The sequence below is a fragment of the Netta rufina genome (assembly GCF_964035555.1).
Source record: "Netta rufina genome assembly, chromosome: 5".
In the NCBI taxonomy this organism is placed as follows: Eukaryota; Metazoa; Chordata; class Aves; order Anseriformes; family Anatidae; genus Netta; species Netta rufina.
The window spans coordinates 42314006-42375673 of record NC_140128.1 but is presented as its reverse complement, the minus strand read 5'-3'; the positions used below and the strand labels follow the sequence as shown (position 1 = coordinate 42375673).

Here is a 61668-nt window from a genome sequence, read left to right as displayed (position 1 = left end):
ATACAACAAAAAAGTCAGCCCCTCAAACTCTTTCTTGAGGAAACTTTGTGTGAATTGTGGTTTACGCAAGAAGCCTTCCAATGAGGGTGGCTCCCAAATCCACACTTTCTCTTTTTTCTTTGAGAGATGCTCTTACTTAGTGGAACACAGATGCTGTCTATGCAAAAGCACTGTAAAATGCAGACAGACACAGACAAGCAGGCTGTAAATATATTTCCTCAAGATACTCTATTTGCTGTAATGTTGTCCCCAAACCCACAGCAGTGTTAAGAAGCCTTTTATAACAGAAAAGGCTCAGGAAACTACCGTCTACCTCCTGTCTTCCAACCACCCCTCGCCTCTGCTGCTGCCAGTGCTATTTGCAGCAGTTTTCATAGCACTTTCAGCTTCATGATGAACAAGTCATGGTAACCTTTTCTAGGCTACAGACTCCATCCAAGTTCTAAACACCCAAAGGATTTGGATAAATAACAACCAAAACACAACAGTTCAAATTCTGAGGTTTGCCTATTATCAGCCTCCATATTACATGCAAGCAGGCTCAAAGAGAAACCAACTAATTTGTAGTGAGATAAAAGACAAAAGAAATACAATGCACCTTGACCCAGCATACTAGTATATATACTCTGCTCAAAATGCATTAATTGCTGAAGAATACTATATGTATTATATATATGTAACACAAATTAAGTGTTTTATATTCCCTCTCAACTGCAGATCTTCAGAGGTCAGCTGTGTGTGTGCATGTGCAATAAGGGCTCCAAATTACCAGAGACTCTGTGCTGGTCCTGAATGCAAGAAAAGAGCCTGATGCTCTATGCATGAAAGTTACTAATCACACTAAGGTGAGTGTCTCTGCATCACTGGGAGACTGGTAGCATAATCCTCTGAAGGAACAGAAGCCATACCCTAAAAGACAAGCATCATCTTCTGTGACACATTCATACTTCCACTGCAGTCCTCTAAAACCCTGTACTTGGAATATTCAAATAGATCTCATTGGCACAAGCCTCAAAAGGCCACTTGTCTGCTTCTAAGATGATGAGAAGAAGAATGAAAACAGAAATGCAATAAGATATGCCCTTTTCAGGGCTCCATTTATTGAGTGAATACAAAAATAAGATCATGTAAGTGAAGATGCACAGTAATCTGCTCCCTAGTGAAAAAGGTATCTTGGATTAGCAGTAAACAGTGTTTACAATGCCTTGTAAACAGACCTCTTTTTACAAGCTAGAAGCGTACCGAAATACAACACACATTAGATTAAAAGTTCCCCATTGTAGCAATACTTCACACTTCTCATCGAGTGATTTCAGAGTATTTTGTAAAAGGTGAGAGCATCCTCTGTTTTGTTTTCAAAAAGGAACACACATGAAAATAACAAAACATGATAAATTTGCAATGTAAACAGTTGAAAAATTGTCACATCATTTTCAGAGGATGATGGCTTACCCCTTGATAGGTAATTTACAATGAAAAATAATGATCAAAGCTATAGTACATTATGGAAAGGTCTTAAAAATGACTATTTTTTACAGCAACCTGTTGCAGTTGAATAAAAAATATATATTTTTCTTAATACAGTACATGGCATTTCTCCTAAATTGCACCAGAATTAAATTTGGAAGCACTTTCAGTTTCTGTTATAGGCAATTGGGAAAGAAAAACAAGCCAGGTAGGCATTTAATCTCCTTTCCATCTCTTCTGCCCATTGCTTTATCCCTACCCTTTCACATCTCTGAGTCCACATACATTCCATTGATCAGGTAATCCACTTGTGTATAATCCTTCTTTTTGTAACTTTCATAAGCCTGCATAAGGAAAAGGACTATGACAGTTATGAAAAAAACTGTACCAAATAAAAGCACTGCAAGAAGCGAACTTTTATCCACTAAGTACTGAGTCAGAGGCTCCGCAGCAATGAGAAGATAGTCATTATTTGTGTCCTGAGTCTTTGCAATGTTCGAAGTTGTTGTTCCAGGTGTGTTTGCTGAAGTGGTGGTTGTATGTTTAATTGAAGGAGTAAGAGATACTGACTTTACTTCATGCCCAGTTGTAGCTTCTGCTGTAGGGCCACTAGGTAAACCAATGGCACCTCTCGTAGGACCCTGAGAAGAGGTTGATTCACTCGAGGATGTTGGAGCTCTATTTGTTTCTGGCAACATGGAGAGCGCTGAATTCGCGGAATGTGTACTCACCGAGAGGCTGAACGTAGCAGCCTGAGTAGAAGCAGTGGAAGATGTCACTGCATCCTGTCCGGTGAGCGTGGTTGGTGTTGTGATCAGTGTTTTCAGGCTAGTTCCAACAGTATTGAGGCTACTGGGGTGGGGAGCACTGATCATGTTGGTGGCTGTGCTAAACTGCTTGGTGAGATTCATTTGAGTATCTGCTCCAGCAGTGGCAGTGATGGGAGCAGAAGAGGAGGCAAAGCTATCATTTCCTAATTTTTCAGCGGTGATCAGGAGCTTGGTGCTACTCCTGGAAGTGGAAGCAGTGTCCTTAACAGGAGTGGGAGAAGGGACAGTGGATGACATGGTGGTAAGAAGGAGCACTCCCAAAGTATTTGAGGCTTTGGTAGTTTTTTCATTAGCTTCACCAGGGACAGTTGTTGCACTTGTACCTGCCGTTGTTACAACTGTGGTAGCACTGACAGTTGTGGTGGTGGTAGTAACACTGCTTGCAGGTCTTCCTGTGTTTGATGCTTCAGGATAACCTGCAGTCGCAGCCAACTGCCTCAAGTAAACCTTGTGAGCCTGAGCGGTGGAGGAAAATTGGTTCTCTCTGTTGTATTGTTCAATCTGTGCCTTCACCATCCTCTTTGTTTTCTGTGGATAGCTTTGGGGGTGAAACTGGACTGTTTCCCTTTCCCCAAAGATGATTTCTTAAACGAAAAAAAGAAAAAAGTTGTAAGAATAAAACTCTCAAGCCCAAATCTGACCTCACACTCTCACGTGCTAACCGGAATGTATACTCTGAAGTACACGCAGTAACCGGACTGAATCAGTCCCAAAGTCAGCAACAACATGAAAACCCAGACCCCTGCCTTTATTGTATACAATCCCTTTGGGTTACTTTTTTTTTTTTTCCTGCCACAGACCTCTGGCATTTGCCCAATCAGGGAATTAATTCCATGAAAGGAGGGTAATGAAGTACAGAGCTACAACACAAACATTCACAAAAGGAGCAGCGTCATAAACACCAGCTCTGAAGCAGCAGCGTCATGTTTTCATGAAGTAACACATTCTCAATAAGCCCTTCATGCTTAGGTTCCTAATTTTCACCTCTCAAAACTGAGAATTTCCACATATACCTTCATCCTTCAGGAGAACCTCCTTCACAACTAGTGATCCAGATTTATTGCAACATAAATCCCATCTGCTTATCAGAGGTCTGGTTGCTATGTTGCAGAGAAACCTTTGCCAATGCAAAAGAACAATGAACAATTTTTTTAAGCCTGTGTACGGCATACTCTTGAAACATACTTTAGAAGATTGACTCCTCGATTATGAGCAAGCTCTGTTTTGTTACTTAGTCAATTAAAATTGAAGACCCTAGCACTCAAAATTGACCATGAGCAGCTGCTACTAAGACTGCTCTGATTATATAAGCAGCCTGCTGCCTCTGGCACAAAAATCCTGGCTATCTCAGAAAATACAATGCCAAGACATTTTTTCTCTTTAAAAAAAATATAAATATATCTGTTATGCCTTTATTTTCATAAGGACAAGAATGTGGAGTGCACATGGGCTGAATGAATCATGCCTTTCACATGGAGAGGCCAATAAAAGTTACCCAAAGACATATTATGCACATTTAAGTACCAGAGCTGTTAGTAAAACTGTTAGCTGTTTAAGTACCAGAGCTGTTAGAAAAACATTTTTCAGTTACAGAATCATCCTGCAGGTATTTCATAACCTATCGCCCTTTATCTGAAAGCCAGTCAAGGTTTAAATTTAAGGCAAAAAAGATCAGATCCTGGATTTAGCAAGACTTTGAAGCATAGCATTACCTCCAAGCAGATCTTTGATTTCTTGCTCTTCAGCATTTTGGCACACACTTAGCTGGTGACACTGCAAGAGGATGCAGTGATTCTGGTAGGGCACAGACCAATTGCAGCGATGGTTACCTAAAGACAGCAGAAGGCAGGTATCAGGACTATTAGTCACTTCCAACACAGAACCCCTAAAATCCAATAGGCCAGAACAGACTTTACCTTAGTCAGGCTCTTCAAAACCTTGCCTGACCAAAGAACACACTTTCAGATAAATAAGAAAATGGATCATTACACACAGCATAACTGAACATACTGCTTCATGGCTGAAAATGAAGAATTAAAACAAAAACCAACTAATATCTGGAAGGTACAGCGTAAAAAGATCCTGACTCAGCCTTCATGAAAATAATTGAAGCCACTGAAGTTAATACATAGCAGCTGCAGCCTACCAACCTGCTTGTCCCCTGGAGCCAACATCTAACAACAATTTGATCACCCAGACAATAACAAGGTGTGCCTTTGAGTTTGGACAGACCCCATTTATATGCTAGCATTCACCTAATGTCTTAATAAGGAAGAAAAAGTGAGTTGCAATTGAGATAGTAACTGTCAGCCATGGGCAGATGGATGACATCTCTCATATATCTCTGTGAGACATGGCTCTCATCTCAGTGCTTGAAGTTCCACAAATTTACTCATCTGCTGAAAAATAATACCACTGGCCAGGGGAGCCATCAAAGAAATGGCCTTTCAGTATGCCAAATCCCAACACAAAGTTAAACAAGCTCATATAGAAGTCATCACAGAAGGAACTCTCACTCCTGGCATCCTTTCTAACTTGTTACCTTGTGTGCAATGCATTTCTGTGACTGGGAAATATCATGTGCTGTAACAAGAAGCAACAGGAGAAGATAGCTCTTGGTTTGGGATGAAGCAGATGTGTACCCAACTGACCACCCATCAGTAGATCAGAGAACTTATGTGTATGGCAGTAGAAGAAGTTTATTTCTGTGTTTTATTAGAAGTGTAGGAAAGGGCAAAGAACAGACACATGTGGTACACATGGCTCTTATCTACAAAGAGAATTATCCTCACTGAGGATTAAGGCTGTGAGAAGCTTGAACTTTTACAATAAAACATTTACATTACCACAGTTATTAAAAGAGCTTGTGGAAAATTTATGAACTTGGAGAAATCCCTGTACCGACAACTGTAGTCTGTTTTGACAGCCCTAAAGAAACTAGCAAAGTGGCATTTTACTGACTTACCAAATAAAATGTTAAGAAAGTCAATGAAACCATTCAAACACTTTAAAATCGGTACTTAAAAAGCAATAAAATTAAGAGCTTCAACAGGCACACATAGGAGGCTATAATCAAGTCCCCTCCTCAGACAGGAAACCATGTTTGAACGTGCTCTGATTCCTAATCCCACCTCCTGTTCCCTGCTTAAGAACCATGCTAGCAGAGGATCACAGACTGTCTACTACTGTAAATAGTGTCAGTTCTCATTTCTCGTGGAAAAGAAAAAAAAGCCAGCAGCATACCTTGTATTAGCTACATATCTAATAAGTCAGGTCAGAAAAAGACTGATGGGGTCAGCATTTTCAGCAGCCTGATTTCTGCTGCCAGCAGAACTGCACCCCAAAAGAACTGAATGCTTCCATAGAACTGGACTGATGAGTGCTCCCTTTGATGAGAGCTGGAGCTGCAGACCAAGACCCTGGCTGCTGTTTCCACTGCAAGACACTTGCTGCCCTGCCACTCCTCTTTGCTTGTATCTAATTAAGAGACAGCATAAAAAGACAGAAACTGGAGAGGCAAAACAGAAGGTGATCATGCGCATTTTGAAAGGAAAGCATGTAGGCAACAGACATCAAGGTCTTGCCGTGCAGAAGTGGATTATTTCATTTCTGAACCTGCTGTTACTGGAAAGAAAACTCAGCTTCCCAAATGCAAGTAGAAGCCAAGTATGCACATGTATAGTGAAAACAGGAATATTTCTTCTTGCAGACATATCATGTTTTCCCTTTATTTTCCCCAGAGCATGCAAGACTGCCCAGAATTATGACCAGGTGGCTCTGCTCTGAACCAGCCTGTTCAGATGGAGGAGATATCTACACCTGTACCAGCCACCACAGAAGCATCTTGGGAGGGCTCTAGAATATGGCTGGGGATGCAAAGGGAAGAGCACAAGCTTATCTGACTCCTCAGCACATGCTTACCTTGCTCATCAGGAATCTGGGAATCCTCAACTGACATATTCTTGCTGAGATGGGCACATTCTCCATCTTGTAACACTTTCCCTAGCAGCATCTGGAGGCTTGAACCCATTATGTTAGAAAACATACAGAGGTTAAGAGTTACCACCCCTGCAATCAGCCCTGGAAAATTTTCCAGCCAGCCCCCTCCTTTCTGCAGGACACACCTGAGATGTTAACATACAAAAGTGGTTCTTTTTGTGACATTTACACTACTTCCCTAAGTTAGAGATGTTATAACAGGAGAAGAGCCCTTGCTGATATAAATTCAAACTACAGAAGAGAGACTGATCAGCTAGGAATGTGATCTTTCCACTTCTCTAAGCAATGTAGTTATGAAGACGTCTCCTCATGCAACCTTGTCCTGCAGCTTAAAACTAATACCTTAAAAATCACAACCAATGCTCCTTCACTGAGTTACATAGGTGTAATTATCGCAATATTCAAGATTCTCAGGACTCACATCTGTAATGAAATGGCAAAAAAGAAGCACAACATAAGAGGTATTCTAGAAAGGCAGGACTAGAAAAGCCGATCTTAAAACCTTAAGCTTAATCGTAAAAAAAAAAAAAAAAAAAAGGATGTTTCAGGTCTTTTTCTCCAGATGATCTCTCTGCACCTGACTATACATTTATGCCAAGAGTTTGTATCCTTTCTTTCTCCCCGCTAACACAGGATAAAGCAAGAGACTGGCCACCAAGTAAGAAAGAGGAATGAAATTGCTTTAGTGGGTTTAATAAAGAATGTAAAACCTGATAAGGGCAGTACATATTTTTGAACGGCTTCTCAAAGATGGACCAGGTCACCTAATTTTACACCCTCAGCCCCTCTGCCCAACACAGCTAACACACAACAGGACTTGTTCATTCTGAAACATCATACCAATAAGAAACAAAGGGATGAGTACAAAAAAGTGGCTGAAGTCAGCAACAGGGCAAAGGATGTGCTCAGTCTCCATTCCAAACCCTGATTACAGACTGAATTCCTGATGTCCCTCACCTCCCTTCTCTGGAATAGGCAGCTGTAGCACCTTCTCTACCCTTATAAAGATCTTGTGAAGTTAAGATGACACATCCACAGCATTTAGAGATTCTCAGGTGGAAGAAACAAACATGTAATGTTACAGACCCCAAGTATCAGCTCTCTATGGAGCTCTGAAGCTCTGGTGCCTGGGAAACAAACCCACTCATATTTTATCTCCCAGACAAAAAAATAGTTTGCAAAGGTGCTTTCTTTCCACTGTGAAAGGATAGAGCAGACTCCTGTATAAAATAATTAAGCTCTAAGCATCAAAAAAAAAAAAAAAGTCCTTATGATGTTCCTATTAACCTGCCAGACATTTGTCTGCCATCTCAACCACAGCATCACTGATTTTTTTAAACGCTACTAGATTTGACATGTGGCTAGATAAGTTAGGGTCCTTAATAAGGACGCCTTTCAAAGACTCATTTAGAAGTTTAATGCTTTTTGAAGACATCTCAGAGGTAGACACCAGAAGGCTCTCATCTCCCCTGGTCTTAATGCTGTGCTTGGTTGCAGGATAATTAACAACCAGTTTCTTCAAAGGTGGATAAAACACAAGACTACTCACTCCAGTGCAGCTGTCTGCTATAGCACTGTTCACTTGCAAACATCTGGCAGCATAGAATAATCATCCTTCAAGTCAAGTGACCTAACACCATTTGCACGCTACCAGCGCACACCAAGAGCACATGAATGCTGTTTCTTACGGAAGCTAGAAAGGCCCTGGGAAATGGTTGCTCTGGATTCAATTTAACCAAAGCTGTCAGAAATTATTTAGCACCGCAGGACTGCACACAGAAGCCATAACTGTAAATGCCTGTAAACAACTGGAGCTAAGATAGATAGTTGTCAGGGGAGCAGAAGAGACCTTTAATAAAGAGAAAAGCCAGCTGGAATTCCTGCTGAAGGATGAGAACCTCACCTGAAGCAGCTGAGCCTTTACAAGCCTGCCTGCATTGCCTTTCAGTTGTCAGCCTGTTTATCTGCACTATATGGACTCCTCTTCCTTTCAGAACAGGAAATCTGTTCTCACATATACAGAAGGAAATCAGCAGGAAGAATACAATGGCAGTCCACATCTTCAGGGTTGCCTTGCCAGGAGGCTTCTCTGTTGAGAAGCCTGTAGCACAGTAGAATGCTTTCTTGTACCACCTTCAGATCCACTGCAACATACCTACAAAGAAAAGAAAATGATTGATTTATATCAAAAGGCTACACTTGAAGTGTTTTACTAAATACACTCCTATCAGAAAGGATTACAATAAGATATGCATAAGGCAGGCAGGTATCACTACCAGGATTAACATACTGATAATGAAGCAGAGGCAGAAAGAAAAAAGCCTATTCCCAAATTCACAGTGTCTTTCTTTGGAAACAGTACTTTGCTCTCCTTTTCTCAGATACCACCAGAAAACAACTCAACACAAAAGCTGCAAGCGGTGGGTTATACTTACTTTATTCCTTTATTTTCCCTAACGTTGCAAGGCAAAGACGTTTTAAAGAAAAATGTGAGATTTATCATTCGCAGTCAAGAACAGCATCAAGAACAGGAAGAGCTCTGTTGCCTCTTGCTCTGACTTCAGCTGGAGAAGTTCATCTGACTGCTGTCAGACAGTCAGTGTGCACAAAGCTGAACTCAAAGCCCACAGCAACACAGGCACAATGCCTTTTGGCTCATCCTGGAACCCTTCATGTTGTTCCCAGGCTCAGCAGAAGCATTTTGACCAGCTTGAGAACACTGATACTATAGGCATCTATATAATAACAAAGATAATAATGATAATATAGGCAGTCCTGCACTATGCCCAGGACACCCTGCCTTTACACCAAGCCAGTCCAAACCAAGAATCAGGTTTGGTTCATTCCTGCTGATTATCAAAAACATTGATTCAAAACAAGCAAGAGCCAATAATTCACATCTTCCAAGGTGCTACACAGATATCAGCTGTTAGTGAGGAAGACCCACACCCACAGTAAGCTTTCATTTCCACACATAAAACAATAAATAGGCAAAGCATTTTCTTCGCTCCCAATGAACACAAGAGACTTCTGTCTCCATGGATGAGTTCTCACCCTGGCACTGGAGGAACTGGAGGAGCTCCTGTTGACATCAGAGCAGATCACCAGCTTCTATCTAGATTTACCCTATTGTTTCCAAGATTTTCTTTAAATTTTGTATGAAAAGGTACTTCCAAACAATCCAGCCTGAACCAGACCAAACATTGGCCTCTTCCCTAAGTAGTTTTTCAGCACTTCCCTCAGTGCTGAAGCACGCTTTAGCTCTCATCCTGCAGTTACGAAGAGAAACATCATGGCCTTCAAAGAGTGGTGAGATTTAACTATGCCTGACATCTCAGAGGTCTACAGGACTGCTGCATTTGAAGACACTCACAGTTCACAGCTCAGGGACTGAGCAGCACGTGTGACCAGTATAAATAGCATAGTGAAAAATATCCAGTGGTCATCAGGAGCAGGCTACAGTCCTGACTTAACCACTCCTGCAAGGTTTGCCTTGAGCTCTGAACCCTACTCCCAGCTACAGTTGTGAATTCAAGAATTTGAGTTAATCTTCATTGGGGAAAAAATGCCTCTAAGATAATATTTACTCTTACACCCAGATTGTGACATCTTGATACCCCAATGAAACTTTTTGCAATGGAACTTCTGTTACCAGGTTTTCTCCTTATTCTACTTTCTGAAGACCTGAACATGCTAGCAGACATTTAGACTCAGAACTCAAGGCACAGCAGCACGGCTGCTTTGTGTGGGTGGGTTTCTCACTCCAGACAGAAGTTCAGGCCTGGGTTGTCCCAGCTGGCAGATGGAAATATTTCTGAGAAGTCTGGTGGGGAAAGGCAGCTCACCAGCCCCATCTAGTCCTGCCTGCCAGGGAATGCACTGGCTTTACAGCCAGCCCCAGCTCGGCCGAGGGCTCTCTGGCTTTTCCAAGGGTGAGCTAGAAGGATTTGAAACAGAATCAACACAGGAGAGAAGCCCTGGGCAATGCACAACTGCAGCGCCCTGCAACACAGCATGCTGACGTCTGCAGTTTGGGAAAGCAGTTCCACGTTTTCAGAAGTCTGAGTCTGGGAATATGAAAGGGGAAACAATTCGTGTTACTCCATCAAAGTAACTTCAATACTTACCCTGCTGCTCTGAATTGCAAGGCACTTCCACATAGTTTAGCCATAGAAAGCTCCAGCTGACAGTAAGGAAAAGGGGAAGATGTAAAATACTCTGCCTGCAAGAGGCGTTTTCCTAGAGCAAACAGATCTCTACAGCTGACAGCCAGAAAAAGGCTGCTTTAAATTCTGAATCCTTCAACTTAAAAGCAGGCAATCTGGGGTTCCCTCGCAGACACTGTAGATACTTTATCAAGATACTCAGAGCACTATTTGTCAACGCTACACAGAAACAACTGCAGGGTTTTTTGTTTAAGTTCACAGGCAGGTATTTAGCAAGCAGTACCTGGCCCACAGGAAAAAAAAATATAGATCTTAACATGTAAGTTTTACATTTTAAAGAGAGCCCTGTTTAAGTCTGCAGTAAACTTCTCAAGGTAACAACACTTACAAGAAGTTATATTTTATAGCCTGAAGTGTCAACAGGAATGAACTGGCTGTGCAATAAATGTATGCATTTACCTTTTTTTACACAAAAAATTGGAACAGCAATGAATACAAATACAGAGAGCTCTCTATTATAGATATATCACTTAGCATTATTTTTGTAATCACAGTAAGCAATCCCAAAAGAATAAGTCTCCCATTACAGTTCCAAAATGCAGATATAGCAGTGTTTCACAGTTACCACTGCATGACTCCCAGCCTTGACCCAGGCACTCATACACTTACTTGTACAATCGTGCATTAATCACACGAGGCCTAGAAGCTGTTGTGTCAGCACAGATAACTGTCCCCCACACAGAAGTGCCTTGTGTCCCCAACCACATTGCCAGGCCAGAAGCCCCTGCCAGCCAGCCCCAGCTGACTTCAGTCCCATGTAACTACAACAGCTCCACCAAAATCCCAGTGAGTGCCTCTCACCCCTTATAAAGCACCTGGGAGCCTTTCTGGATTAGGCCAGCACCAGTAACAGAGGACAGACTGAGCTCAGCAGTGAGAAATGCCTGCCTTCAGTGCAGTTCCCCCTTCCCTCTCAGCAAGCACAGTCTCCTCAGGGCCAAGTGATGCTCATTACAGTAACATGAGCATTAAGCTGAACACTCCCTGCTCTTCAAGACCCAAAGCCAAGAAGCAACAGCCCAAAGCTCTCAGGAGCACTTTATGAGTGGTGCAGAGCGTTCAATTCACAAGGGTGACCTACCACAGAGGGTCCCAACTGCAGAAGAACTGAATTTGGACCATGTTTGGGGCTCTCAAAACATACAGAGAACAAGGAGACACCATCATGGAGGCTTTCAAAGACACACTGTGCCTGACCTCAGGCTACACAGCCATCCCCTTAAGTGCTGCACCCAGTGCTTGGCAAAAGCACACCCTGTGCTCGCTCAAGTAAGGGGTTCAACAGTCCAGATGACACTTGGGATGCTGTATCAAATATCAGAACCTCCAGCCAGTGCGTTGTTGGGGGTGTTTTTGCCTCTTTTACCTTCGCACAATCTCATACATCCATAGCAGGAATCACAATTACTTACAGATCATTTTTCCCAACATAACCACTGCCTTTTATAATTACAAACAATAGGCCTTACTTCCCCCTTCCTCTCACACTTCTAACCAGTCCCACATGGCTCCATTTATGCTCCAACAAACTCCACGAAGCATTCACCCCACACAGCTACATCCCAGAGAAGTACTAGCTAAAGCTTCCCCTCCAGGTCATGCTGCTCCTCAGATGAAACCTTTCTCTGGTATAGTCAGAGACAACATGAAGAGATGAACACTACCATTCCTATTGGAAGCAGTTTTGAGAAATCAGAGCAAAATTCACACTGAGCACTACCTTTTCCATATGTAAAGCATTTCCAAGGAAATTAAAAGTCAAACCAAACCACAAAAGCCAGTGAGTGAATAAAATCTGGGAAAAGACTACACTCTGAGAAGTGCAAAGTTTACTTTTACCATCTGTGGCTGTAACTCAGTGGGGAACAAGCACGCTGGAAAACCAGAATAACTTTGAGTCAACAACTGAATGACTGATGACTTTGCAATGTACACACACAACCAGAAGGCGCTGCCTGCTGGGTTTCCAAAGTGTTCCTCCCTTCTTGCTGATTTCCCTGTAGTTGAAGCCAAGGAATCCGGAAAAAAAAAAATCAAAGTATTGTTTCAAACAACATCTACTTGATTGGGGGTGATGTTGAAAGCGCAGAGCAAAGCCTTTGGAATATAAACCCTTCGTCTCCATGCCATCCCAGCCTCAGATGCTCCTGGTTAAGCAGCTGCAAGGTGCATGCAGTGACTGGACACAGGTGGAGCCCGGCATGACCAAAGCAAAGAGGCAGAGCTAGAGAAAAACATGGAACAAGGGAGAGGGGCTGTTAGAAATCAGAGGTGTGAAGTACGCAAAGAAAGCAAGTCATTTAGGGCAACATGTGCTCCCTCAAGCTGTCGAAGAGTCAGCAGACTGCTCCAAAACCCATAACAACATGAAATGAGGTCAGAGAGCTGCAAAGAAGTCATTTTCCATTCCCTCGGAGCATCTCCGCCTGTTTCTGAGAGAAGGTGGAAAGGAAACCTTGAGATTTAGCATCCTGCTGGGTAGGAAGGCACCTGAACTGCAGGTACTGTAGTCTCTTTTCACTGCCAGAAAGACTCCCATGAAGTTCACACTCCCTCCGACTGGGCCAGAGCCGAAAGCAACTGAACAAGACTCTTTGTCCTTCAGGGAAATAACATGAGGACACAGCACAGGATTGTGGGGTCCTCAGGGTCACAACAAAGCAGGGAAGACAAGGGCAGAATACACAACATAAATAATGGTGCTATGTCTCCCATTAAATTGAAAAGACATAAGGCCTGGTTTCAGCTTGCAATTGCTGCTAAATATTTCATGTGCCATCAGCTCTCAAAACGAGTGCTATATTTCACTCTTTGGAAAATAGAATTAAACCAGGCTTTGCTAAGGAAAGACAAGCACATCTCGTTTTGTGAATTGAGGCCAGAACACAGGAGGCAAAAGAATCTGTGCTGCAATCTTAGGAGCATTTGGCTTTCCAAGTTTCTCTCTGAAATGGCACACACGTACAGGTTTGGAGACAGAAGGGGCAGCACCAGAGTAAAAGAGGCTGATTTCTGAATCGCATTTGCATCAGTAAGGCAAGAAAAAGGAATGAGAATAATGGCAGGAAGCTACTTATCCCAGCAACAAAACTTCACTTTGGTCATGATTTGTATCTGTAATAGTGTCTGTCACACATGAATTATAACAGCCCCAAAGCAGGTTGAGAATGTGCAGGAACAACAACGCTTTGTTACTGTGCTAGAGAAAAAATAGCCGGCCCTTCAGATCATTTGAAAATGATTTAACTACATTATGCAAAGAACCTGCCCCAGAGCAAGTAAATATAGCTTGAACTGTGGGTTCAAAGCCTCTGTTAAGATGTTCTCCCCTGCATCTCCTGTTGAGTCACCACCCGTGGTCAGCAGAGCACGGCCAGATGAAGTCACATCATGCTCTCAACAGCAGCTTGAAAGTCATCAAGTTCCTTTGGTCTCCAAGGAAAGTTAACAACAGATTACAAAGGTGTTTCTACAAAATGTCACGTGCCATAAACACAGACAGAGCTGAGCAGAGGCTGTAAAGCAGTGTTATGAATTACAGGGCTGCAAACGCATCACTGATGACTGGGAAGGGGATCCCTGCTCCGGGCACAGTTCCTGTAACTGTACTTCACAAAGCTTGTGAAGCTCCCCACTTCCTTGGAAAAGGCTGCAGTGGTCAAAGGTCTGCTCGCTGCTCCAGGACAGACTCTCCATGCCCCCATCGTTTCTCCAGTATTAACAAAACGCTCCGCTGGGAGGGTGACTGAGGTGGGACAGGCAAGATTCTACACTCTGAGGGAGTTTTGAAGAAAATTGTGCACAAAAATCAGTCATGAATACATAGGCCAGGCTAGGCTTGGGACCAACAAGCTGAATCTGATCAACACCTAGCATTGACATGAGCCCAGAAGCACATTCAAGGCTCCTGCTGGTGGAGGAGAGATGTGTAAGAACGGCTCTTTTTCTACAAGGCTTACCTGAAATTGAATCTTTTTGTTCCAAGAAGTAACTTCTGAGAAAAGGTTGGTAGGTAAACATCTCCCTGCACCTCACAGGGAACCAGACCTTCCCACAAAGAGGAGCACGTTCTTGATGCTTGATGTTGATTCTGCAACACCAGGACACAAGTTACACGTCCTCTGAAATACGATGCAAAGAGCAAACATTGCCAGCTCAAGCCCGGAAGAATGTCATTTATATTCCTTCTCCTGTTACACAGCTTCCTCAGAGCATAACAACACACAGCTCGCTACGTATTACAGAAGAGCTGGCACATCCTTCCACATTAGCAGGCACTCCTTACTGCAGCTGGTAGGACAGTGTTAGACATCAGTAAGATCTGCTGCTACTTTTCTGATGTTTCTCCCTATACATGTCCATTAAAATGGCTTTGTATGATACATATTTTTTTTTGCATGAGTCCACAAAGACTCCACCATACAGACTCCTAAGGACAAACCACTAAGTGAAAACATTTTAATTAAGCAGTCACAAGATTATACATCTTCCCTGCCCCTAAATGTGAGCCCCCTCATTCAGTCTCATCTTATTTTAGTCCCCATCTGTGGCTGAATCTCCCACCAACCCACACGGCACACAGCCCACAGCAAAGGCAACTGCAGCATTTGCAGTAACATTTACAAGCTCCAGGGAATGAGCCCAAAGATGCCAACAGTTGCCAACTATAAACTCAAAAGAACAGAGCATCCTTGTTCAGAGTCACCACCACCCCTCCAAATTCATGTCTGACCAACTTAGATGGATGTTAAGCTAGAAAGCAAGGGATAATCCACAGCCACTGAGCAGACAGCCTCTGACAAGGCTGCTTGAGCTGCTGCAACCTCTGAAGACTGGCGTGGAAATGGTGATCTTTAAAAGAAGTTTACAGCTGCTACAGTATTTGTCCAGCTGCTACTTATTATTCCCTGCAAGAAAATCTATTCTTCTGCTTGTAAATGGCCAAATGTTTAATAAGACTTCCAAAATGTCCTACATAATTAAAACAAACATTTTAAAGACTCTCTAAGAGGGGTGGAACTCCAAGATTTGCTGAGAAGCTCCGTGATTAAACTGGGGCTTGGCTAACACGTGAAAGTTTCCCAAGTATAAAGCCCTTCAGGCTCCACACTGACAAACGATGCTGTACACCACGGGCTGTGCTCTGCAGAGCTCCCTGGGAGCAGCAACAGGGAGAAGCAGCTGTGCAAGGTCAGCAGCTACCATGCTCCACAAGGAATGGAGAGACATTTCCATGCAACAGGCAGATTAATCACAGGGTCTGAATGTCAGGCCTCATATAGACAGATAAAGGGCTATATTCTAAAGGTTCAAGACTTTCAGTGACTCTTCCCACACACCTTTCCCCACAAATAACGCAGATGGGAAGGAAGTTTTTGTGGTTACAGCCCATGTCTGACAGCTGACTAAACCAGAGCTCAGGTTCCTTCCCCACTTCCAGCTTCCTGTGGAAGCAAGGCAGTGCTACTGACTCACAATCTTGGGCAGATAGAGCCCTGGTGGTTTTTGTGGTTGTTCTTTTTTAGTTAGTTATGTTTTGAGTGTTATCAGCTTGATTCATCTCCTACATCACTGACTGCCTCTGTCTTTCTCTGCCTCAGTTCCTCACCTGCACTCCTCACTTCTTCCTCTGAGCACAGGGCAGCTCACCCAGTTCTTACCTAACTCATGAGAAAAGCCCACACTGGCACTGTTGAGGCTTTATGCCCATCACAGGTTACCTCTGACAAAACAAACGTTAAAGCCTAAGAACCAGGAATTTCCCCACCTACCACCACCCACCATCCTTCTTCGCCCACGTTCACTGCCAAGTTCTGCATTTCACTTGGTGAGAACTACTACTCTGCAGGACTTTTCCTGTGAAAAGTGACTGGACAGCTGTTTCATTTGTGAAAATATGGCTCCTTTCAGAATATCTGAAACAATCCCATTTTAATATAAAGAAAAATGAACTGCCAAATGCTAACTGCATAGAGCTGGGTCTGGACAATAAATCTGTCAACACAAATTCTTCCAAAGAATAAAAATGTTTGCTATGGCAAAACTGCAACCTTCCCTAGCATAATCTGTACCCCCAAAAAAAAGATAGCAAAGACTGCTGTCTCATTGGGACAGGAGATTGTACACAGGGCATCTGCTACCACGTGTTTCAAATTAAACAGCTTTCAACACCACCCAAAAAGAAATCACCCCAGAACTCCGCAGCCACCAAGCTAATACAGATCAAATACCCTTCTACATGGGTAGGAGGTAAGCTCATGTTTTTGGGCTCTAGAGTACCTAGAGAAGCATTTACTTTACAGTACAAGTGCTTCGTGCTTCCTGATAGATGACATTGGAAGCCAGAAGCAGCACTCCCACGTTAAAACACAGCACGCACACTCAGAACTGCTCTGAGCTGCTATTAAATTGGAAACTCCCAAGTCCGGAGTTAACAGAGACTTAAGAAGGGATTTCAGCCTGAAGGCACAATTAACCAGCTGTTACTTCTCAAACAAATAAAACCACAAATGTGTTAAATGTCTGGTCACTCGCCCACCTCCTGGCCCAGCAGAATTTTTACAAGTCAGCAATTTGCTAGCAATACGGGTCAGGTTAAATTTCACTGAAGCTAATAGCTTCAAATGTCATCTTTCACTTCAGATATTTTTGAGAAATTATGCTCTTCTGTAGGTTCAGGTAGCTGTAATGCTAATTTTAGGCATTTAGAAACAGAACACCTCTACCTAGAACACACGGGTCTGCAGATTTGCTCAGGAATTTAAGTCTGCGCATGGTTTTGAGCAGGACCATGCTCAGAAGTGATGGCACCTGACATTACAAAGGAACAAGGCAACACCATGGAGAGTTCAGAAAGAGAAGTTCAGACAGCATGGCACTGGTCAGAGCATGGTCCCAGTACAATGACTGAAGGGGAACTTTTGCTCAACACTAGAGGAACTGGGTTTAAGGAAAGCATTTTTGGATCTCTTTTCTCTGATCTTCACAGAAATCCTAAAACATGGAGAGTTAAATCAAAAGATTTAATTCAAAACCCTGCCTCCACTGTAAGTTATTTTCAAAAGCAAAACAACTCAAAAACCTCTATAATGTAGGAGTCATCTTTTTAAACTATAAAACTCTAGTTAAAAGACAAAGGTAGCTTTATGTGAAAGGGCTGCCAGGTAAGATGGAGCAAGAACACGTTATCACACATTCCAGATTATCACAAACCAGTCTGACACAGGGGAGCTTTTCACTGTATATACGTTGACACAAATCAGAGGATTTGTCCCAAAATCTCCAAGCCAGGAAGACATTCACAGTAATAACAAATAAAGGTTGCTGGCCACAGGCCTCACTGCTTTCTGATTTTGACGGCTTAAAAGATGTGGAAATCACCAGGCATGGTAGGTGCAGAAGATTAGCCACATCTATTTTTCTAAACAACAGGAGAATCAAATTCAATATCAGCTCTCCTAATCCTTGCTGGCCTTCCCTGTGGGAGGTTCCTAGCCAACAAAAGTCTTCTGTAAGCGATACACCAACCTAAACTTCAACCCAACAGTCATCTGAACATACAGGTGATACATACATCCTTCCCTCTCCTTACTCACTGACTTCTGTGGCTGTCCAGGCAGCACTTGTTGAAGTACCAGCCCAACTCAGCACCACCAAGCTGGCTGCATGGGCTGGGAGCAAGGCACCCCCAGCTGCTCTGACCCTCTCTGCAGGTTCTCTGCTCTTGGGTCACTCATCTCCTACGTGGCAACTGATGTGCTCACTCACCTCGTTCCACATTCCCTCCTTGCAGTTTCAGAGGAACTTATTTAAGTTTTGATTACTGACACCGATTAATTAAGTAAAATAACCTTGGCTTGAGCTCCTTAAAGCTTTCTTAGTACAAGCACCTTTGTATAAAGTGTATTTCATTCAAAGAAAAGGGACCGCACAGGCAGCAGCAAGCTTTTCTGAACCCTTCTGAGCTTGATATAGAAGATCCGCCTATGATGCTGCTAACAAGGACCCCAAAACCATTTCACAGAGTGACCTGAGTACCAGGTCTGCTTTATCCTCCCACCTACCTTATTTGATCAAATAAGATACTACCATTATTTTGAAATTTTGCCTCAATAGTGTAGAATTCTGCAGCTTTAGAGAATGTCCAGTTCCTTTTTTTCCCCCCTCCTTCTTCGTAGAACCAGAGAAGCGGGTCTGATCTTCATAAAAAGAATCACCAAGACAAACACAGTTCAAATGGATTTCATCAACATAGATGCTTTTTATCAATTTACATTCTACAGCAGTAAAATTGCAAATGCAAAACACAGCTGGAAAAGATATGTCTCAAACTGATGGGATCTTTCTCCTAAAGGAACCCACACAGACTTTTGTGTAGCTCTAAGTATTTCAATATGTTACACGTTTCTATCCTTATCCTATGGACTCCTGAAGACTGCCACTGGCTGTTACTTTCTCTCTTCACTTCCAAACACAGACAGACCCAGCAGGCTGAGATATGATACATACCTGAACGCAGATTTCAACCAGATTTTCAACACTATTGCATGCCTATTAGAATAACATCCCTTTGAGTAGTACTTTGCCTTTCACTTATTAGAGAGATTTCTGCTCTGAAAAACAAAGCTAGAAGTCCTCTCTCAACTTGGAACACCTTGGTTCAAAACAAAAGCAAGCAGTTAGGCTTACTTCTCCAGTTGCGTCCTACGAGCAGCAGCACAGACTGAACCCATTAGAAACTCTTCGCTATTGATTTTATGCCAAAAATATTCTTATCCTGTAATGGAGGGAACACTGGACTAGAAATGCCAAAAGAATAACAAGAATAGCCCACCACAGTCCAAAATTGAGGTCAGCATACACTAATTATCTGAGTCAAGAGACTGCCCTGGGGGAGGCTGTCCAAGCATGGACAACAAAAATGAGGATAAGGACAAGTCTGTGAAACCCACACTACAAGTAGTAACTCTTATCACTCTCTTCAATACACTGAACAGTGTTTTTTGAAGAATTCAGCTCCAGCCTAATCCAATACAAACCAGTCTGATCCCATCCATAATTCCCCCAAAGGTCAGGAATCAACAGGTGGAACAGGCTGTGATTTAATGAAATCAAACACAAAACGAAAGGCATGTCAAGAATTAAGCAATTCACACTTGAATTAACATGTACTTCCTGCTGACCAAACGCTACCTTTTGTTCCAAATCCAGTTTGTTGTAAGAGTCTTCGCAAACCTGGAATGAGAAGAGGCTGTAAATGCTGATGAGTGGGGACACAGGCAGCTAACACCAGGGAACAACATTTTTTCAGCCTCCTCCCTCAAAGCAAGTTTAGGATCCTCAGAACTATATATCAGACAAGTCCACCACACGGGACAGTCTATCAGCTGGCTGCTGGGGCCTCCACCCACAAACCCACCCTTGCCCTCTTGGCAGCTCTTGCTCCTGTTAAAGGCTGTTTAGCTACGCATGAAGCAGCCCTGAATCACACCAGTAAACCGGGCAGGTTGACAGCCAGGTACACAAATGAGCTGACACCAGCTCAGATTTCCTTGATTCAGTACAATGTGATTTGTGGTAAACCAAGATCTGCCCCATAAACAACAAAGTCATCCATACAGAAGGACAGGAACCTCAGAGTGATAACATATGCCCTGGCAGAAAGAACAGCTACAGCAATGAAAAGATAAACTCTTCCCAATTGTCAGAACTTTTATCCTGCCGGGTGGGAGGGATACTTTCACTTACTCTCACAAGCAAGTTACTTTAGGCTTTCTTCCCAATCTGGTAAGAATTGCTTCAAAAACCTATCATTATTCTTTTAAGATATTATATATGCCAAGACAAAGATAACTGTCTACACCTATGAACCGTATTTGCTTCTTAAATCATCCAAAAACCTTGAAGATTACAGAGGAGATCACAGAAAACTCTGGAGGCATCTTTTAAGCAAACGCATGGGTCAGAGGGCCAGCAGCCTTCTTTTCAGGTTCCCTCTCTGCTGTGGGTCAGTTCATTGCAGAACCCTCAATCTCTTCTCAGTATTCGAGGGAAAATGGTCCTTTGTGGAAGGCTGCAGCTGTCTTACTAAGAAGCTGGAAGCAAAACTCCCAGCTTGTTCCTGATGCCAAACCTCACCACTAGAAGGCAAAGAGGCAGAGAAGGTTGGTTCCTTGAGCGTATTGTTGGGCCAAAGCCCTATGAAGGAAGGTAACAACCAATACCTACTTCTCACCTTTGTCAGCAACTGGAGGGCATCAGGCTTCAGCAGCATGAATCTCACAACTTCCAAGCATAAACAAAGAAGAAACAGAGGGGACACTTCCACTGCCTGTTGGGCAACAGCCCTCAGCTCTTCCAGCTCTCTTCTGTCATTCCAAAGTTAACGTTCGAACAAACAGAAGTCAGCCCTGTGCCCAGCATGCAGAACTCACTCAAACTGTACTACAACAAGCTACACTGAGTTCTGACAAAACTTCTTTAAAAGATGTACTTTGGCCTTTCACACAGAATCCTGTCTTTAGGCTTAAGTGAAATGAACCAACAGAGCAAATCTTAACATCAGATTTCAACAAGGATCAAACCCTATGAAAACCTGTCAAGGTATAAAAAAGGTTAATTTTCTTTCAATGCAGAAAGGATGGGACAACAATCAAACTGGGACACTGAGAAAACCTCTTTGAAACCAGAAGCTGTGACCAAGTTGCACGTCCTGTTACATAGCATGGCTAGCCTGCACCTAAAGAGAGCAATGACCCTTAGCCACCATCAACAAAATACTTGCATAAGTGGTGCATTTAGCCAAAGCATGAACTAACCTGAAAACTTACCTCAAAGCTTGATGACAAAGCAATCTTGTGAAACTCTCATCTCTTCCTCCTGTCCACCACCCCCTGTGCCAGACCCTGCTCAGGCAAACACCACTCAAGTGCCACGTGAAGTTATTGCAAACCATCTGGGTCAGACACAGACTCGCTTCCTCTCAAACCACAGTTCCCTTTCTGTAAAGGCGAAGCAGCACACCAAAATGCTACTTAACTACACCCCGAGGGAATTATATTTGCCTTCAAGAAATTGATTCACCTACAGAGCAGGAATTAAGAAGCAATTCAGGTGATATTTATTCTGCTCGTTTAGGAGGTAAATAACAATGTTATATCAGACCCCTTATCATTTGCAGGAAGTACATAAATTATCCTAATGTCAGTAACCACGAAGACTTCATAAAGCGCCACAAGAACAGGGGTTCTCCATCAGAGGAGGCTCCACCCCACATTCAGGGTCCTAATTCAGAGCAATGACAGCAGAGACACATGCGAGCTCCAGCAGGGCAGAGAAACACCATCAGCTCTGCCAGCTGTATCTAGAGTTAAGTATGCAAGCATCCACAGAAGGATTTAACAAAGCTATTATAACAACTCGTATTCCTGAGAGCTGGTATGGAATGAATAGTCAAGTAACCAGTACTTTTAGCCTTCAGTGCAAGGATCTTCACAAATGTGGAGAAATTAAAGGTTTACTCTGCCCTAGGAAGAAGTGATTGTCTCCATGAGCTTCTCCACAAAAAAAAAAAAAAAATCAAGTTTCTTTCTCACTCAGTTTCTGCAGCATCCAAGCCACTTTACAGGCGTACACTTATATTTCAATTGCCTGGAATTGTATTGTCAGGTAAATCTGCCCAAGCAGATAACGTAGCAGAAAGAGAACCCTACAGAATGAGGATTAGATGTTCACACCTTATTTTTTGTTCTTATGACAGCCATCTCAGAAAGAATTAGGTTTCAAATCTTGCTTACCAAATCCTCTAGCACTGAAAGGCAAAGATAGGAAACTCTTTCCATATACTAATGCCTATAACATCAAAGAAACTGTAACCACTTCAACTGCATGCCCACCATCTAGTCGTTGATTCTTAGAGCTGCTGCACATTTCCTCCATTTCCCTCAGGCAATAACTTTCCTGAAGACAAAAGAAAAAGTTAACCCAGTCATTAACAACAGAGCCCTCGCTCTGCACTGCACCTCTGCAGGGCAAAGATCAGAAGTGAACACAGGACCTTTTTGCAAGCGCTCACCTGTACACAGGACTTCAGCCATTGATGTCTTCAGCAGGAGCAAAGCAGATGTACTAACAACAGGTCAAGGGCATGCAGTGTTTTACTGGAACTGTATAAAGAAATAGAACTGTTAGCTTTAAGCTGACATTACAAACTCTTTCCAAGCTACAGTAACAAAAGCCATTTATAGGGGCAGAAATACAGTGGTAGAAATAGTTAAGTTTCCTGACAGCATTCATCCTAGTATCTTTTATTTGTGTCTAACAACAGGATTTGTACATTAGTTTGCCAAGATAGAAAGCAAACTGTTTACACTCAGTCCTAACATCTTTGTTCACTCAGTTTCTTCACCTCGACCTTGCTATCAAGGTGGCAACAGAGGTAACGTACACACACAGGCACATTAAAACCACCTGTGGTCTCCTGCATCACCATCTCTTACATGTCTAATAAATTACTAAAATAAATATGCGCATGAATTTTGTTTCACAAATTCTCTCCTTCATCCAGATATCCTTTACAAAGATGAATCATTGCCATTGGACATATGAAATATGTTCACTGGATGGCATTCACTGTATGTTGAGCAGCAGCAACTGTAAATGTGAATGCTTGAGTGCACTGTGGGATATACCTCATGAATCACAATTTTGGAGCACATACTTCAAATCCAGAAGGAACCTCTGCTGATTTCAATACTGCTCTGCAAATAAATGGATTTGCCCCAAGACATGCAATAAGCTAAGAGCTCATTTAGCACAAGGATTTGTAGTTCTCAGTCAGCTCCCAGAGGACCACTTACTTGCCCACTCCACAGTTTGCATTACATCTGTTTCCAGTTTCAGAGAGGTCAGAGACCAAGCGTAGAACACACAACACAGAAAGAACAGCTTGCTAACAGTATTGAAACCTGCAGCTGCAAGGCAGAGGAAAAACAATGCCACCCCCCACCAGGCGTTTTTGATTTTATTCTAAGATTCTTTCATTCAGATATTCCTTCTGAAGATGGTGTTGAATGATGAAACTATACACCTCACTCATATGAGAGAAGCAGTTATGTATTTATCAATGTGTTGCAACCTAACGAAGCTTAATTGTAAATAAGACAGCGACTTAAGATTCAAGACTGCAAAATGCACTTGATTAAGAGGTAAGGAGCCTCCGTGTGACTGTATCCACTCCTAGCCCCAGGCTTGTTCAATGGTTTATGTTTAAGGATTAGATGTGCACAAACAAAGATATAATCTTACCGAAGCCTGCAAAGTTTAGCAAGCTATTAATCACTAACCAAGGATCTGTTGTGGTAAGGAATCTAGCAAGGAGTAAGGGATGCAGCAAGCTTAACCTGAGAGGCATCCCTATGCAAGGGGAGATCCTGTCACGCAACCAGCTGCCACGCAGAAATGCTCCAAGGGCTCCTGGCCTGCTCACTATTTATGGGGTAAAAAGAGTTCCTTTATTAAAGCCTCTTCAGGTCCAAGAGTGACAGAAACACACATGAAGATTCACATCAATTACTGTGAAATCCTAGTGACAACATCATTTTTGTAGATCAGCTGGGACAGTTTTAGAAACAAGAGGACAGACATAACCTTAGAGAAAATTAGTCTCAGAAGGAAAAACCCTGATCAGCACAGCTGAGACAAGCATTACAAAGTTTACAGCAACACTTTCTGTTTATTAACAATTAGACTAGCATCCACAAGACAGTTTGTAGAGATTTAGGAAGTAAACGGGGATGCTCTTTGCCCTGACACTGGGAATTTGACCTTATCACTGGATGCTTCTCGACCATCAGACACTCCCATCCTTAACTTGCTCAGTAAGTCTCCTTTTCGTTGTTTGGGGGAAAAAAGAAAGTTTATTCCATGATATTTTCCAACACGCTCTCCTTTTTGATTAGATATAGGAACTGAAGTGCAAACACTCCTGCCAGTGTAACTTCTGTCAGAGGGTAAAGGTGTTTAACTCTTACGGCAAAAGGATAAGCTGATGATGTCAACAGTTTGCACACAGCTTTGCTGACACACATACAGCAGCTTAACCTTCGTAACACCTATCAGTCCGTAATGCAACAGGGCATCGGTTCAAAAGAACACAGTGGAGGTAAGACTGACCAAGCCTCCCTTATCTCACTGGGAGAAACAGGAGTCATGAGAAGACTGAACAGTCTCCTGTAGATCCTATAGCTGGAAGCAGTCAGAGCTGGAAATGAAAATCAATCCCATCTCTTCACACCCAGCTTAGTGCCTGGGTCTACTTTTCTTATGAGAGCGTATACATACAAAGTATCATTAAGGGCATTGCAGGAATGAGCAGAAAAACCTGCTGCAGGGTTCATCTTTTCTGAAGAGAGGGAAAGGAAGTTTTCTTATAATATTCTTTACATACTTACACACGTAAAAAATAGTCAAGAGTTAGATTCAGAAGAAAACGTACACTGAGAAATGAGGAAAGGAAGAATAAACAGGTAACACAAATGCATTACACAGTCTCCTTTCCAATTAATGGCTTACTTGGTTTTAAATAGATCCCCTATATTTCCCTTCAACCTGTTTGCATTCATAGCATTAGGGCCTTTATTGCCTGTTCTTCAGCATATTCCCAGTTCACAAATCGGTACAAGTTTTGTCCTAGCTTATCTGGACACAGTTTCTGCTAACTTCAACCAATTCTCCCTCTCCTAATGGACTTGTTCCACACCAGTTTCAGATCTGTCCAGATGGCGTGAAAAAAAAAAATCATTTTGAGGGTAGAAACCTACCAGGCTAACACTTAACTATGACTTGCTGTCAGAAGTTTTGGGGCCTTTAGGGGAAGCAAAAGCTAAAAAAAGCCTGGATACAGAAGGACTACAGCTGAAAGCTCAAGAGAAAAAAAAATGCATGAAGAATTACTGTATGCAGCCAGAGCCATATCCCTGAGACTGTCAAAGCATTTGCACAAAGAGATAGATGAGCAGAGAGGTTTATCCTGCTTTTTAATACAGAGAAGCCAGACAAAGAAAGATAGAGAAGAAGACCCACCAAAAGAACATGCTTAATCCTATTAAAATTAATGAGATTTCAGCCTGGTCTCCACATACAAGTTGTATTGGGAGTTTAACTTAAGTGGATTTAAACACAGATTTAGTTAAAGTGGTGCAAATTCTCCTTATGCTCAATAAACAAACCCAGCACAAATATACACGCAAAATTCAAAGAGAATATTCATTCATTTCACCAAATTGTTTTTCTCCCTACATTTTTTTTTTTTAAAGGCAAACTTAAAACCTTTGCACCTCCTCTGTCTGAAGTGCATGCTCAAGTGTTTTGCTGAACTACTGCATAAAACAGTTGTCCAGGCTGAGCACCAATTCTGCTGGCGCTTCGGGAAGGCAATCCCAATGATCTTTTCCTCCATTTCCTTCTCTCCACTGGTTCAAGGATGCCTCTCCCACCTACCCAGCAAGGTAAACGTTTGTGGTTGTGCTTTGTACTACACAGCAATCTACCTAAAGGATTCAGCAAGGCCTACAGCCCAAGTCTGCCTGCATGCACAAAGAGATAGCCCCGATCCTAAGTAAGTTAAAGCAGACGCAGGCCTATCTGGACAGCTAGGGAATGAAGGAAGGATTTTGCTGCAAAGATGAAGTGACTTGATTTGCTCAGCTCATCAGCACAAGGACCAAGCTGAGAATCCACACTGCTGGTGCTCATCCCTCAGTTCCTTCCTTCATACCACCTTTTCCTACAAGAAAAATTAACAAGTGCCCCGATGTGCTTTCCAAACAGTTGGCAAGTTATCACTTGAACTTGGAGGAAAGGACATGATGGAAAATCTGGGCTTGGGCTGTCCTTTGTCGCAGGGACAGCACATTATGTGAAGTGAGATGAGCTCTCCCACCACAGCAAGGCAGTTTCTGCAGATGCAGCCAGAGCTGCGCTGCAGGAGCCTGTTCCAGCCTCGTCCCATCTGATGACACACAGCAGCTCGGTGTCACCACAGTGACAGTGCTGGAATTCATTCCTCAGTGCTGGAATTCAAAATCTGATCCTGGAGGCAAAGCCCACAACAGAAGAGAAAAAACAAAGGTAGTGGAAGACTGCCAGAAGCATTGGCACCTACGCTGACTGACATTCAAAACAGACTGCAGGAAACCTCACTTCAGTGATAATCAGGGTAACCACAAGGCAGAGCCATCAGCTACATGTGGGGTTTCCACAAATAAGCCTACAGACCTGAAGCAACAAGGAATCCAGACAGCACAGGCAGCTAAGCGTTCACCCCTCTCTCCACACCAGCAAGGCAAGCGGGTGGTTTCACCGAGCTGTAAAACCCACTTACTTCCACAGTTCTTGTCGCTTGCTCGTGTTGGTAGAGCCTGGATTATCTGTTCACAGGAACATGCAGTAATGGAAAGAAGGAAAAGAAGAGAGGAGTGTTTTGAAGGCAGATATTTTGTTCTAACCCAACCCACTGTGCCACCAAACAACAGCACCGAAGGGGCTGGGAGCAGAGATTCAGAAACCTGAAGTCGCAGCATTTCACTGGGAAGGCATGTTCTGGCAAGTGAAAGGCATGCCGATGACACAGCCAAGACCTGAGGTCATAACTTCACAAATCAAAGAACAAGTCACCCTAAAACCCTCACATCCCTGCAAGAGGGGCATCCTGCACCACACTACAAGGAGACAGCTCCCAGTCTGGGAAAGGACAACCTACTGCAGGCACCCTGGGGCCTTACCTCTGTGACAGCCTTCTTGGATTGCCAGCAGCAAGAGCTAGGGGAACTGTGAATGACATTTCCAAAGCACACTTCAGCTTCTGCCTGCATTCATTTTCAGCATCACTACTGTCCCTGCAGCTCCAGCAACATCCTTACACCCCAGCTGTCAAACTCGCCAGATTCGCAAGCTCCATGAATTTCTGAGTGGAATTCACAGAGAAGGAATGAATGCTTGCAGACTACATGCAGGCCAGAATGGGCTCAAGGAATACAGCAGTTTATTTCAGAGGACTTCTTGGCTTCCCATTCAACAAGGTCAACAGCTCTTTGGGAGTAATTCAAGATCCAAATGTACTGGATTACATTGACAGTACAGGTATGACAAAGGGTTACACCTTGAGGACAGGCTGAAAGCCAGGAAGGGAAGCAACTTCACTAAGCTAAGAGCACACAGCATCAGAAGGCATCCAGCAGAAGTACAATGCTCTCCCAGTCATTCAGCTGGTGAGTCAGTGTCCCATCTCAGCACCAGAAAACAAAGCAAGCTGGCTGCTCAGTCCTGGCAGCCTGGGCAGGCTGGCTAAAAGACATGAACATCAACGTTTGCCCCCACACACTACCCACACAGTATTGAGTCAGATTGCTCCAACAGAATTACCTCCCTTTGACTCCATTTTTGTGGTTTAGAGAGTCACAGATCTGAAGGGTAGGAGGGAAAAAAAATATAATAAAAAAAGCCACAAAGATCCCCCAGTTCTGCTTCCTGTGCAGCATAAGCCATGGAATTTCATCCAGTAACTCCCCTGCCGAGGGGAGTTATCTCACCTACCACATAAATGAACCTTGCACCAGCTACGTGTTAATAGCACGAACATCTTTCAGAAAGGCATCTGATCTTGATTTAAGCACTTCAAAGGACAAGCAGTCAGCTGGTGTGGATTGCCACTGCTCTGCAAGGCAGCTGTAACAATTCACTGCAGCTGAGGATCTGCACGCAAGCACTGGTGAATTGTCTGCTTTTTCCTTCAGCTTTCCTATTGCATAATTGTTCTTGCTATTAGGAGCGTGTATCAAATGTAAAGCACCAATTAAAGGGAAAGGATAAATTAAAACAGACATGAGCAGTGCCTGAACATGCTTATGTGTGGGGTCCAGCTCCAAGAGCAGGCCTCCAAGCCAGAAACAGGTCAGAGCAGAAGGATGTGAGCGTGGCTGTTCCCCACACCCACGCAGGCAATGTCAAAGATCTCCATATGGAGATCAGGACCGGGAAAGAAACACGTGCAAGACACCCACCCACTGATGCAACTGCTCTGAACAGCGCAGCACCACTCCAAGCCTAGAGCACACACATCAACCAGGAAGAAGCAGCAACGACAACGCACATGCTCCTCTGGTTTGTGAGTGCACAGCTGAGTAACAAGTTCATTCCTCCTGCTTCCTCATCATTTTTCACTTCAGCATGCTGGCATAAACTCTGGCTGGACCTGCTTTATGGTGCAATTTATGAAACTGTGGTTCAAGCATAGATAACACTACCCAGAACACATGGTAGGCTAATGCTACACGTTAAAGCACAGGCAGCTGTCAGTGGAAGCATACACTAAAAGCCTCACGGAGAAAAGTTTTAACCAAGCCTTTAAAAAGAAACAAAGCAAGACAAGAAACTCGACTCAAATCAATTCTGCACAGTTTTTTCAGGCAAAGTTTTGGATATTTCCAGCACACGCTGCTTAAAACAAACGTCTCCGTTCCTTAACATCCCTGCAACATTGTCCCTTGAAAATTTAGTCAGTCACATACCCTGAAAAGTCAGCTACTACATTTAAACAGGCACCTACCCTGTAATCCAGGGTATGCAGCCAGAGCCTTTAAGTACATTATCAGGCCTTCAGCACAGGCATTTTTCATCACTGAAGCTTGAAATTTTGCTTGCAAATTACTTCCGTTGCCTCTGAAAAGTCTGCACCAGGAGACTCAATTTAGGAGGCTGAGGCTGCAGGTTGCCCAGAGGTTCCAATTAGAATTTCAATAGCAGATAGCCAGATGCAAGGCCTGTTTTCTGGCAGATGGTTTTATAAACCCAACGGGGAATTTACAGCTAAAACAAAAAAATAAAGATGTCTGCAGCTACATGTTCAGAGGCACATAATCCAAACTTTTCCCCAAGAAAGTACAAAAAAGGACACATGCATATACAAGCATATAAAGTATTTAAACTAGAACCAAGCAGCAAACATGCACAGCAAGCACATTAACCTGTTATAGACACGAAAGATAATAAAACTGGACAGATCCCTTCTAAATTACCCGTTGTCATGTAATGGACTGCATTAACACATACAGTAGTGGATGATTATGATAGGTAAGTAAGATTAATACAGAAATGCATGCACTTTTGAGAGAGAGAGAGAGACATCAACATGCATCTTAGAGCCTAGTTTTCAAAGCTACTGATCAGCCGCAAACCCTTGGAGGCCTAAAGGGCACCTAATACTCAGAATCAGGGAGTTCACCTCAATCAGCAAGGTCGCAGATTAGCTCCAGGCAGGGAGGGTCAGCGTTCCTATAGTGGCTCCTTAGGCAAGCAGTCGGTTAACTCACTTTATCGGGAAGCCGGAGTGCTGTCGCATGACCAAGTCTGGCAGGGATTCATTCAGCTAACACGCTGGATGCCAAGGCACCTTACTCACTAGGATCCTGACACAGGATTTTTCGTTGCCAGTCCTACAAGACAAAGTTTGTAGACAAAGAGAGGCGAGTTAAGGGATTCACTAAACCCACCAGGACAAGAACTGCTGGAACAGGATGTCCCTGGCAGATGCTGCGTTTAAGAGCCTGGTCAAAGAACAGAATTTGTTCTTACTGTCTCATGGCAGCATGCTAACACTGCCCAGGGCACAGTTAAACCTAATGAAAACATTTACTTGGGGTAAGCGATGGGGCACAGGATGAAAAACACTTCATTCCTCCACGCGGAGCGGAATGCCACTCACAAAGGCAATCTGTATTCCGTGCAGCCTCCCCCACTCACCCAGACACCAGACTTTCCGTGCGTGTCTGTGGCACCACCAGGAAGTGCCCCAGACCCCATATCTTTGAAAGGGCCCATAGGGAGATAGAAGGAGCTGCAGGTAGCCCTGGGGTGCAGGCAGGGTTATTAACCACGCTGCCAACACGGGGCTCCTCCCTCCCCACCACTTCAGCGCTGCACAGCCCCAGCCCCAGCCCCCAGCCCCACGACAGACACCCTGCCGCGAAGCCCACCGGACACCCCGCGGTCGGGCTGCCTGCCCCCTCGCGGTGCCCCCCCGCCCGCAGCGTGCCGCTTACCCCGGCGCAGGCGGCGGCCGCACGCCCGGTACCGGCGCGGCCCCCGCGGGGCAGGAGCGGAACCGGGCGGCGCCGCGCCCCGCCACGTGCCGCCGCCGCGCCCCGCCCCTCCCGCCCATCTCCGCTCCCCATTGGTCCTCCCGGATGTAGCCCCGCCTCCTCCAGCGTAGGCCACGCCCCACCGGGCACGCCCCCCATCTTCTCCGGTCACCCCGGAAACGGCGAGGGGAGGGCGGAAATGGCGTTGCGCGGGGGCTGGGCCCAGTGGAGGGCGGAGGGGCCTAGAGGAAGGGGCTGTTTCCCTCCGCCCCCTGCGTGAGCGTCTTTTCGCCTCCCCCCCCGCCGGCTCCAGTTTGCGCACGGGGCAGGGCCACAAACGCCCCTTTGCTGTCAGCACGTGTAAATTACCCCAAATGCGCACCGCGCGTTGAGATCTGTCTGTTTTCTGGGGGTCAGGCTCGTGCCCCGGCCGGCTCTCGGCTGAGGAGCGGCAGCCAGAGGGGCAGCTTTCTGCCACAGCCTGAAAACTCCTGCTGCATCTGGGGGCAGCCGCAGGAGCGTCTTTGGGTACACTAAATTCGTTACCAGTACGTCTTCCCCACGTTTTCTGCAAGCAAACGTTATAGGAGGTTTTGTGTTGAGTAAAGGAAGGGCAGCTGGGCTGGTTGTCCACAACTGTCTCTGAAAGGAAAAACTAGATAGAAAAAGGCTCGGGCTGACAGCTCAGTAACACACACCCTGCAATAATAAATGGTTATTTTGCCGTTTTTGGTGTTTCTGTCAACGCCAAAGGTTTGCACAGCACCAGTCTGCAGCTGCTTTGGTGTGTTATCAGGGCAAACCCTAGCAGCAGTGGGACTTCGGAGCGTTTCTGCACTGCAGTGTGTACCAGTACGGACGGATACATACCTAATAGGTGTGTCGGAGCAGCATTCTGCAACATGCAGCCAGCTCCACAAAACGACAGAAGGAGCAAAACTTCTTCAAGCCGCAAGCACCCATTTTAGATCAAGCACACATTCAGCACCTTTGGGTTACTTCCAGATGGCCCAGAGAAGAGCCTTCAAAAAAAAAAAAAAAAAGTGCAGGTGACAGCATTGTGTATACAGGCATAGTCCATATTGTGAGATGCTTTATATAGTGATTGTGACATTGAACAGGTGAAACAGGAGCTTTTGCTACCTCAAGTAGGATCTCAGCTGCTACTGCTCATCTGGCCATAGATGAAAGCGATGCTGAAATCATTCACACATGCTGATGTAATTTTAGAACGCAGAAATTTGCTTTTAGAAATGAGCAACGAGGAGGAGGAATTTATAACCTAGTCCATCAGATAATTAAAAGTAGACAAAATGCAGAGCCAGACAGAGCTCCACATTAAGGACTCAATTTAAAGCGTGTCTGCCTGCATCTGTTGTGTAGATGTATCATTCCATCTTTCATGTAAGATATTGACATCTACTGAAATGCTCCCTCCCCTCCTTTCCAGAGAAGGAGAAAGGGAGGAAGAACCTCTGCTATTCAGGAGAATTAGAAGAGACGGTTGAAAACAGGGGGAAGGACTGTGAGGTGTAGAAAAGAATTGTCTGACAGAACCAAGTGCAAAGATGGAGCAAATAATGTGAAGCAGGAGGGCTCACACCCCTTGGGTTAGCATGGTGGGGAACTAGCACATTTCTGAAGCAGTCTCAGGAGAAAAAAAATAAATGAAAATGCACATGGAGAAGCCCAGATGTGGAATGGGAAAATAAAGGTACTAAAGTAAAGCCGTGATCACCTAAACAAAGAGAACGTGATGTCATGAACATGCCCTGCTCATCTCTCTCCCTGTGATGCACAGGGAACGTCTGCTGTTCGGGCTCCCAGAGGACATCGTTTTGAAAGGTGTTTAAAGATCTTTGCAACTTTACACGCCTTGTGTGAAAAGCTGGGGTGCTAAGACATGCAGGCAATAGGAGGTTTTCATAGAATATAAATGAGGTCTAAGCCACTGTTTATCTTTCAGTTGGTTTGTATTTATTTGAGGTTGTTGGGAGAGTAGAGATTATGGGATGTAATGAAATGGCATCAAAGGGGATTGGGCTGGAGGTGCAGTAAAGGAGATTTTCGGATATTAGTTTAAGCAGAAGTGGCTCCAGTATAGTCGAGCTATGTTCCAGACATTAACCCATGCAGGGTTTTGTGCTGACAGCTAGAGAACAAAAGGCAGGTCTGTGTTTAAAAAATAAAGTCTCCTTTCCAGAACAGATGGTGGTTGGGATAGCAAATATTTGCTCTTTTGGACTGCTCAGATAAACTTAGCCAGTTGAGGCAATGCAAAGAATAGTCCTTCATCTCTTTCTACATCTAAGGAGTGGAACTGCATCCCTTCAAACAGGTGGAAGGTTGAACCTTCCTACGCTACACTGTAAAGTCCTTTTTAGAGCTGTGCCAAGACAGGCCCATGCTCTGCTGGGGGAGAGTAGTCCCTCTAGAGGCACAAGGATCATCCTTCCAACTCTCTGTGTGGCTCCTGCACCAGAGTTTAACTTGTGCTAGGCCGTATTCACCTCTGGTATAACTCCAATCAAATTAAGCCAAGAACCTATTTAGCACGCTTTTTTTTTTTCTTTCCTTTTTTTTTTTTTTTTTTTTTTTCTTCCCTTCCTGTAGCCATCTTTTCACAGAGGACATGCCTCTGCCAACTCTCAAGCTGCAATTAAGGAAGAGTCTGGATAGAACTGTTGACAATATGTTTGCAGAGTACTAAATACCATTGACTATGATCAGTAAATATTTACACTTGGAGAAAGAGATTTGCTCTTTGCATAGTTTGCATGTTGGCATCTGCTAGGCTGAATAAATTACTAATAAAAATTACATTGTGGAAAAAAAAAAAAAAAAAAAGCCCATGCTGGTTCTTTGGAGCTATTTTATTAAAATCAATTAAATGAAACACATTAATTAAATTAAATTAAAGGAAATGCATTCCTGAGAATTACACTCTCTCCAAAATTTTGTTGTTGGAATATGCCCTATTGCACCAAAGAACTGAGGCAGCACACTCTTGGAGGAGTGTGAATTTTCCTAGTGAGGAACGCTGGGCTGACACAAAGGCCATTTTAGTTGGGGAAGGAGAGCCCGTGTTCTCCATCAGGACTAGTGCCTGCAGCCAACTGTACAATAGCTGCTCATTTTGGCATGACAGTTTTGAAAGAATTTGGCCACAGTTCCTTTCTGGTCTTGCATTTTGCACAGCTCTGAAATCAGTCCCACCAAATTGTGAGTCTTGGTAGACCTTGCAATTATGAGCCTTTTCTGAACCTTCTAGCTTCCTCAATCAAGACACTGCATAAGGATCTTGACTATCATTTTAAAATGGATTTGGTGTATGCAAGGAAATGTGGAACACATGTCCCTAGAAGTAGAAATGCAGATAAGCAAATCTCAATTTCAGAGAGCTAAACTCCCCATATCAGCGTACGGGGTATTCCATCCACTGACAGTAGTCACCTAAAGTCAAATTTCATACTTAAAATTCCAAGTGCTCTTCATAAACTTATTTTAAAGCCAAGATTCTCATGTAATACCATGTTTGTAGCAATGTTAACCCAATTAAAGAATTGGTCACAGGGACAGAGCATCAAAGTGGTTGCATTTTGAGTTATTATAATGAATTAAATATGTCCAAACAGCTGAAAAAGATTGGTTCTGTGCACCCACTGAACATTACAACTACAGATATAGCATTACTCACAACCCATCAGGATGCTCCAGTTCTCTTCAGACACATATAGAGTTGTCCCACTGGCATCGTGTTACTGCAGCTTCATCATGAAAAATGGATGTCATGCTCTGCCAGAGATCCTGCCTCTCTGAAGCCATAGGAATCCCTGAAGCACAAGTCAAAACATACATTAACCCTCACAGCTAAGCAGCAGCATGGAAGATACGTCTAGCAGTGCGTTATCAGACAAGTATCATACCTGATACCATGGTACAATTTGCTGTAACCTTCTATGCTTAACTAGCTTTCTCATCACTGGCTAGCATTGCCTCTGCTTGCAGATCCTCACTAGGCTCATCGCCCTTCAGAGAGCTGAAGAGAAAATATGGGCCAAGGGCAGAGGGAGCCTGGGTTAAAGATTGCCATGGACCATGCAAGAGGAAGGGCAGAGTGAGGGTGCCTGCTAACTGTGAACGTGAGGTTCAGGGAGCCCATGATATGACCAGGCCTTTAACTTGGTGTTTGGCTTGGTCCAGCACAGCCTCTGGGCTATGGCACAAGGCAGAAGTTTCTAGTGACAGTCCTGTCACCTTACCCTGCTACCACACAGCAACCTGAAAAGTCTCTTAGGTGAATGCAAATGCATAGTTCACCCATGATGGGCATCATGCTGTACAAGGACTGGGTGGCAGCACTGCTTTAGCTCATCCTGCACTGCAGTCGGCAGCTATACACCATTGGTGTGGTGTGGTATATGCTCCAGCAGGTAGTAGTGCTGTCATACATCATAAATATGGATATATCATAGGAACAGAATATCCTGAGTTGGAAGGGATATATATATATATATATATATATACACACACACAAACCAGAACTGGAACTGGAGCTTGCACTATAATTTGATTCATATTCCCAAGGATTCAAATATGACCTTCTTGGTTATTCCAGCATTTGGATTTCTCATGGCACAGTGACTCCAACATCACCACAAATGGGGAGCATGTGGTGTTTTCCACTTCTGCTTTGTAATCTTCTTGGTGAACAACCGTGGTATGCTTGGGATGGGTACTGTGCACACAGAACAAGAGCTTATGAGTGAGGACCATCCCAACGCAGACAGGCTTTGTCCTCACCGATAGCAGGGGAGAAGGAGAAAGGGTGTATTCTCAATAGGTCTGATAAATTTTCCCTAAAGGAAAGCAAAACATGCTTTCACTAGCCAATACAACCCGCCTTGTCCACACAAGGATTTTAAGCACACCTCTCTTTCTGATATTGGTATGGCCATACACTGAAGTAGAAGGGTTGGGAGAGAAACAGATCAGAAGAGAGATGTTGGAAGTATAGCTAAATTTTCTTGAGAACTCCTGTTGACCTGGTTTCTGCTCTGCTGCGTTTAGCTCATCTGTAAGGATTTCTGAGTCATGCCAGAATGCTTTGCACTAGCTGCTTCCTTTGTTGAAGAGCATCCCAGGCTGGTGCAAAGGGTGTTTTGGGGAACAATAGGCAATCCCTTCAGAAAGGGACACTGGAAGAGCAACATAAGCAAAAGTCCAAATGCCCAAAAAGTGGGTCACTGAGAGGGGTGGCAGAGAACAGGTAACCTCCAGCCAGAAGAATAAAGTGTGATGAGAATAGTCACCAAATCTCATCTTTGCTTAGAGCCATGTTGGGTAAGAGTTTTGGCTTGATGGGATTTAAAGAATGATTACAAATTATAACTTGGAATTTAAGCCTGTATCTTTTGTGCTGAAAGCTGGGTTTATCCTGCTTGAAGAGGTCAGTCACAATAAGGAATCTAGCTTAAATACTGCCTCCCCGGTCAAATAGCACACTACACCACAGCTGATTTTGAGTGCAATGTATTCAAGTAAAGCTGTTTCCTGCTTCAGACCTCCTTGCCCTCCCTCCTCTTCACGCTGCAAAACAGGACCTTGATCCCATGCCAAGAACACCTGAAGATTGCGCTGCTGAAGTTGAGGCTGACTGAATGCTCTGTAAGCAATGCTGTCGAGTTCTCGCTTTTTCCAGTCTAAGTGTGTGCAGACAATGCATTTGCTGATGAATTTTGAATTGTTTTCTTTCTGCACACTGCCTTAACAGTAGCCTCCATTGAACCATTAGCAGTCTGGCCTTAGGCACAGAAAGAAGACTCTGTAGCTACTTACATAACCCAAAGAAACAAAAATTATTACAGCAATGCCTGGCAGTGCTGCTCTCAGCCTCGTGTCTAGTGGCATTTTTGCAAGACACCACTCTTCCCAGCATCTTTCCACCCCAGCTTTTATATTAAAACATGAGGTGGACGGAAATTTGCACAAATTAGCTCCATGTGGAGCATAGATGTGTTTGGTTTGCTGTGCTTAAAAAAAAAAAAAAAAAAAAAAAAAAGTGATTTATTTTAATATAAAATTTTTGACTGAATTCAGACAAGCTCTGAGGCTTTCCTAGGTTGAAAGAGACCCTATATTCACAAGCCATCAGTCAGTACTTGTTTGTTTGTGTTTTTAAAGAAAAATCAACCCCAACAAGTCACATGCATTCTAAACAGTGCAAGTACCAGAGGAAAACTAGAGTGGCTGCTCTAACGACAAAGCAACAGCGTGAATGTGTACCTCTTTTTAAATGGGGGGCAATGCAGTGTCAGCAGAAGATGAAGAACAGCATTGCACAGTGCCATTATTCTCCTCCTGAGATCAGGTAGAGCCAGTGCAAGAGAGGGCAGTTAACCAGTAACATACTTTCTGGTGATTACTTTCCCAAATAACAATCTGTTTAACATTAACTGAGCTGATTATGGATTTTCCCCTGGCACGTGGGGGATATATCCCAGTCAAGGGGAGATTCAGAAACTACCCTGGGGCTGGCAGGGGAAAGGGCAGCAGGGGGAAGCAATTACAGAGGGCCATGCTACGTGCCCTAATAGACTTTCCTCTCTGGCCTGCCAAGGCCCCGTTGGTTTCCCAGCCTCCACCCAGGAAATCCCAGGACTGCCAAAGGGGTCAAAGAAGGAGTGGGGTGGTGGAAGGAGGTTGTCTGAACACCCTTTGAGAGCTGGACTGATAGGAAAACAGGCTAGACAAGGGCATTTACACATCCAAAATTGGCTAAGGGATGTACTCCCCTTCAATGAGCCTGTAAGGACACAGAAGGGTTAAAGCTTCTTCCTTCCACTTTTTTTTAACCTATTAAAGCCTATTTTAAACTGTTTTTTTTTTTTTTTGTTTGTTTGTTTGTTTGTTTGTTTGTTTTTAACCTATTGCATTCATGTCAGCCAAAATTAATGTCTTTGATAGAAGCCAGCCCTCATGCCACTTTGGCAACAGCAATGCCCTTACTGCAGAATAGAACTTAAGGGGGAGCAGAGTTGAACTCAGTCCCTAAAGCCCTGACATCTACATTCACCCAGACCACTTCAGGCTTTCTTTGGTTTTCTCTTTTACACTCAGCCCCATCCCAGAAGCAGAACAACAGCGTTCAAGTCACACACGAGCCAGCTCACACTCCACAAGCATGCTCAGCAGCTGACTGAGGGGCGTTTGCCTTTGCAGTAGCATCTGTCCGAGGAGAGCATGCCCTGCCACCATGCAGGAAAGCTGCAGCGCCCTACATGCTCCAGCAGCCAGGGACCTTCAGGCGGGTCGCTGGAGGTTGGTGTGGTCCTCAAGGGTCATCGTCGGTGGTCTCTTGGCAATCTCACCGGTAGATGGCAATGCAGAGACAGAGAAACCTAAGCACGCAGAGGCAGGAAGAGGTGCTGAATGCAGGAAGAAAGTACAGGGGATGGAGAACAACTTCACAGCGCCTGCTGGACAACTTCAGTGCTGCCCTGCTTCCCAGCCATCGAGGCTTCACAGCAGGGCCTCACCTGTATTTTGTAGGTAGCAGACAGTCACGCTCAGGTTAACATTTCAGGTTGTTTTGGCTTTTTTGCCAGAACATCACAGCTGATTTTCCAAATCCCCTCCATCTAAGGGCCTCGTCTGGAGCTCCCAGCTACAGCACTGCCCCTTCAAAGCTCTGCAGAGCCCACCATGGCCAGCGAGGGTCTCGGGGACATGCACCCCTCTGCCACGACCCCACAGCCCAGGAGCCGGCACTGCTCACCGGTGCCAGGCTCAGCAGCAATGTCCCCACATCTCAGGGGACACCGTGGGGGCCTTGTCAGAGTGGCAATGCCCCATATGGCAAAGCAGCTCCTAGGAAACGTGAGGCTCTGTGTCTGATGGGAAGGAGGGGACAGGGGAGCCTTGCTCATTGCCCCACAAACTGTTGCACATTTCCAACACACATCAGTGTGGGTGGCAGTAATGGGTTGGGCATGGCTCATGAAGCTCCTCAGTCTGAAAAAGGTGCTCAGACATTCAAACCATTGTCCAGATGTGACAGACACAGCAAAAAGATGCTTTTGGTTGTAGAAGGCCAGCACACCACACCTGCTACCTTATTCTCCCAACCTGTAACTACACATCTGGACAGCATTAGGAAAAAAAAAAAAAAAAACACTCCCTAAAAAATACATACAGAAATGCACCCACATCCCTAAATCATCACTGGGCAAATATTTGCCTTCTTTGGCTTCACATGCTTTATTCTCTTTAGAATGACAGACCGAAAGTGAATGTAGAAATACTGTCTAACACAACAGCAAACTATAAAATATACAAGTATCTATATTAATAGGACAAAATATCTGTTGCCTTTTATATGCAGACTCGGTGTTGCTTTCTCAATGGCACTAAAATGTATGTTCTTATACTAGAAAGCAGTCCTAAATACACATTCACTATATGAGAGAGCACCATCTGCCAGCCTCTGTGTTGAGGACATCATAGGGACCCCCTTCAAAACAGAAAACAACAAATGCTTGGCAAACTCATACCATCCCCTGGAGTTTTGCTTGTCTGCAGGCCAAATAATAGCTTCTAGCTTGCATATATGCAGAAACCAGACCATCAGAGGTCTCTCTCTGGTCATATCTTTATTCATGTGGGGCCCTCCTGTCTCTGTGCTCTTTCTGTTCATATCCAGGCTTAAAGTACACTCGAAATTGCTGGTCCTATGGGCTCCTTGGACTGGCAGCATGGAGATAAAACCCTCTAGGCAAAACCCTCCTGGAAGGGGAGGCAGGCTGTGGTAATACAGACCAGTCATTTCCAATCTTTTTTGATTGCATAGTCCTATCAGTATAAAAAAAATGAACGTGCATTCCCCAATATAAGTATATCTATCTGTTTGTGCATTATATACATGTACTACTCAAGTTCTAACGTTTTCTTCCTGCACTCCAGCAGATCATCTTGCATACCACCAGGTATCCTCACCACACTTTGGAGACCACTGATCTCTACCACAGCTAAACCTTCCTGTCCGGTGCTCCAGGCAGACCCCTTTCATAATTTTTATGTCCTAAATCGTGTGGAAACTTCTGTAGTACAGGCTCACTCTTCAGAAATGACATTGGCTTACTCAAAGGGTATGTGCTAGAGGAGAGAGGGAAACCACTAACGTGAGAATTAAAGAGTTCAGGTATGAGGAGGGGAGGGGAAAGAAGAGTTTAAGCAGAAGCTGTTGAATGGTTCCCTAATAAATATTCTTACACCAGATCCATGGGAACATTGTGGTGCTCAAATTAAATCTGTTTTTAGGAAGAAAGAAAAGGATAGAGAGGAGAGTAAAGGAGGCTAATAATAATAATCTCACTAGAATATCCAACAATTGTGCCCAAGAGCAGTACAACTCTCCCAGGTACTTCTATCCCTTCAAGTCTACAGGGAGGAGTATATACTACCATCAGTCATATGGCATGGGCTGGATTACTTGGCCATGGGCCTATTCAATCCAAATGCTTTCCAATACAATCACGTGGAAGGACAAACACCAAGAAATATAGGATTTTGTTCCAAGCTGACAAGAGGTGGTTTGAAGTGGAGGGGAGAAAGGCACAGGATGTGTCTTAGACAGGGATATGGTGGATGTGATAAAACACAAGCTGAACACAAAGAGACTTGCAAAAGACATAGCAAAAACAGCTTATACATCTTTGAGATGGATTAATATGTGATTACAGATATGATTTTGCCATTCATATACAGCACTGCCAAGATCTATAACGGAATGCTACAGTGTGTTCTATTCTTGTTTTATAAAGAATGTTAACCAGCTGTAGAGAGCTACATTCTCTGTTGGTATAGAGGAAGAACTCTTTTTATCAGCTACTAAGAACTAGCTTTGGGCTGGCAGGAGCTGTGTAGATTGATTACCTTAAAGCGATGAAGAGACAGCACACAAACCCAACAATTTAAACAAAGGTTTTCTTGCCTTTTAACCTCATGTCTTTTCCCCAGTTGAAGGGAAAAAATACACATAAGTGACTAGTCTCTGTATTTCTCTAGCTCCTCTCCTTGTGGTTAATAATCTAGTTCAGCAGCTGTTCAGTCCTTGGGGCCAGTAACTTTAGCCAGACATTTCATGCCAAGGGAAAGAGCAGCAGGTAAGGTGGGAGCAGGTGGTGTTGCTGGCTTGGGGGCTCATATCAAAGGTCTGTATATCCTAGAGGTGTCTATAGGGAGAGCACAGGAAGAGCAACCTGGGAATTGTTCAGGGCTGGCAACTGGCAATCACATTTAGAGACATGAGTCATATCTGTATGTTAGTCTCCTCTTTGGTACTTTCCAAGTATTCCATCAACAGTGAGAAATAAGAGAGGACCTGACAATTCTGATATTGCAAAAGAACAGGAAAAAATGCATAATCACATCAGGAAAGAAAACCCCTTAAGAAAACAAATATACTTGCAGGCTTCTTTCCTCTATCAGTATGAAGTTACATGGACAAATGCCACTTATTCTCTGATCTTTTGATCATCAGAAAAAAACCAAACTGCAAATTACATCACTAATTTTGCCCATACAGAATGTTCACAGCTGTTGGCATAGAAAACAATGCAAACAAACCACTGAAGCTGCATGAGGTCTTTAGTTCCCCTTGATCCAGGGCTGGCACCATGCTATTTGAATTAATAAGGTACTGGGTGCAGTCCTTCTAAACCCCAAATGGTTGCACAATGTGTTGAGTAACAACGTAACACACTGAAAAAAATCTGTCTATGCTGGCATATTAGCAGAATGAATGAGATATACAGCCCTCCACTCATTAATGACTAAGTGCAGCAATTGTTTTTTTCAGTACATCACTCAAGCCACATCAAACCTTAAGCAGACCAAGCAAGTTAGAAAATACTCTACAAAGTTTGCACAATTACCAAAAATGCTAGATAAACCTCCTGGGTTTTTAATAGATCACCAACCATTTTTAGTAGTTTTTAACTTCCCTGGAGTAACATATGATTTCTGGTTTAATAGACTAGAGAGCAGAAAGAGAAAGGCAAGCTGGAGTTCCTGCAAGAGCGGGTTAGCACCCTTCAAAGAAATAAGTACATTTCAGAGAATCGTATTCATGGATCACAACCATGGCTTGCAGCCTTCCTTTTGAAAGGGCAAGAGTCTCTAAAAGAGACAAGGAAAACACTTTGCTCACTGAGTATCTTCCACAAAGAAAGGTACTGATCAGGTCTCGTGCTTACTACCTTGACACACCTTCCTTCACAAGTCTACAGGAGCAGCAGGTGTGATTCAGAGATGATCTCAGTTCAAAAACTCAACCAACTGCTGAAGGCTGATCTTTTGAAAGCAGCACCACTGGAAGACAGCAGTTCTGGGTGTAAATCTGATATGATGCAGTTCTGACTCTGGGGGTCTTTCCTTTTTTCCTTATCAAGCTACCTTCACCCTGAAAGCAGTGGGAAGGGCAGAGCGATGGAAACCCAATGGTGAGATTCCCACAACCTCTAATCTAGCCACTGTTTTCCTTAGTGTACCTTTAGCGTGCCAGGCTTCTTGCAGCCCCAGCAGTGCTGAAGTGGTGTAATGCTGCATTTGGGTGTAATTTTATACCACAAGAAAAGGATGCAGTAGATACCGATATCTATCACACTACCCCCTCAGCAATCCACAGGACTTGGAATAAGAGTCAAATTCAATCAAGTAGCTCTGCTCTGTGTTGTGTGTGAGCATAACTGCCTGTGTGTGAGGTTTTTGGAATTGTCTGTGGCCTTCTCATGGGCTTGTCTATCCAGCAGCCACAGTAAACACTGTAATATTTCCAGAAATCAGCCAAATGGTATAATTTGTACCCACCACACCAACTCAGGACTCAGCAGATCCAAGTTTCATTCCCAAAGCTGCTACAGACATCTTTTTATCATCTCCCACTCACCTTTCATGCCAAGTATTTCAAAAGGGATCAGAGACTTCAGCTGCCAGTTTGAGATACCTCAGACATGCCTGGCTGTCAGAAAACAGGCACTCAACATAGACACAACGCATGAGCACAGCTCAATTAAAGCGCGTTGGAGCCGCTTCACTGTGCCTCATCTCTCTTCTCTGTACTTCTCCCAACTTCCCACCATCTCACCTCTACCATAAAATTACCAAGAGAGAGAATTTTCACAGCAAAATCCTCCTTCGGGTTGGAGACTTGAAGTTCAGCTGATTAGCACATTCGGTAACAAAGGTAAATGTTTTAAAAGGGTTGTAGAGCCCATTAGCCAACAAAAACAGTCTGTTGCCATGGATGGCCAGATAAACCTAAACCATCTGATTCCTAAATAAGTCTCCACTCAGCTGACTGTACAATTCTCACTACCCAGGGATTTCAGTCACACTGCACGACTGGGCAGCATCCCCTGCTGCCAAGACCGGCTCCCCAGTCGCCCACCCATGGAGTACCAGAAAGGGTGAGATTATCTTTAGTCTTCTTGGGAACTGATGCCTACTTGTAGGCTCCAGAATTATCACCCGCTGACATCACGGCAGAACATGGCATTATTTAGTGTCCTTTCTGACTTCTGCTAGCTTGATGTCAACTGCTCGCTAGGTGCCAGGAGACATTACTCATCACACAAGAATTAAAATTGTTATTGGCCATATTTTCCCAGCTGGGCTTTCAAACTGGTTTCATTTTGCCAATGATTTGTGTAGCCGAGCTGCTCTTTTTTCTTTTTGGTTCCCATTAAGTTTCATTTGAGCTGTGCGTCACTGCATTCTCTGATGGTTACCCGTCTGAATTTGGAGGTGAACGCGTGCCATTGGAGCTTGCTCCCCTAGACATACTGGTAACGTTGCTTTTCACATATCTCAGTTTTGCCTGCATGCATGCTGCAGGTGATATACTTCCTACAGAAGGATCACATGCACATACCTTTTATTCCCAGAACTGGAGGTGGGCTGCATTCTCAATGCAGGTGGCAGAGGCCTGAGGGAAGAAGGCCTTGGGATCACAGGCTCCCAGCACGGTTTTGAGGTGCAGCAGGGCAGAGCACAGTTGCATTAGTGAAGGTCCAAGGGTTTGTTCAGTACATAGGGGATAAGGGAAAGGAAACTCCTATGCTAGACCTACAGGTGAGGAGATGGTCTGATCTTCTGAAGGGAAAGGAGCATTGTCATTTTGTCCACACTGACAAGCTATTTTACTGCTCCTCTTCCTCTACGAGCACTGAAACACATTCAAACAATGTGAACAGAGGATAGGAGAATGAGCTAGTCAGGGCATCATTTCGTCTCATAGGATCTCCTTCATTTAGATAAGTTACTGTGGCGTGAGCACTGTCCACCAGGCCTCTCCAAGCAGCTTGCACCTCCCCATCAAAGCAGAAAAGCAGGCTCACACAGAAGATGTTCCCATTCCAAGCACTCTCTTTTAATTCTCAACTATATATTTGCTGCTCTGACTTCCTTGGGAAGTTAGGTTTGTAGTCCTACCCTCCGGTACACGTGGGGCTTGTGGGATACAAAGCTCTTATTCTCTAACACTCCTGTGAGCTGCGTCGATAAGGAAGAATGATTTTGGTACCCTCCACTGAGAAAGAAGAGGCACAAAACATATAATTGTTATGTGACAAAAGGGAATCCCCACAAAAAGGTAAAATTTGAAAAGCTTCATTGGAGTTACCTCTTGTTGAAGACCACAGGAGCCAACTTGGAAATAGAGATCTGTTTATTAATTAAAAAAAAAAAAAAAAAAAAAAAAGCCCACATCCTGAGCCAAAGCTTCCCCTATTCACAGAAAAGGAGGGTAAGAGGCTGCTCCAGGAGTCACCAGAACCAGCCCGCCTACCCTAGCTTTTCTTCCACCATCATAACACTGCTGGAATAAATAACAGGGGAAAACAGCATTTGTTTCTTTATACTTCGAGGATTCAGCACTGATTTTGTCTTCTCATACTACTCTCCACCATTAATCAAAATCACTCTCATCAAGGCAGCCAGGAGCCTTAGATATAAAGGAGGAGGAATTGCAGGAGAGGAGCGTTTGGAAATTAACCCAGCTGCTTTGGGCCTGACTCATCTGCAGCATTGTCAACTCCACTATTTTGCAGTCATGCAGTTGGGCTTTGGGGGTGTGGGTTTCCAGCTCCTTAATCAAAAAGTCTTTAGATATCTCAGCTGTCACCCACTAGCAGTAATACAGATTTATGATCCTTAAGGGTAGAGAAAAAAAAAGTCTAAGAACAAGTCAGGTTGTATCCTGTAACCCACAGTAACCAGCAGAGAGCTACATTTTAGGGGGAAAAAAAATAATATTTCATACTGCTTAGCATTGATCAATCCAGGGCCAGTTGGAAGATACAGCATTAGGCAAATGAACACATCTGAAAGGGAAGTAGAAAGACACAAGGCCTTCCAGAGGCCTAAATAAAAAACAAATTCAGGCTAGATTGAGCCCCTCTGTACTGCCAGGCAGTGCAGCCAGACACTGCTCCCCACACTTCAGCAGCCCCATAGGGAAGCTACCCTTGGTATGAATATCATCACATCTCCCAGCCCCTTCCAGACCTCTAAGGCTTATTGAAATCTCCAGCCAGGCTCTCACCTGGCTAGTAAAACACCTCCTCCCGGCCACGTTTTCCTACCACCACCACATAAAGCAGCAGTCCTTCACGATCAAGTCACAGCTGAGCTTTTATTGCTCTCTGCATCCAGCAACTTCCATGTTGGTGGAGCAGAACAGTGGTTTGATCCCTAATTAACCCCCTTGTGGACATCCAAGACCTATAGTAGAAAAAAATCAGCGCACAAATTTCTCTTGGGAATCGCCCCACAGCTTGACAATTCCTGGGTTTGCAGTGTAAGAGCAGGGCTAGAAGCCCCAAATCCAAGTGGTGGACAAGTTCTGGTGTGCTCTCAGAAATAATTTCTCCCCCCATGCAGCTCGTGTCCTGATACCTCTGTCAGTCACTGGGATCACTTCATCCCAGAACGTGAAATTCTTGTGCATGCCCCTGGGGCCTAGGTTTTGTGGCCTTGTTTTGCTAAGGCCAAAAAGTTTTTTGTTTTTTTTTTCTGCCGAAAGCTGGCAGGGGAAGCGATCATTTGACCATAGGAAGCTAGGTCACCTGAAGGGCAGCCCTCCCTCCTCCCCATGGGTGTTGTTTCTCCTCCAGTGGGAGTCAGCACGTATTCCATCAAAACCTGGTGCTGCTTTTTGCAGCTGTTTCTGCCTGACTCTGGCAATCTTCATGCATGGCCATGCATTTCAGATGTGTAATGCAGCATGTCTGCGTGCCCTAGAGGTTGCTGGTTCCTGCCAATGCCAATCCATATGGGGTTACTCAAGTGTAAGAGAGTCCGAGGTTTGACCCCTAGCCTATGAACATTTTAATTTCTGAGCAAACTTTTAAAGTATGTCTTCTGATTCAGGCATGACAGATGGTCTGTCCCCATGCTCCGACTCCCCAGACATCAAAAGAAAAATTAGCAGGTAGGCTGGGTTCCAAGCTGACCCTTGCAAACTAGCTGAGTCAGCAGCATTACAATACGACCGTGTTCCAGCTCAGCTAGCAAGGTCTCCTCCTCAGGGATGGACCACAGCGGCCGCCAAAGGGAAACAGAAGGGCTCGAAGGGCTCCAACAACACTGTCAAACTCACAGGCAAGGGCACAGCCAGATCAGTGGGAGTCCTGACCTTTGCCAGCCAGCCTCTTCCCTCATTGCTGTTCACTAATGTGGATTTAGTATCGGCTGACAGAAAAATGCACAAAACACACAAGGTCAGAGATTCCCGTATTTCACATGATCTCGAGCCTGCCGAGTTTTCTCAGGTGTAATCGGTTGCTCCTGGAGCCATCCATCTTGGTGCTGTGTCACAGGTAATCACACTCCCTCTTAAGCAGTTTTTTTTTTTTTTTTTTCTCCAATGGAAATAACCACAGCAAAAGACAACCTTTGACAAAGCTTGAGCTGCAGCGTTAGCTGCTGGGATTATGAAGGACAACTTACTGCTGGAAATCTCTACATAAACAAAGGTACCTCATGGGTGAATAATATGCAGAGCAACGTGTTTTTTTTTCACTGCAGACTGTTCTGTATTCACACATGAGAGGGAGAGTCAGCTCTCTGCCTCCTAGAAAACAACCAGGACCTCTAAACCTGCATCACCCTCTCATTTTATAATTACTACAATCAGTGGCAAAATGTCTTTTTTTCCTTTTAAATGTGACCATTTGCTGGAAACTAATAACTAAAATCCTAGCTGGCTTATATATACATATATATGCATATAAATACCTGAACCTGATGAATTCACATCTTACTCTTAAGTTTGCAGGCCAGGTGTCCCTCCGTGTCAGGGGCTTACTCATTGCTGCAGGACCCCACTGGTGGAATTACAAGCCCTACAGCTGAATAATACGTGAATCAAACATCTCCCACTGCACACCAATGTGGTTTTGTACAGCCCTGCATACCAAGCAGCTGCAAATATGGTTAAATTGGGTTGCACAGCAGACAGAAGAAGTCCACCTGGCACCATCGGGAGTGCTGGTGCAGGACAGGTGAGTGCAGGGTCCACTCAGATCTCAGCCAAATAGAGAGCAGGGAAGTCTCTGCCAGGATCACGTGAGAGAAAATAAATGAGTCTGCAAGATTTTAAAGAGTGTTAGAAGGAAATGGGAGGCAGAAGGGGAAAAGTGCCAACTCTTATGTAAGCGTGGTGGCTTGCAAACTGCTGCGAGAGAAGAGGTCTCTGGGAGGATGCTCTAAGTTTTGCTTTTCTGGGGTAGGACTTGAGGAGAGACAAAAGGGTATTTGGGGGGAAAAAAAAATCTGTAAAAGCAGAAAAGACTTGGCTTCAAACCAATAATGAATGATGGGGCAGGCAGGAGAGGGCACCACTGATTTGCTGGCATTTCCCACCTCATCTGTCAGCTTTTGCAGATTCCTGCTGACATGGGTCCAATCCAAAGCTTATTGAACAGCTCCCTTCAAGAGCAGTGGATGCTGGATAAACTGAACAGCAGAGAAAGCTGAGCGAGAGATGCTGAACCTTCCCTTTGGGAAGGAGCAGGCAGGGGAGGGCACTACCTTCTTCTCCTTTCTTTATTGTGGTGTTACCACAAGGAAATGTTTTTCCTCCTCAGGTTTGCTTTCTTCCCCCCTGCACAACATACCAACACCATCCCAGGGGGATTATATAAAACATGCTTGTGAGCCGTGCAGCATGGAGGGCTCTGCTCTGGGAGCCTCCTGGTGGGTTGGGTCACTGCCTGCTCTCTGCTGGGTCCCACGCTGCAGGGCACGATGTCCCCCACGCATCTTTCCCTCTGCTGCTTCCTGCTCTTGTTGTGACAGCTCAGCTCAAAGCTCCCTCGTGCTGATGCTGCTTAGCAGCCTTACGGGCAGGGGAGGAGGAGCGCAGGCTGCTGAGATATCTGCAGTGCCTCCTCTCCTGTCCTGCAGCGATGTGGCTGTGCCCAGCCTGCACTCCATGTCAGGATACAGGCACAGGGAGGAGCAGTGCTGGCTGCCAGAGCAGAGGGAGATGCACAGAGGGGCAGAAAGCCCTCATTTGCAGTTATGAGGTGGAAACTGCTTTTTCTTGTTTGGGATACACCAAAAAGCTACTGGCCTTGCCACTCACTGGTTTCAGTCACCTGCTGGTGAACAGGAGCAAATGGGAGTGTTTGGGAGCAGGAGCTGGAGCGATCTGCAAAGGGAAAACACTACAAGCAGTCCCTGAGTCTCCGTGCAGACCATCACAGACCACTCTTGGAGTCTGCACTTGCACTTACAAACACAGCTGGAGGGTAGGGATGGAAAGGGTGGGAGTGTGGGGAAGGCAAGGATGGGGTCAGACAGGGGAGCTACTTCGAGTGACTTGGGCTCCTGATGGCTGAGCAGACAGCCAAGCCAGGGGAGTGAATAGGAAACAGTCTGCAATGGCACAAGAGCAAATTTCCCTCAGTCCCTGAGGACCTTCTCGCTCCCCAGGGCAGGGCCTGGCAGAAGATTCATGACCAGGCAGAGCTCTGGGGAGGACTGAAGGATGCAGGGGCCATCTTCAAAGGACATCTTCTGTGGCCTGTGCTCAATACCCTGCACCGTATGTGGGGCTTTTCCCTTGCCTGTTGTACCTGCCTGGGATCTATGTTTTCTGCTCTAGCAGCAGAGATATTCCTACCTCAGAACAGCAGAGGAGATGCAGTGATGCAGGGGTTAAGCTGTTCTGCACTGAGTCTGGACAGCTACCATGGGTCTCTCCCCTCCCATCTTCTCCAATGAAATAATCACCACATGTTAGCCTTGCAGGCATGCAGAGGGGGGTCCAGCTGCTCTTGTGCAGGCAGTAGTATCCTCTAAGCTGCTGGGGACTAACTGTCTGAAAGAATTATTTCCAGGGCCACATTAAGAGTTGAAGAGTAAAAATTAAAGAACGAACAGGCAGAGAGAAGGCAGAGAGGTGCAGCCTACTCCAGAGGCATGTAAAACAGAGACCACGGCCTTTGTATCTCCACAAGCACTCAAGCAGCATTTTGGGGAGAGTAGGTGTTGCTTTCCAAAAGCCCCGACCTAAATAAATAAATAATAAATATAATATTTATAAATATTTATAAATTAATAAATAATAAATAAAATATTTAGCGGGTGCAGAGAAGGGCGACGAAGCTGGTGAGGGGCCTGGAGAACAAGTCCTACGAGGAGCGGCTGAGGGAGCTGGGCTTGTTCAGCCTGGAGAAGAGGAGGCTCAGGGGTGACCTTATCGCTCTCTATAGGTACCTCAAGGGAGGCTGTAGCGAGGTGGGGGTTGGCCTGTTCTCCCACGTGCCTGGTGACAGGACGAGGGGGAATGGGCTTAAGTTGAGCCAGGGGAGTTTTAGGTTAGATGTTAGGAAGAATTTCTTCACTGAAAGGGTTGTTAGACATTGGAACAGGCTGCCCAGGGAAGTGGTGGAGTCACCATCCCTGGAAGTCTTCAAAAGACGTTTAGATGTAGAGCTTAGGGATATGGTTTAGTGGAGGGCTGTTAGCGTTAGGTTGGAGGTTGGACTCGATGACCTTGAGGTCTCTTCCAACCTAGAAATTCTGTGATTCTGTGATTCTGTGAATATTAAGAAATAGCTATCTCTGTAGGAGAGAAAAGCAGAGTTGCATATCACCCCCTGTCTCAAACTGAATTTCCACAGGAGATGGATAGCAGGTAAGAACATGGACAGAAAAACTGCGTTTTTCAGCATCAGGTCAATGCAAGCAATGAGATGTGATGGGATTTGATCTGCTTAGATAGCCCAGCAACCAGCCGGCGAGGGATAAAGCAAGAAATGCCATGTTTTAGCAGTGCTGGTAGTTTTTTTTTTGTTTGTTTTTTTGTTTTTTCCTGAAAGAGTCTAGCATTTGCAAGACTAAATGTTTGCCTGGGTACCTCCATCTCTTTTTCTCTGTGCCATCAAACTACTCAAATCAGTTATTTCGAAGGAAGAAAGAGGGCATAGAGCCTTCTACCAAAGCACTGTACGTTAACTGACTGCGGTGATGAGAGCACACGGCCTGCAGCCTGCAGCCACCCTACGCCTGCTGACAAGATATAAATGGCTCAAGAAGGCATGGAAGAAATTAGCAGAGATAACTAACCACTGCCTCCTCTGATACAAAAGCTCAGGAGGCTCAAATGAAGATAAGAGGTGGCATATTTAAAGCACTCGGGAGGAGGTGGCTTTTCACAGCATGGGTAGTGAGGCTGCAGAACTGCCCACCACAGGACATGGGGGATGCTGGACAGGAAAGACCAGACAGGTTCAAGGCAGACAGAGCCACCAGGACAGAGATGCCATACTTGGCTTGGATAGTCCCTAAACTATACATGCTTGGAGACTGTGAAAACACTGAGAAGTTGGACTCCAGGCATGCTCTGTTCTCAGGCTCTTCTTTAGGTGTCTGTGGTTGCCCACTGCAAGACACAGAAGAAGCAAGATGACACAGAGGCTGTCACTGTGCCCAAGAATCATTCATGCCCTTTATGTCTATTCATTTGCAGCTCTGTGTCAGGGCCCTGAGGACATCCATGGACCTTAATTAACATAACCAGCCTCACCCGGGACCCCCACAGCCTTTGCCCATGGGCCCTGGAGCCCCCATTTAAGTTCATCTTTGACCATTCTCTCCTGGCCTGATATATGTCATAGGCAAAACTGCTCTCGCATCTATTCCTCCGTTGTTTGACTTTCCTGGCTTGACCCTAGACGTGATTAGCTGCCTTACTTTAGCTGAATGCTGGCCAGACTGTCAATGGGACCTGTGGCTGTTACCATCCCTGCACTCTCATCCAGCTCAGGTGCTTTGGGACTGTGCCTTGCTGGTGAAAGTGCCACAGCCCCACATTCACTTGGGACTTACAAGCAGCTGTAATGGAGGTGTTAGAAGCAAGTACCAGAGGAGTAGTTTCTGTGTCCTCACATAGCTGTGCTGGAGCTGGATGCTGCTGGCATGCTGCAAAGCTTTCTTGGAGCACGCACAAGGCTGTAAAGCAACCATGACTGTCAGACTCACACCATAAAGCACAGAACGTGAGCAAAGCCAGGGTGGTTTGTGAGGGCAACAGGCCTGTGAGGAGGAGAAGAGCCCCACAGCTCAATCTACAGCAAGATTTGGTCCTACAGTCTGGCATGAGATGCTCTATAGGAGAAGGAATAGAGGCCATGTTAGTTCTGGATTAGTTAGGGACTCTTCACAAATGATTCATTCAACCAGGCAGGAGAATAACAACGCATTTTTTATATACAGTGCTTACTAGAGGCAGCAGACACCTTTTTTAACTGAGCTGCTGCAGCAGCCCAGCTTGGGGCAGTTTCAGCTAACACCTTTAGCTTCACCACTGCTTCCCTCAGACTGGCAGCCTATGCACCTCAGACCTCCCTGCCCAGGAGCAATCTCCAATTCCACAACAATTTCACTGTCTCATTCTCCCCTCCATCCTCACAGACTTTGCAGGCTGCGAAGCAGGCCTTTTGTTCTTTCTTACCTACCTGCCCATTTTGCTGCATTCACTTCTCTCCTCACTGCATTGTTTTGGTTACAGGTAATTTTTGGTTTTGCTTAGCAATAGATGAGCTGCTGTTAGTCTTCTGCTTTCTGTCCTGGGCCTCTTCTCATGCTTTTCTAGTGCCAGTAGCAGGCACCTCCGTGGACATCCTCACCCTCAGAGGAAATGTCCACCGAGTGGCCCAGATCTTCTTGTCAGAAATGAACTTTCTCCACCGTTTATGTCTCCTGCTGCTCACATATACCCAGGGAAGCAATGGTGGAATTTCCTCCAGGTATCTTCTTCTACTAGCTTTCAGTCCTGCCATAGCTTTTCATTATTTGCCTGTCATGATTTCTTCTTAATTTCCTTGTATTGCCTCTGTGGAGTACAGGAACTTATCAGTGTTTCAGGATTTTGCAAGAACTCTGCTTTCTTGTGTCCTCCTTTCCTGGGTAGCAATAAAGAGCTGTTCCATACCCAGGTGCCACAGCTCCCCATACAGCATGGAAATCTCCCCATACCTTGGCCATGCTTTGTCCCTGGTTGAGACTAGAACAGCTGCTGCACTAGCAGGGTAAAGCTCCCTTTCACCTCATCAGATCAAGTGTGCTCTGTGAAATAGTCAAGGTTGAGTGGGAACTGCCAAGCTGCACAAAGGACTGGGTGCTGAAAACACAGGAGAAACTTGTCTGCCTTCTTTCAAATTGGTAGCATTAGGGCTGGCCCAGTCTGGCAGATTCCTGCTAACCTTCTTGTCACATTTCCAGTATAATCAAAAGCTTAAAACCCAACCTTATTCTGGTCTTTTTTTTTTTTTTTTTTTTTTTTTTTTTTTTTTTTAATGCTAACTGATATCCCAGCTGAAGCATTTTGGAATGCTGAACTCTTTATTTACCTTCCTAAACAGGGTCAGGAGCATTTGGAAAAGCCAAGGCCTTTCCACCTGAAGGCCATCAGAAGGCACCACACAGCTCAGTGTCAGATACAAGAGGCAGTCTTGGGTTAATCAGAGCAGAAAAGGCTCTGCAGACTGAGGGGCATGGATGGATATAGAGCGGACAAATGCTCTTCAGGGAGGAGCAAGCGGCTGCAGACAGAAGCAAAGGCTCCACAGAGGGGGGTGCTCCCAGGCCTGGATCCCCATCCTTCCCTTGCACCCTACCTGAAAGTTACCAGGTGTGCTGTGCTCAGCCCCCCAGGGAGCCCAACGCTTGCTGTTTCCATGGAAAGCCCCATCCCCACACCCTTGCAGATGCAGGACTTTGTATTGCACAAGGCTCAAAGCACCAGTCCACAAAACATTAAGGACAGGAGGGTTAGACCTGTATTCTTTGCCACGTATTGGTCATTTCTCAGTGGCACACGACTGCACGTAGAGTAATTGAGCTTAAGTGCTGCAGGAGGCTTTGCCTTTTACTCCATGTACTTTGCTGCACCACTTACCTTGGGGAAAATGTTACGAGAAAAGAGCCAGCCACTCTTAATTCTTTCTACATAAGCAATGATCACCTGCTAGCAATGACAAAGCATGTCCACGGATAGAGGCAGAGCTGTGGCCCAGTGAAAAGTGATTAGGACGGTTTAAATTTCCTTTCTGCTCTTTATATTAATGGATTGGCAGGAGAAAACAGACAGACATGATTGGAAGCATTCCACACAGGACTGGGGTCAGTCCCATAACAGGCCAGGATCGATGCTGAGCCGTTTACACTGCAGCAAACAGACACTTTTCCTTGTGGTTCCTTTCCAGGCTCCAGCTCAGCAGATCTGCCTCAGATTCTCTGCTGCTTTAAATTAAAACCAGAATAATAACATGCAAATAATGATGCCATCACACAATACTTTCTAGCAGTTGGCACAGCGAAGAGACACACAGAAAGAGTTCAGGGGAGGGAACTGCTTGGCAAAGCATTGCTTGGTCAGGAAACGTCAGCTTATCAGAGGTTGCCTGTGCTCTCACTGCAAATAGTTCCCTATTTGTAATCTCCGCAAGACTTGAGCTTTAGTCCCTGATTAGAGACCAGTGGGTGGGGGGAAATGCTATGCAAGAAGAGAAAAGGTTCCCTGCCCCTTCTCTGGGGCAGGACTGCTGGGCTCTGGGTTCTGGTCTGGCTCCACCACGCTGCAGTGTGACCCCTTGCAAGGCTTTGTAGAGGGCTTGCTTAGTAGGTGCTCCATTTGCAGCACCCAAACAAAATGGCATAGTAACCAATGTTACACAGGGCCACAAGTACAGCAAAAGCGGCTTGTGAACTCTTCAGAAATTTTGATCAGTTTAGCACCATAAATTTCAGGGTCTAAAGGAAAGACAGTGGGGCTAGGATGTAGATAGGAACTGCAGAGGTGCTCTCTATGCCATGAGAGCTTATGGCTTCTGAGAAAATGAGACCTAAAGGGCCTTGCAAGTAAATCTGAGCCTGTAAGAGGGAGGGACCGAAATGTTCAGTATGAACCACTTCACAGAGGTGACTGCTTCCAGCAGAAAAATGCCTCTTTCACTAGGACATCGCCCATGTTCTCATCTCTTTCCCAGGTGAAATACGTGTTCTGGAAGTGCCAAGTGGGGAGCTGCTGATGTGGCCTCTGAACAGGACCAGGCCAGGAAAGTGGCTCTGGAGCCAGAGGGCAAACAGGAGGCCAAGTGGAATCACAGAGTCACCCTGACAGGCCTCCTGCACCTCTGTCATCCCGACTTAAATCGCAGCAGAAAAAGATGTGTGGCCTCACAGTGCAAGGGGTGTGCTGTGTGACACAGAGATGAGACTGTTCCCAACCCAGACAGCTTCTTCCCAGCCGACAGAAACACCCTTCACCTTCTTGAGAAACCTGAGGCTGGAAACAGGCTGGAAACAAGGGAAGTGCCTCATAAACCTTCATCCTGAATGCTCCAGACTGCCAAAACAAAGGGCTGGCAGCCCAGCTGCAAAGATGCTGTGGGTAACAGCATCAATATCAAGAGGATTTATTTCATAATCATGAGAAAACCGAGAACAATAGCAAAGCCATGAAGCTCCCTGAAGGGTTTGTCTGAAGAAGCTTTGATTTCATCAGTCTTGAGTATTATCTAGTTAGATTTGAGCTGGCTGAGACACCAGGTCATTACCGAAAGAAAAACACGAACGGATGGCACCCTTTCTGCAGAGAAGCCAGAGAGAATCTTAAGTTCATTGTCTTTGTGGTGCTTCTTTCTGGGGGCAGCAAGAAATAGCCCTTTCCCTCTGCTTTTCTTTGTAGATCTGCCAGAGGAAGGTAAAACTAAACATCAGATGCACTCAAAACTTTCAGAATCTTTTCTCTCAGCTTTTTGTCTAAAGTCCAAATTGATTAAGTGTTGACAAAAGAAAACCTGGTTTTAAGCGGGTGCCTTTCCTTACTGGTCCGTTTCAAATGAGCTCTGTTGTTGATGCCTGTAATGTAATGGTATTAGCTCACCCATTTCTGCACCGCTTCAGAGGAAAAGCCAGGTGGCACTTGGCTTTATCTGTAATCAGAAAAACAATTTGAGGAAAAAAATAGTTAATTTCTCTTTTCAAAAGCAGAGAAGATTTCAGGGCTTCTTTAATCATCCCATTAAAGCCTTCCTCATCACCGAAAGGAGCACATTGCCTTTTTTAAAGGGGGAGAGCAAAGGATCTCCAAAAGGATCTGTAGCTGCATCATCAGATTCAGCTTTTTTCTATCTTGTCCGCGTGTTTTTGAGAACATGATTTGGCATTCCCTAATGACATGCAAGTACCAGCACTGAGGATAAATGTGACAAGGGCTTTAAGGCCATCTCCCCAGCTGGTGACCAAGACAGAAGACCAGCAGGAGCAGAGCATAGCAGTGTAACCCCATCCCCAGGTGCCTGCATGCTCCTCTCCTATTTTTCAAGTAGTGTCAAGAGTCCTGGGGACAAAAAAGCTCACAGCCATACCAGGGACCTCTGCTGAATATACATTTAGGCAATAGTCTGCATTTTAGCTTTATTCATAGAAGCATAAAATACTACAAATCAGGATTTTTAATGGGAATTTTGTTGTAGACAGATCAGAGCTTTGTTTAACTTTGCAGGAACCATCCAACTGTACCTCTCTCTTACTAACAGTGGCCATGAGTGCGAGTCACTCTGCAGATTTGAGCCCATGGATCATAGCTTAGACATTTGGTTGCTTTAGTTTTCAAAGGAAAAAGCAGTCACTGCATAGGGGACTGGGATGTTACTGTTTTGTTGGAACAAGTCACACAGTGCATGTTTACTGGGAATTTCTGCTGGGGAACACAAAAAAAAAACAGGTATACAGCCACAGAACCCGCTGCTTGGGGCAGCACTGTGGGCAAAAATGGGGGAGACTTCTTTCCTCTTTTCCTCAGCCTGTTCTCCTGCTCCAGGAAGCACTGTCGGGTGATAAAAGCAGTTTGCAGGTTCTGTGATACAGAAACCAAGGTGGTGAAACCAATTGCCAGCCTTCAGAGCAGGAAAAGGTCCAGCAGATATAGCCACAAAGTGGTTGTTAAGGCTTGAGCCTGCAAGGGGGAGATGGTCAGTGATCTGCATCTTACTACAGCAATAAATTCCCAGCCACCTAGAGGCTTCAGGTTAGCTTATTGTTGTTAGATTATCAGTAATATGAGGAGTGGGGATGGGCAATTTATTACGTTTGCACCATGTCCAACAAAAGTTTTGATGTCTCTAATTGCTCTTGGAATAAAAGTGAAGGTGAGCAATAAAACCAAGCCTTCACTCAGGACTTCAGCACAGCAGCATGGGGCATTTGCATGACATTTCTTCCCAACAACAGACTTCTCCCATTCTCCTTCCTCCTTCTATCGCTCCTTGAGCAGAAGAAGAATCTCCCTTGCCAGTTTGCAGCATGGAACATACAACAAAGACAAGCAGTTTGGCCTCTCTGAGAAGCAGTGATCCAACCATAACCACGTGCACGCACAGTTGCAATAGCTTTCTGCAACCAGTTTGTCACTAAGCTGTGAGGAGCATCTCGCATGTCAGCTTGTCAGAGTTCCTTTAGAAAGTTAAATGGTGCACACTCTAATTGTAATTGGATGCAAATTAAAATATCACTCATGAGAGGACTGAAATCCTGGAAGGGCAGATTGCATGCATTAAGCCTCAGGATTTGAAAAATGTCAGAGAATATGTTGTTCCTTTTTAGAGTTTGCTTCTGTCCTCTGCCACCCTGGCAAAGTGAATAAATCAATCTCTTCCCCCTTCCTGGAAAGTGAAATGGGGAGGTTCAACATCTGCTGATGAAGAGCATTTGAGTCATTCACAATCTGCTGACTGGAGCTGCTCAGTCCAAAGTCTGAAAGGCTTTGCAACATAACAACAGGATCAGGGAAGGCCATCTCAGAGGTGCCAGGCCTGGCACCCCAAGCAGAACTCTCATCAGAGAGAAAGGGAGATGGAGGGCTGCCCTTCTGTGTCAGGCATCCCCCAAACAGAGCCATACCTTCAGCAATAAAAGAGAATTTGCGACATCTGGTATTTCCTGTGGGAAGCGGAACAATCCCGCTTAGCAAACAATGACAAGCCACACCGGCTTGTGCAGCCCTGAAATAGGTGTAGAAGGTGGAGAGGTGCAAAACTGGCACCTGTGAAAGACGGATGTGCTCTGAACAAGGCCTCTCCTTAATTACAGCTGCCACTTTACAACCTGGAGAGATTGCTAACAGGGACAATTCTCAGTGGCAGTTGTTTTTAAGCTGCCTTCCAGATGCTCTCTAAGCCTGGCCATCCCCAGGCTTGCAATCAAGGCTCTCACTTTCCCTGTAAGTGCATGGAGCTCCCGGGGTGAGGGCTGGGGGCCCTGTGGGGTGCCACTGCCCTCCCCACTGCAGAGGATGGCCCAGTGACCCCTTCAGTTTAGTTCTGACTTCATTCTTTCCAGAGTTAGCATGTCGAGGTTTTTAGAAGAAATGCACTGCCTTTTTTATTTATTTTTTTTTTCCTGTGGAAAATCCTGCACTGAAGCAATTTGTGGTCAAAGCTAAGAAAAGTTTAAGCTGTCCCTCGAAGACACTGGTGATCGATGCAATAATAAGTCTGTTCTCATTAAGGCTATGCACAAAGACAGTCTTATATTGACTTTTCCCATGAAAATTTCTGTTATGATTCCTATAAATGTGCTTTGGGGATACCAAGCATCTGTGTTCTTCCTGTGCCCCCAGCACAAGAAGGCCCCAGGGAAGCCTTACAGCAGCCTTCCCGTACCTAAAGGCAGCTGCAGGAGAGCTGGGGAGGGACTCTTTGTCAGGGGGTGTGGTGACAGGACAAGGGGGAATGGCCTTAAACTAAAAGAGAAGTAGGTTTAGATTAGATATAAGGAAAAAATTCTTCACTCAGAGGGCAGTGAGGCCCTGGCACAGGCTGCCCAGAGAAGCTGTGGATGCCCCATCCCTGGAGGTGCCCAAGGCCAGGCTGGATGGGGCTGGGGGCCGCCTGCTCTGGTGGGAGGTGTCCATGCCCATGGCAGGGGGCTGGAATTAGATGGGCTTTAAGGTCCTCTTACCTGGTCTTCAGCGGTTTCTTTGCTTTCCTACCATCCCGCCACAGCACAGCAGAATTCACTCCTCCTGTAGTGTGATGTGTAAGCAGGACACTCCATGTTGGCTTGCTTGCAGCATCCCGTGCTGCATCATCTGTGCCAGTGTTTGGGTGTACTTAGTGCTGTTTTTGGGCTGAACCCATGATTTCTGTTTGGGGCTGAAGCAGTATTGTCTCCCCCCTGAAGCAATGTTGTCTTTTGGGACAATGCTTACAGTGGCCAGGTGTCACCACAACAGCTTCCTGGTTCTGTACTGCAGCTTCTGTTTATTGATGGGCCCATGGGGTTATAAAGCTGGAAGGTAGCAGCGAATGTCTCGCCATGGCCTGTAGAAAGACATCTTGTGGGGTGGTGAGGACCAGTCTCTGAACATTAAGCATTCTGATCACTGGGAAAAGGTTTTTCTCCCACCTCACTGGAAGCACCCATCTCCCTGGGTGTCTCAGCTCCTTGCATCACCCTGGAATCTGGAAATAGGTACAGGCAGAGGGCAATAGCTTTACAGCTTGCCTTTTTGCTGCCATCAGGGCTAAACATATCTATTCTCTTTTCATAGGCTAAGATACGTATTCAGAGGTAGTGCCAGTTTCCAAACTCATCTCTTTTCCCCTTTTTCTGTCCATATTTCTAAAGATTCAGGACTGAAACTTTGCTTCAAGTCCTTATCTAGTACTACCAACAAATCCTATGGCTGTTATCAGTTTTGCTAGCTGAATAAATGAATAAAATTTTGATAACTGAGTAAATTAATTAAATTCCAGTATCTCTATAAACACCAGGGGACTGGATTGTTTTCGTTATCTACAAGGAAAGAAATAATACCTTAAAAACAAAAGCCTAAGTTAGATCTGAAATGCTACTATACATATATACATAAGTTAACTTCCCAGTGGCCAGTCACAAAACCACCAGCTGGATGCAGGTCATGGCACAATCCTGTAATACACCTTACCACTAGGTAACTCTGGTGAAGTACAGCTGGTTCTTGTTGTGGAGAATCTGCTGTGAAGTTTAGCCATTTAGAATCTCAACGTTTTTTATCAAGGATTTCAAATAAGCAGATTATTTTTTCCCCCATTTTTGGCATGGTATGTGAACCAGAACATGAGTTAATGCTCTGAAGATAATGTCTAGCCCTTGGGCAATTGCTAACACTGTTAAAAAGAAAACTCTTTAATGCAGAATATGACATTGCAGAGCAGTTGCAAAAATCACAGTGCAAAAAGTAGAAGAACGTGATTTTGCATAGCCCTGGGTTACTTCCACAGCTTTTCCCCCCTGCTGCACAGAGATGCAGAATATTGTAATTATTTCATTCAAAGGTTTCAACTGGAAGGGTAAAGTGTAGAGGGGTTATTAAAGAGCAGTTTCTGCAGATAGTTCATAGACCTAAACATGCTGGCAATAAAAAGAGAAAATACTTTCTAATATTCTTGCCAGCACTGAAATACCAAACCTAGAGAGGAGCAGAAATAAGGGTTTTGAGAGTACTGATTTGTGTAATCTTGCTGGTGTTGCACAAGAAGAAGGTCTGGACAGGCTGAGAGCAAGACTTTTGGGGTTTGATGATGACTGCTTGAGTGCTAACAGATGTTTCCTTTTCTAAACTCCTTGGGGAGTTACCTGGCTGCCTTCCCTGAGGAGGCACTGGCTGTCTGAGCTGGTCTCCTTTGTGTTATTAGCTTCTAGTAGAGCATTATAGGCAATGCTCTGCTTAGTGTGCTGGAGGAACAGCTGACTCCTCTCAGAGCTTGTCTAGGGTGTCTCTAGGATGGCAGTACCAAACTGTATTAAGGGACTTGGGATAAAACTCTGCTCTGACTTGATTTCTTCTGCACTAAAGAGAGATGCTGTAGTACAGTGAGTCCTGGCATTAGAGCAATCCCACAGCTTCTGTAGGAGCTATTTGGTTTTCAGCCTAAACAAAGGTGGTTCCAGTTAATTAATGGTTTCATTATCCAAAAGAACATTTATAAAGTCTTAACCCCTACTCCAGCCTGAAAGCTTTCATGGTTCCAGCATCATCTACCCAAAGATCTCAAAGCAATTTATTGTATTACCTGCTACCTTGGAAATTATCTCCCTTCCCCAAAAAAAAGAACAAAACCAAACTTTCCAAAGTGGCCCATCATTCTGAGATGTGAGATTTTGTCTACCTTTTGGCAACCTCTTTCCAGAGGTGCAGGATCTTCTGCATTTCACAGGTCAACAGTGCTGCACAGATCTAGTAGTGATAAAAAACAAAATCCAGAAATTCCAAGTTTGCCATTAGGAGGAGCTAACAATAATGAAAACCTGGCTTAAAAAAAAAAAAAAAAAAAAAAAAAAAATTCAGGATTAGAAATAGAGCATGGCACTGTGTCTGAGTGCCATAATCTGAGGTTAGGCTGGCACAGGCTGCTGTGAAAGCTCTCTGGCCAGGCAATAGTCAATAACCCCCTTTGGAGTCTGTGGAGGTTTGCTACCAAGGGAAAGACCTGCAGATGGCTATCTTTGGAAATATCAAAGGGCTCCTTTGCAGGTGATATCCCAGAAGCACAAGATAGGGGTTTGAGGGTGTCTTTTCCCCTACCCATGGTCCCAGAGTGCTGTGGTCCTCCTACCCTGACTAGGAAGAGAACAAATGTGTGTTCCATCCATCATTTCCCTGGGGTGATTGCACAACAGCCTGAAGTGACTCAGCTGGAGAAAACAACATGTATTCAGGACCACGAAGTTCCTGGCCTCCAGTTTAGGGCATAAAAGTTGTGACAGATTTTAACTAGGAATGCAGCTGACTCCCAGATTTGGTCCGCTGAAGCCCTGATATCTGATGCTCTAATTTCTTGGGCCTCTTTTTCTAACTGTCCACTGCTTTTGCATGGAGATGTGTGTTCAAGACTGGATGGAGAACTAATTGGTTTGGGATATATGGTCCCAGATTAGCAATTAAGGGATTTGGTTACACCAATTAATCAGCATGTAGCTTTATTTTGGCCTCCCATGATGAGGCAGTATGTCTAGTGCTAATGGGCCTTACTTCTATATACAGCTTGAAAAGTTGTGTTTTGTTTTTTTTTTTAGAATGGGTCTGTGGTACAGGTGTTTAAAGCACTGATCAAATGCATGAAGGAATATGTGTGTGACCTCTCAGGTCACAGAAATGCATATTTTCTCAACAGATTTAAACAAGTTCTTTTGATAAAAATGAAAGATCGCGCACATCACAACTAAAAAGTAGAACCTGTAAAAAGTTTCTTGGGATAACAATCAGTTTGCCACAAAATTTAAAAACTAGCTTGCAAAGTTTATGCCATCCTTTATTATCTATTTCTGTTAGTATTTCTAATATTTTCTGTCCACCCCACTGTCACAACATGGCACTGAAGGATGTAGGGCAGCAGCCAGTGCCCGGCAGAGCCCTCTTTTCTGCATGTGCTTTCATTTCCCCCACTATTGCTG

General features: G+C 44.6%; 1 protein-coding gene across 4 annotated transcripts; it reads right to left on the bottom strand.

Moving 5' to 3' along the window:
* Positions 1-1111: 1111 nt before the first annotated feature.
* LOC311210081 (uncharacterized protein) lies at positions 1112-30702 on the bottom strand. 4 transcript variants are annotated; one of them, XM_084287841.1, is made up of 7 exons: positions 30619-30702; positions 29802-30012; positions 26904-26949; positions 22596-22686; positions 8200-8451; positions 4010-4126; positions 1112-2881 (listed from the first exon to the last, which is right to left on the bottom strand). In XM_084287841.1, exons 5-7 carry the CDS (start codon positions 8354-8356, stop codon positions 1731-1733), a joined length of 1425 nt encoding a protein of 474 aa, XP_084143967.1. In that variant the 5' UTR covers positions 8357-8451; positions 22596-22686; positions 26904-26949; positions 29802-30012; positions 30619-30702; the 3' UTR covers positions 1112-1730. The 4 variants fall into 4 exon arrangements, with proteins under 4 accessions (XP_084143967.1, XP_084143968.1, XP_084143966.1 ...); XM_084287842.1 differs by having other exon boundaries at positions 29890-30012; XM_084287840.1 differs by lacking the exon at positions 26904-26949.
* Between the last annotated feature and the right edge of the window lie 30966 nt (positions 30703-61668).

Bases quoted from the DNA above. Each gene is read 5' to 3' on its own strand.
- LOC311210081 (XM_084287841.1), bottom strand. From the start codon at position 8,356: ATGTGGACTGCCATTGTATTCTTCCTGCTGATTTCCTTCTGTATATGT. The intron at 4,127-8,199 runs GTGAGGTTCTCA...TGCTGTCTTTAG, and splicing joins TAAAGGCTCAGCTGCTTCAG to GTAACCATCGCTGCAATTGG. The intron at 2,882-4,009 runs GTAATGCTATGC...TTTTCGTTTAAG, and splicing joins AATCAAAGATCTGCTTGGAG to AAATCATCTTTGGGGAAAGG.